Source organism: Hippichthys cyanospilos, chromosome 6 (assembly GCF_059441005.1).
Source record: "Hippichthys cyanospilos isolate Australia breed blue-spotted pipefish chromosome 6, RoL_Hcya_1.0, whole genome shotgun sequence".
Classification (NCBI taxonomy): Eukaryota; Metazoa; Chordata; class Actinopteri; order Syngnathiformes; family Syngnathidae; genus Hippichthys; species Hippichthys cyanospilos.
The window spans coordinates 16,400,556-16,472,644 of NC_142374.1; the positions used below are offsets into that span (position 1 = coordinate 16,400,556).

General features: G+C 42.6%; 1 protein-coding gene across 1 annotated transcript; it reads right to left on the reverse strand.

The window, feature by feature from the left end:
* Nucleotides 1-8,681: 8,681 nt before the first annotated feature.
* Nucleotides 8,682-39,873, reverse strand: tle3a (TLE family member 3, transcriptional corepressor a). The gene is made up of 21 exons (XM_088416627.1): nucleotides 39,485-39,873; nucleotides 38,952-39,080; nucleotides 36,807-36,907; nucleotides 36,571-36,634; nucleotides 35,116-35,160; nucleotides 26,622-26,684; nucleotides 26,152-26,256; nucleotides 19,412-19,613; nucleotides 19,029-19,036; nucleotides 16,015-16,137; nucleotides 15,891-15,941; nucleotides 14,703-14,855; nucleotides 14,105-14,237; nucleotides 13,838-14,013; nucleotides 13,320-13,393; nucleotides 12,987-13,236; nucleotides 12,240-12,487; nucleotides 12,007-12,154; nucleotides 11,206-11,356; nucleotides 10,003-10,079; nucleotides 8,682-9,800 (listed from the first exon to the last, which is right to left on the reverse strand). Exons 2-21 carry the CDS (start codon nucleotides 38,973-38,975, stop codon nucleotides 9,693-9,695), a joined length of 2,304 nt encoding a protein of 767 aa, XP_088272753.1. The 5' UTR covers nucleotides 38,976-39,080; nucleotides 39,485-39,873; the 3' UTR covers nucleotides 8,682-9,692.
* Nucleotides 39,874-72,089: the final 32,216 nt, after the last annotated feature.

The window sequence follows — 72,089 nt, forward strand, 5'->3', positions numbered from 1 at the left end:
GTTCCTCACTGTCTATTTCTAAGCGGCCCTTGACATATGCTAAAAATGACATTTGATGCTAGTGAGGATAAGTGGCTATTGAAAATGGATGGATGAACTATTTCTCTTAAAGGCAAGGTCTGTCTAAATACGCAACTATGGTAAATAACAACGAATTACACGTTTTCTCTGGTCTATGTTAAGGTCCATATTGTTCATATCACATGAATGATCCCAAAGTGAATGATGAGCAAGTCGCGGATCTAAATAATGCTCAATTAGCAGATTTCTCCAATTTCGGTTCTAAATGTAGAGGTTGGGTTCAGCTACTGTTGGGGATAGATAGGGCTTGCTATTTTCCGCTGGCTTAAAGGTCTCTGACCACAGCAAAGCCTTGTAAAATCCTCAATTATTTGTCTTATCAAAATCTTTTCATCTCGAAAAGCCATCGCAATAAATTAGCAATACGCTTGATTAATGAACGCATATTCCGATGTTTCCCTCAGAGTGGCCCTCGGAGAATAAAGTTTGGACGCCCCTGCTATACTTGAACTTAGTACTATAAAATGTTCCCATTTATAGCCCTGTGATAAATCTTCCCTTTGAAAGTCATGACCCTGGTCAGAGTTTCCCCAAAAGCTCATTTCTCAGTGCCTTAAAATACTTAATCTGCATCAGCAACTGCTCAGCAGTTGTTGCGGCAACAAGCAGTTCTCATGCCTTGAAGCATCTCTCCCCCCTCCAGGTCGGGAGCTACCAGGGTGTGCACCTAATCCCTCTATGTAATTACTGCTCCTTGCAATGACCACAGCATCTCAGCGTAAATCAGATTAGCCGCTCTAAATCGCTCTCGTTTCCCTCCAGCCCATCAAAGAATTCCTTATCTCCGCCCAGAGAGCTAAACAACTGCCGAGACTGCGCGCCCGCTTCCTCCCGCCCCCAAAGACGCGGCCTGTTTATTTGCCAGGCGCAGGAAAGCGCTGGCTTCCCTCCGCGATACACAAACACGCCGAGCACGACCGGGTGGCCGCGACGCAATGACGACATTGGAATAATCAGCACGTGCGGCTTCCTCGCCGCGCCATTTGCCAGCAGACAACAACTTTGGCCAACGCGCTGTAAATAAAAGGTCGGCGGACACGATAGAGATGTATTACTCCTCCCTCGGCTGCCTCCTTCCCATCCAATTTATTCCTCGGGCCCTACATTTACAATTTGGAGGGAAGAGGAAGTACGGGGGGAGGGGCCGGCTCGGGGAGGAAATGTAGCTCTTCAGCGGGAATAGAGACAGGCTAAAGCAAAGAGGGGGAACAAATGAGGTCTGTGATCCTGGCATCCCTCCCCCCTTTGCCCCCTCCCCCTCCCTCTCCCTCCCTGGCAAGCGAGCCCCAATCAGGCTGAAGCAGAGCTCTCAGCGTGACAGCCAGGCTTTTGTTGCTGTCTGAATGGAGGTTAAATATCCCTCCAAATCAGAGCTCTTTGGCTTTCGGGACCCATCGTCTGACAGCACGTAGCATTCACATGCTAATGCGCGTGCTTTTTATTTCTTTTGTAACCATGGCCGGACAGTGGTATCATGCTCCAGGACGATGAATAAAGCCAGCAAATTCGCCCCCCCCCCCATCCCCAACTTTTTTTTTCTCACTCTTTTCTCTCATCCCTCTTTTTTTTTTATCTCCATCGCTTACAGCCAACCCACATCCCCCCACAGGGGTTTAAAAAGAAAAAAAGGAAAAAAAGTGCACAGATGGTCTCTCCTGACCTGCTATTCATCATTGTGTCAAACGCTTTGTCAGAATAATGCTCCCAAACAACAAGCTGGAGGATTTTATTTGTTTCTATTGATGAGGCCCGTTAATTTCACAGGCGTCTCATTAGGCTTAAAACCACCAATTAATTCCTTTTGTTCTCATTAAGCGGCTAATTCCAAACATGAAGCGCCATGACAAAATGAGTGCTGCTCAGAGCCAAAGCCAGACAACACAGAGCCGCTGGAGCGTGAAGCAGGTAGAGAGAAAATTGCCTGGGGGGGTAGGGGGGGGGGCGTGTGATTGAGTGAAAGTGCTGGCGCAAAGGAGAGCCCTGACAAAGGCCTCTGTTAATTTGGACGGAGCCTTAACACTTGACAGCAACTCATTAACTGCTGGAGATGTCCCCTGTCCTGCTCAAGGTTATCAGCTAGCTTTGAGCTACTTTTAGGAATTGAGGCCGCTCCAAATCTTTGCACTTTTCGGAAGGGAACTTTTCTCAAACGCATCATTTCCATCAAAAAGTTGAACTGAATGTTCCCATTAGTATGTAGGGAGATGAATTTTATTCTGGTTGGATGTGCAACGATTAATTGACAACTAATTGATTACCTAAGTAATTGCTCCATATTTTTTTTAGCGTAGCGGGTCACTCGTTCAACGTCAGCTGGGACAGACTTGGGACACTAATGAGGACAAAGGACTTTGAAAAATGAATTGCGTGCCAGAGGTCGGGACACCGCAATATGATAGTGTCTCTGTTGTCCTGCTGCTGTCAGGCTCATCTAAGATCAAACGCCTCTCCTAACCGAGGCCAAGAAGCAACTACAGGACCCATCGATCCTCCACGGTTGTGAAAACGATGCGGTCAGTGTCGACATATTTTGCCGTGGACCGCTATGCTATTTTGAAGTGGAAAAGCATGGGCGAGTACCATCCAGCTGTGGAAAAGTGGTTTCTCGTTTGGTTTCCATATTAACGCTTAAAATTGTCACTTTGAAAACGGAGGCCAAGTTTTCAGTCTGGACATGCATGAGTCACAGACCAAATATTGGTGGAATGGAACACAGTCTTGTTCAGTGTAGTGTAGTGTAGTGTAGTGTAGCATCTTCTACACACCTCAATGAACCTGTTGATTCCTCACAACCAAGCACAACAGTGAATGATTACGTTTATAACAAATGAAATATTTGACAAAAGGTGATCTCGCGAGATCATAACGCCACAAGATTTCTTGTCCCATTTTTTTTTTTGTGCTTGTTGAGCCATAAGCGCAATGGAATATTCAGAGGAATGCTTTGTGCTCTAAATGACAGTTGAACACACCACCAAGGGTGGTAAGCCAACCGATTCTTCAAAATAAACCTTAGCATACCAAATAATATATGGACAAAAAACCATTGGCACGCTATTATTTTGAAGTTCTACTGCATGAACTGTTCCCCACTTACAGTGTAAACAACACAGTATTGTTCTGAAATTGCGTTTAATGGTCAATTCAGGGCATTAAAAATGAGTAAATTACGTAGATTTTTTGTAGCTAGCATTTAGCACAGCCTCTAGCATAAAATGGTTGCTAGCTATTGGTGCTTGAGTGCCCCCGAAAACATTCAGACTACTTTTACAGAGGCAGCTTAAATATGATGAATTATGATGCTAATATCCTGAAATGGCTTCTGTTGCTACTGATCACTTTTGAATGCACCGGGCTCAATCAAACATGTCTTCTCAAGATTCAAGAGTTTTATTGTCATATGTATAGTATTATTGTACCAATCATTGCAATTCTTATTCTGTTGACTTCCTGAGCAGCAGACTACATCCCACAATCAAGCAAATAAAAAGCAATAAAACTACAAACAAAAACAATGGTGCTAATAATATAGTGTAAAATATCATGTACTGCAAAATATTATTTATGCATGCAGTAAGAGGCAGATGCGTGAGGGATTTGTTGAGAATCCGGATGGATTGTGGGTAGAAGCTCTTTGTCGGCCCGGCAGTCCTGGCCCTTAGCTCCTGTAGCGTCTGCCTGATGGCAGCAGTTCAAACAAATTATTTTGTGGGTATGTCTTGTCTTTGATGATGTTGCGTGTCCTCCGCAGAACTCTGGTGTGGTAAATGTCCTGCAGTGAGTTAAAAAAAAAGATTTCCCCAAAAAAGATCACATTTTGTCATTCATTATTAAGTGGGAATGCGTTATTTAGGCTTCTGTGTTCATAATTGTTTTTTCTCAAATGAGAAAAAAAGTTTTTTTCTTTTTTATCCAAATATCAAAGTATTTGATCGAGCCATTACTTTCTAATCACCTGTGGTGTGATATTGTTGTTTTCCAATTGGAAAATGGATGGTAAAATGCATGAAAAAAAAAAAACAACCTATAACAAAAGTGACTCTCCTATTTATGTTTACATTTGCTGACTAGCTCATTAATTTTCTTGCAGTCTGCTAAGTAAAAGGAAAACCGGAAAATTTACGCTGGGCATTTTTTTATATTTGATCTCGTCCGTCTCGTTCTCGTGGACTCAGTCTCGTTGATCTTGAGGGAGTCGTCTTGTCTCATCCCTATTTGATAATCATGAAGGATGACATATCATGTGTAAGCGCACCAAAATAGTCGCTTGTTTGAACTTCCAAACGCGCCAAAAAGAAAATGTGAATCAGGAGCGAGGCCAAAGAAGCCTATTATGATCTCTATTGCTTGCAGGTGTTTTTCCCTTACGTCAGGCTCAATTAGCCCCTCGGGACGAGTGTTGCAATCACGCCACGATGGAAGCGGCAAACACTTTTCATCGGAAAAAAAAAAAACGAACAAAAAAAGGAAATTAAAACAAGAATAAACAAACAACTCGCGATACAAACGGGGACTTGAAAAGATGAAAGCAACCAAAGTGACGAGCGAGGCGGTAATTTTTCTATTGGAAGCGTACTCACAAATTCTATCCGGTGCCTGCAGTCCATTATCGGAGCGCAAGTTGTTATTACGGCCAAGGATATATGGAAGGCTCATAATATCCCGAGATTGCTAGTTTGCTGGACAGCAGCGTACAATTTGCTGCAGCCTTGAAGAATCCTTGAGCCTCTCCTGACAATTTGGCAGGGGAATTGCCCAGCGTTGCCTTTTGTCTGCTGGAGACACGGGGCAATTATCCAGCCCCCGGTAATGTTTCCCTGACTTTAATCTCCCGGCCCAGCGCGTAGAGCAGAATGGCTAGTCAGGTTTCAGAGTGCCTCTGGGTTCTATTAACGCACAACGGCTGTTTCTGCTCGGGCCTGGCGGCCCGGAGTGGAGCGCCATCTGACAGCCCGCTCTCCCCTGGGCTTTTAAGGAGAAAACATGATTATGTCATAATATATTTTTCAAAAGAGATCCATTCCAAAGATTGCTCGTCTGTCTTTTCAATCTAATGCGCCTCTGCTTTCGGAGGGCTCATTGGGAATACCGGGAGTGACGGATGCTTCAATGGACAACAATAAATAGATCGAGTGTTTTACTTGGGAGAAAACAGAGCGGGGGGAAGAAGAAAAAAAAAAAAACGTGGTCGAGATCCATTTTCTGCAGCAATTGAATCGAATGTTCTCATTGCCCTGGGGACAAAGTGTAGCGAGGAATACTTGCAGTAATTCACTGTAAGCTTCCCTTGCTAGCCGCTAGCTATTATTGACTCGGCCAGGGATTCCGTTTTGCTCCCCAGTGGGAAAATATAAATCAACCAAAAGGGAAGGCGCCTTTCCAAAAATACCTTTGTAATCAAAGCGTGAATCAAAATGGCTACGCCTCACTATTTTTATGGATTTAACGCTTCTGATTGTCGGTCCCGACTGGTTTCGTAACAGGCCGGGTCGGAAAAAATATCGCTTAACACCGGTGAAGTTATATCTTGCATCACCCATGATGCTCTCTCATCTCACCGGCGATCTCAAGTAACGTCCGGATCATTGTTGCGCTGATGCGATTCCGCAGTCAAGTGCGCGTTAAAACGAAACGCGGATAAAAAAAAAAAAAAAATAAGGATAGTCTGACCACAGCAGCAAAAGCAATCCCGGCTAATCCAAATGAATCCCGCTTTTCGCCGCAAGTTTTCTTCCCGCGGCTCGCCCGGGCCGGGGCCGCTTATCTTCCGCCCGCGGTCGTCGGCCGCACGGGCTCGGTCTTATCGGGACCCGGCCTGCTAGGATTGGAGGCTTCACGGGAAGTAAACATAGAAGCTGTCCTCTGCTTATCTGCCCCAGGAGGTCTTGCGTATGCATGCGTGCGTTTGTAGGGGATGGAGGGAGAAAAGCCTGTTTCCATGACAACCTCTTCCTTGAACCCCTCCCCTCCGGAGGAGAACCCCGGTGGTCTTTGTGTAACGCGATTCCACTAGAACGCACTGTGGATTAGAGCTACACAGCCTCGGGGCCCGAGGCAGGCCGGTGAAGACATGATTACCCAGATCAAATGCTGTAATCACTTGGCACTGGAGGCTTTCACATCCATTGCAGATAAAACCTCAAACTGGCAATACTCAGGTGATTAAGGGATTATTATTCGGCATTTCATCACCGTGCCAGTGCCTCTCCTTTCCGTGCCGTCCAAGGGACCGGCAGCCTGTGACCGAAGGCTGGCAGCGCCGGTTTGCGCATATTGCCGTTGGAAGGCTCCCCTCTTGGGTTTTCCAAAGCGGGGGACTGGATCTTGCTGTAAAACACTTTTGTTTCCTGCTACGGGCTCCCGCGTGAGACCCCGCTGAAAGCCCTCCATTGAGCCATTGAGAGGTGGAACGCCCCCCCCCGCCACCGCCAATGGGCACTCAGAGGTACAACTTGTTTGATTAAGTGAGGAAGAAAACTGTACTTGAGCAAGAAGCTTAGGCTACAAACGTTGGGGGAAGAACACACTTCAACCGTGGGGGGGGGGGGGGGGGGGGGGGGGGGGGGGGGGACTATGGCCGCTAACAAACGGGCCCGTGAGAGCGGGCCGCGGCGCTTGGCTCCATGCTGAAAGCATCCGGCCCCGCCATTATAATCTAACAACAACATCTGTGAAGAGGTAGCCGTAAAGGAGGGCTCACAAAAGTCCTAGAGGAGCCCGGCTGCGGAGTGGAAGGACCGGGGCCATTCAACTCATCGCCGCTCAAAAGTACTCGTCTACCCAAAGGCCACTTGAGAGGATTCAAGAGCACTGTTTGCATCATATTTCTCAAGTGTCACTGCATATAGCAGCGGTATCCAAACTTTTTTATTGGATGGCCCCATACAGAAAAATGGAAGGGCAACGTTATGATTCTTTGGCTTTATGTCGTATCAAGCAAGCAAGCAAATGTTCTACTTTTGAAAAAGCGCTACATAACAGCTTTCTGTTTAAGTTTCCAAGGCAAATGAGTTTCTCAAGATTTTGGGGTGGCCGACGGCACAGTATATCCCACTAGACTGGATCCACACCTGCGCTGAACAGCTGCTCAATTCAATCTCCGCATTCAGACCCAAAACAAGAGCAACCTATAGAAATAACACAACTTTTAAAAGCTACTTTAGGCTCTAAAAAAGTCATATGGTTATAAAACACCATCCGTCCATCCTCTGTTGCTACTTGCTAACATTGGCACTTCTCATTAGGAACATATTTTTTAAATTAAGTATTTAAAATAACACTTTCTTAGTAGCACTTTTATATTAGAAATATGCTTTTAGACTGTGGATATATATTTATTTATAAAGGTGCCAGAGAAGGGAAAATGACCACCAAATGCCTTAAATACATAGTGATCAATGTAATCTATAATAACACACATATAAGGCACACATTATCAATATATTTGCACAGTACTAGATGGTTAATTCATGAGAAATTGTACAACGCAACCTACCTTGTTGACAAGGGGCCCAGCACTGGCTTGTTGATATGGAAAAGTTGCTAAATGCCACTAGAATGTGTGGAACGAACCACTGGGATGGAATTTCATGTTATTGCTACGATTCCTATGCCCACTGCCATTTATTTATTTTTTTTAAAAGCTGTGGGACGCATTGTCTACAGGAGCGAAAGGGTTAACGGACATTTTCAGCAATAAAAAGGAAACATTTTGTTTATACTAAATTGATACTTATTTTCATGTACATAAACCTTTAAAAACATTCTATTATGTGCCATCAAGTGAAAATGACATCACATAAGGGTCGAAATAATAACTGGCCAATCACAAAACAGCTTGCAAGCGTCACGAGAAAACAGGTGACGTTTATTTGGTTGTTACCTCTGCTGTGAGTCAACAGCAGAGGAAAATGTGTGTTTTAGCTATAGTATTTACAAATGAAAAAAAAAAAAAATATTGCTTTCACAAGATTTAATAAGTGAGATATAATATCTATATTTCATCTCCGTAATCTCCATAACCCTAACTCAAGCACAAGAAGCCCTCTTCTTAATAATGTTTCTAATTATCGTATGTAAAGCAAACTTAAATTAAAATTTATATTAACCGCAATGAAAAAAAATGTAACACTTTGTGACTGTAATTAATGACTGCCATTAATGTTATTTTGACACCCCTAGAATATTCGTTTTTTACTGTTTGAATGGGCTACATAAGTATCCCTTTAAGAATCCTAAAATCATCCTCCTAATTACTTTTGAACATTCTTATCTCTATCTAAATGTGTAACTAATTGCATATTTCCTCAGTTGGATTCCCGTGTAAAGGTTACCTTCCACATTAGGGGGAAAAAAAAAAAATGAAGACCAAAGCAAAAGCCTGAATCCAAAGACTGAACTATTGAAAGGTGAAAAATTACTCGGTGCCAGCCAGTTTTTTTTTTTTTATACAAAAAAACAGTTTATTTACTTATCAACAACTGCCAACTGTACAGTCTTCAAGGATGATGCCATGAATGTGTGATTCCAATGCTTTTTCTCCTCTAAGAGCAGGTCGTAGTGGACTATGACGAAATAGCGAGAAACAAGAGCATACCCAAACGAGCTGATGACGTTTACTTGCGTTTCAGTCACAAAGCGTCAAACACCGGCGAGACACAGAAGGCCCATTTAGACTGATGACTTTGTTGAACGAGGCGACGGAGCGTCACACGGACGGGCCGAAAATGGCGTCGCCGCGGCCGCTTCCCCGTAAAAGCCATCGGTCCTTCAGTAGATAGTGATCCATTTGAATGTTATCGAAAGCGGTCCACAGTGAGGTCTTCATCGAGCTGGCTTTTCCCCCTCCAGAGTTTGGGCAAAAAAACAACAAAAACAAAACAAAAAGGAGCACAGACCACCATTTTCCTCCTCCCAGTCAGGACTAAAAGATTTTTTGAATTATCCACTGCTAAAATCCACGGGTCAACCATCTGTGTTCCGTGTTAAAGCAAATTCCAGTGAGGGGGAAAGAGGTTGTTTTTCAGGGAGGGGGGCGGAATCCAAATTAGATTTCTGTAAAGGTCATCCAGCACAACCATTGTGGGGGGAAAAAAGCAGCAAAGGAGGAGAAAGGGAAATAGAATATCCTCTTACAAAGTCCTAATCTAATTTTCATTCCCAGAAGGGACAGAAAATCACAGAGAACAAGAAAGAACCATCACAAGCGTAATTGGACACCAAAATATAAATCTATAAAAAGGCCTTTTTTTTTCTTTTTTTTTTTTAAACTCCATTATGTACACTTTTCACAGGACCTCCAACGAGAAACTCCAGAGCGAAGCGCCGCTTCTAGTTGTGTAGTGGAACTTAACTTCCACGTGAAAAAAAACCCAACATCATTTTCTTGGTAGTGCCTTTGGGAAGCGCTCTCGCTGTACACGTTGGACGAGTGAGGTTGCGCAGAGGCGAAGGTCACAACATCCAGGGTCCAAAAGAAACATCCACCTGGGTCTGGCGCTGCCAAACGTCCCGGCCGTCCATGCGGGGGCTGCAGGCGACATCCATGCTGTCTGTGAGGGGCGGGGGCGGGGGCGGGGGCGGGCGGGGTCCACGGAGTCGGCGCTCCGCTCTCAGTAGATGACTTCATACACCGTGGCCTTCTTGTCACCGGAGCCCGTCACGATGTACTTGTCATCCGTGGAGATGTCGCAGCTCAGGACAGACGACGATTCCTTGGACTGGGTGAAGGTAAACAAAGACAAGCGGGTGAGCTTCAAGAGAGGTGAGGGAGATCGGTAGAGAAGCGCCGGCCGGCCCGCTTTTATTTGTCAAGTCAATAAAGTCGAGTTTCGCGGATGGCGGTCGCGGTGACCTGGTTCAAAGTCCAAACGCGTGCGTGCTTCTGGAGTGGCGACACAAAGAAAATATTGATGGACGTACCTGGAATATGCTGGCGCCATAGGGAGTCCTCCAAGCGTTTAGCAAGTTGTCCTTTCCGGTGCTAACAAACCACTTCCCTAAGAGGTGACGCAACAAAAGTACCGTCAATTTCAGACTGCAACTTTTCTCTCATGATTTGAGCCCTGTGGCTTATAGTCCAGGGCAGCTTATCTGGAGTATTATTTTTTTTTTATGATCCACTAGGGGGCAATCCACCGGTAAAGCAAATTTACGGTCAGTGGTTGTCAAATGGGGATATGGGAAGGTACCTAAGGGGGTAGGTGAGACATTTTAGAAGGGTTTCTTCACCTATCAGCGAATCTGATTTGCCGTGAAAGGAACACACTCTTCAGAATGAGAGCAAATTGATTGGAACAGGAAGTTGGTTATTGCTGATTTGTTGTATAACGGCTGTCTTTATTTTGTTCAAATTTATATGGATGCGGTGTCATTGGTGATGCAAATTTCCCAGCAGATGAGGTAGAAATCTGATTATTTGACATCTGGATTTACTGTATAAAGCAAAATGCTATTTTATTTTTGTTTATTAAATCAGACATGGAGGGCAAGGCTCTCTGATTTTATTTTTAACATCTAAAAGTTATTTGAGCTGCTCGGAACATGCTTGGTTGAAATAATATTTCACGGGTGCCTATCAAAAAAAAAAGAACAGTGTTACCACTGTGCAGGAAACTAGGCGTCATGGCTGACAAGTGGCCTTCTGCCAACCACTGGAACAAAACATATTCAAAGGTATCCAATCCTACCATGTCCACTTGTGATTGTCATAAAAAATGTTCAATAACTTCCCGAGACCTAACCTATTCATTTGTGGTCACTTTTGTGTCCATTTTGTCTCAGCGAATGTCCACTGGGTCTTAGGAAGAGATCATCTGCTTCCTATTTTACCCGGACAGCGTTTTCCTGACCTAACCGTAATTGAATCCTTGCAAACAAGACAAAACGAAAAAAAAACAAGTCCACGATGGAGGATATATGCAAGGACTGGCTCAGTAACTAGACGACGTCAAGAGTGTCAACACAATTGTTCTGAAACTACTGGCTAATATTCCATGAGTTAACAAATAAAGCGTGGGTAGAACAATAAGTGTCTTTTGGTGAAAACATGTACAATTGGCCACACTTTCGACCGGACATCGAGGATATGCGAGGGATGGATTTGCTTTTTGCGCGCGTCCGTACCGCAGTAGGCGAACTTGAGGGAGAGTACGCAACTCTCGTGCAGGTGCAGCTGATACTTGTCCGGTTTAGAGTGGTGCAGCACTTCCACATTGCTGCTCTCCATGCCCACGGCCAGCCACTCGCCCGTCGGGCAGTAGCCCAGCGAGAAGATCTGGAAAGGCAATTTTACAATCAGTCATTCCGTTGATTAATCCAATAATTGGATCAAATTTTATTTTGCAAATCATTTTTCTCAATGGCTGCTTATTTCCCAATTATTGGTGTTTGGGCAGGGATTTAAAGAAGAGCTAAACAATCAAATATCAAACCGGAGGGATTGATTCGGTACTCCAACCCTTTTTAAACTGATTGGGTTACTGGTTTAGTCATTGTTTTCACAGAAAACGATTAAAACGATGATGTGATCATGTTCCCAAAACTTTATTGAATGACCCCCCCCCCCCCCTTTTGTTTGTTTCTTTTGTTGGACAAAATAAAAAAATGTCTGCTAAAATATCAGGGAACTAGGGAATTAACCCGCAATTGATGCAGTCATACATGAAAATGCATGCACCACTAGAGCAGGGCTCCTCGAGAGCCACAACAAAATTTGTATTCAACCCCCCCAGGCTGGATCATGACGCTCGAGGACCAGAAAAAAATTAAACGAAAAATCGCCCGCATTAGAAATTCTAGGGTAAAAAACGAAAATCTGCGATAGGATGAAACTGCAATAACCGAAGCGCGTTGTAGCGAGGGAGCGCCGTATAATCAATTGCCGATGAATTCGGCCGGGTCGGCTGCTTATTTTAACGCCGGTACCTGCGAGGTGAAGTCGTGCTGCTGCAGTTGTCGGCCCTCCCTCAGGTCCCAGGAGCGAACCGTGTTGTCCAGGCCGCCTGTCCAGAGCTTAGTGCCGTCATGGGATATGTCAATGCAGCTGGCGCCATCCGTGTGACCTTGGAACTGCCTGCAACCCGAATCAAAGGAGGCCGAACGTTACGGCCGCCGCAAAGAGAAAGCGCCGCCATCTTGAAATGGCCTCCCCCCCCCACCTGACAAGTGTCTGATTGTGGAGGTCCCACACGGCGATATTTCCGTCGCTGCAGCAGGAGAAGCAGACTTTGGCGTCGGGGCTGATGGCCAAGGCGTAGCACGCCGGCGCGGAGGAGGTAAGCTCAGCTTTGATGCGCGGCGTCTGAGAGGCCAGATCCCAGATGGTCAACGTGCTGGCCTCGCCTCCCACGATCAATGTGCGGCCATCGGGCAGCAGCTTACACGAGCGGATGTAATTATCTCTGTTCTGTTGCGCGCAGGACACACACACACACACACACACACACACACACAAAAAAGCCAATCAATGCCCACCGGAGGAGGATTTAGGGAGAAGTCGCCGGCAAAGTGGATGAAAATCCAGCTGCCATAACAAATCAATAAGAGCACATCTCAAAACTGGTCGGCAGATGTTTACGGTCGCGTCCCCTTTGTTGTGTTTATATTCTTTGCAAAACGTCATGTAATAGTTATCAGCGCCTTCCTTCAAAATGTTGTGGTCTGGAGGGCATGTTGTTATTGAATGAAAGCTTGCTTGCTTTGGTTATAGTGAAGCTGTCAGCGCTCTGTGTGTGTGTGTGTGCGTGTGTGTGTGTGTGTCTGGCGCGGCCCCGGTGCGTAACAAAGGATCATCCCAGCACTAATGGAACAAGCGTTTGTTTAAACAGCTCGTACCTGTCAAAACGGCAAAGCGGCTTGCGAAAACGCGCGCGATGAGTGAGCGGTGAATCAGCGGCGCGCCTCACCAGACAGTCCAGTTGGGACACGGGACTCTTGCTGCCGGGTTGGCTGATATCCCAGATTTTCACGCAGCCTTTGCCGCCCGTGTAGACGTGGCGTGTGGGGTTGCTGATGGTGACGGCGCACACCACTTCGCCGTGACTCAGCGTGTTGATCTGGCGGGCGTGGCGCGGGATTCCGGGGCCGATCAGGGCGTCGGGCGGGAAAGGCACGGGCTGCATCTGGCCGTCGGCGCTCACGTGGAACGAGTAGGCACTTGGGAGCGGGGACGGTTCGGATTCGCCGTTAACTTTTGCCCTTCGGCTTAAGGATCGGGCGGGCCGCGAGGGTGTACTTACGGTTTGCCTCCCGAGATGGACGTGAGGCTTGCTTGAAGTCCCGGCGCTCTCATGTGGGTGTGAGGATCAAACCCCTGAAAGGGAACAAACCAAGGCTTGAACAAAAAACGTAAAGTAAATCTTACAAGACGTTTTAGCTAAAAACTGATTTCAATTGCGGTTCAAGGGAACAAGCGAAATGCTTTAACACAGCAAAAACAGATTACAAATTTTGATTACATGACAGCCTCAGGATACAATTAATGTATTTCTTATAAAGTAAGGCCATTATTTAAAAGAACTTTAGAACTAAAAGACCTAAACAAAAATGATCATTGAATAATTTGACAAATCGATTGTCAATTGTAAACATACAAAACAAAAAATTGGCGGTTTGACCAACTTTGACCACATAGCAATCAAAACATGCTATTGGAAAATAACCGCAGCGGCAAAGTCATCAATAAGCGCGTAACCAACATTGTCGGATATTAAATGTCACGAGACCGAAAATTCAATAGTACATGAGGTTGTGTTACCATCGGGGAGCGTCCATAAGCTGCGGCGGCTGCGGCGCTCATCTGAGGCGAAATGTGCAGGCCGGCGTAGACGCCGGGACTTGTCAGGCCTCCATTCATCTCGTGATGACCCATCATGGCAAAGGGCGTGGGGTAGGAGCCCGCGATGGACAGCGGCGTGCGCAAAGCCGGGGCTGCTGCAGACAAAGGCCACGTTGCGCCGTCGAGCGGGTGGCAAAGCCGAGCGCCGTATCACAATGGCGAGCGAGAAAGGGGAATGTTACCGACCCAGGGCCTCCATGCCCGGCGGCTTTCCCAGGATGGGTCTGAGCCCAGGAGTGGAGCTGGTGCCAGGGGTGGGGGCGTCGTTGCGCGGGGTGGGGGTGTTGGACTTGAGGCCGGGCGTGGAGGATTTGTCATTCTGTCGAGGGAAACCGGCGAGCGTTCACAATCTGGGAAGCTGGGCGGCATTCACGCTGACGATTTGAGAGCAAACTCAACTTAATCCAGTCTAATTCTGACAGCGCGTACAGTCCTGCGCAGCCATAAACTGCTATTTATTCTAAAACCTATTACAACCACAATGGGGATAGGCATGTTTTATCCTTTTACTGCTTTGGCTTTAATCTTTTAGTGAGGCAGCGGGCGAGAGAGAAAAAAAAATCCTGGAATCGTTAAATACATTGAGCTATTAACGGCGAGGACCTGACTGATCCTGATTCGGGACAATATTATCCCTGACGTTTAGTCATGCACTTAAAGCGCAGACAGCTATTGCCTAATCCACTGCCAAAAACGTCCCAGATTTATTCGGACGCATCCTTTCGCTGGCTCTTTTAAAACCCTTTCTGGCCTAGTTTGCGTTAAACTCCGCTCGCTGCCTTACATGACTGAGCTCCTTGGCCTTGGAGGACGGGGTGCTTCCGGAGGACGCCACCGAGGCGGGGCTGTTGGGTGTGTCCTTCTTGGGGGGGCGGGGCTTATCCAGGCCATTCTCAGGCGGCGAGTGTGCTGGGCTGGCTCGAGGCGTGGCGGGGTCCTGGAGAAAGGTGATAAATATTGATTTCCATCTGGGATGGGCAATCCTCCCGAGGGCCAGGCTTATTTATATATTTAATAAAAACATGTTAAAACTGTAATGGAGCTGTTTTTGGTTGCAGTAACAATATTCACCACTAGATGACAAAAGCCAAAACAAGAGTGATTGGTTGTAGGAGAGATGCCAGGATGAAATGAGGTCAAGAAAATAGGTAGCAGATTAGATCCTACTGAGACACAGACTATTAAAATTGTGTCTACTGTAGTAGACAATTGTTTTTTTTTGGGGGGGGCTCTAACTTTTGACTCATTTGAGCTGGTATGCGCAGTAAAGGACATCATGGCCTTTCCAGTGACATCTCATGGGTTTGGGCGGATTTCACTTTTTTAACTTAGTGTTGAGAAGAAATGGACACGCCAATGGACGCAAATGAATAGGCTGGGTCTCAGGAGGATATGTTCATTGAATTTAAATACGACTTGGTTTGCCTTGAGACATAAACTTTACAATCTAGGGTGCCACAATAATGTTGATTTCAAGTACAGAACAACAAAAAGTATTGTTGACAGTTCGTTTGAAGTTTGTGTCTTCTAAAAGCATGGATACATTTCTCACTAGACGCATTAAACTTATTTATACTGTTCAGTATTGACACAGGTGAGTTAGCCAGCCTATTATTTGGGGATTTTGAATTACATGCAACACAAACATACTGCACCATAGTAATAAAATCTTGAGTAAGCTGAGTTTGCACAAAATGAGGACTTAACATTTGAACTGCTGTTCAGCAGTTTTGGGAATTTGGATGGGATTTTTTTTTTTTTTTTTGCCTTAAAGACTTTGTAGTTGTGGAGCAACAACAACAATATATCAAGATGGTTTTTTTATATTGGTTTAATTAAAATACATGCACATATTTACTCCTTATGTGAATGCCATTTGTCATACGCATGGTTAGAAAGTGCATAGTCCTGTGGTCCCCCCCCCCCCCATTATTTTACTTGCAAGCTGCATGCAGACAAGATGGATGCTCACCTCGTTAGAAACATCTACCACCAAGTCGTCACTTTTCTCTCCATCGCTGTCCTGTGACGGGTAATAAGCTCATAACTATACATGTTTTTTTTAAAAACAAAATCCTTGATGCACGGGGACCTACATATCTGCTCATGCTGTCTTTCTCCTCCACCTTGCGCTTCTTGGAGTCCAAACTGTAGTCAGAGGAGCTGCGGTGCTTCTCACTGGCTGTCCGTAAGCTTTCGGATGGTGATATTGAGTTATTCTGAAAGCAGAAAGGCAAACAAAGGCTTTATTAGCTTTTCATCTACCAGTGAATCATTCATCCGTTACAAGTTGCTCACAGGGAACGCCCTGTGCCAAAGCAAACACTAAAAGCATCTCATTCGCGCAATTATGGATGCCGCAGACTCTTAAAATGCAGCTGTGAGCCAGCACCAAAGTGTACCCTGACACCAGCCAAGCCCAATCTTTCTCACACATACATACACACACACACACACACACACACACACACATGCCTGTCTCTGGCCGCACAACAGAACGGGCCATTATTGGAGCTGAAAGGAGGATGGCTTGTTTTCTAAGCCGAGCTCCCTCCTTCTCATAGCTGGACAACAAACGACCTCACGGGGACATGAGCAGAGTGTTATGGCTGAACAGTGGGCCTTTTCTCTGCAGTCACTCAGGCTAAGCGTGAGAGAGCACGGGGAGGAGAGAATGTGGATGTCGCCGGCATTGATTGTCGCGCTGTGCTCGGGCGCCATGTCAGCTCGGCCATTGAGACGGAATGACAAGCTTTTCCACGTTGCCAGCGGGCACGGCAGCGTGGGACTGGCCGCTGCTTCTCGCTGGAGCCCGCCCGCCCACACCAACATAGACAACGCGCTCCCGACTCCAACAGAAAGGGAGGAACTGGGCCCGGGTCCAGCGGCTCCCCCTCAATTCCCCGCGTGGAACAAAGCTATAATGTGGACAAGTCAGCAACGGGCTGAAAAAGTGAACAATGGGCGACGGACTGGCAGCCCGGGCAACAGGCCACAGTCTGTATAATGGCTGACCTTTAAAAGGCTGCTTAGCGTGACTCATTAACCAAAGTCACTACTGGGCTATCAGATGACCTGGGATGAGAGCGCAGAAACAAACAAAAAAAAAAGGCCTGCTAATCGCCCCGGGAGTTTCATTTCTTCAGACATGACTGAACCCATTGAGCTGACCCGGCCTACAGAAACCCAATCTCCGACAACTAGCGCAAGCCATCAACGATCACAGCTGTCCACCCGCGAGGAAATCAAAATACTTTCCCATTTGTGCCGCAAAATATTCATCGCATGCCAAGCGGGAGAGCCGACAAGCTGGTAAACAAGGGAGACGGTGGAAGGGATCAAATAAATCCCTTAAGACAGGGATGTCCACGTCATTCCATAATTGTGATGAAATTACATGCCTTCTAATCTCTCCGGTATGATACCTGGCATTTCCCTCGTGGGTTTAAACACTTTGGATTTACATTATCAACCTCATTTGACATGAATCCCTTACCTTTTGAAAGCTTTCATTTCCATTTGTTTTTTTTTATGTATCGTTAGTTGATCTGCAGTTTTCTCTACTCATCCAAATCCTTTTTGCTGGAGCAGCCTTGGCGTCCATCTACATACAGCCTTTGTTTAAGCTCCACCGAGCGGATCCCAAGGCACTCCCAGGCCAGCATGTGTGGCCCAAGACCTTGTCCACTTTTTGTTCGTCCCTCAACTCCACAAGTTAACAGAGTTGCACTACACTTTGTGGAGTATGGGCTAAGAAATACTCAATAGAATTTCCGGATCCAAATATTTGGTTTCTCCATGTTTCATCATTGTAAGACTGACTAGCGACTTTCACTGTCTTGGGTGAACTGGAGCCTATAGCAGTGAATTTTGAATAAGAGGGAGGGGCACACCATGGGCTGGTCAGCAAGCAATCATACAGCACATACAGACAAACAACAATTCACATCTACAGGATTGTCATCTAGGGTGTTCAATTAAGCTAACGTACATGAGTACAGTGGGCCTCTGTTCACATATGACCAAGTTTACATTTTTTTTTAAATTAGAAAAAAAGTCCATCGGGTGACACGCAACTTTTTGGATTACTAATAGTGTCATACATTTTTGCCCCAAGATTTGCAGCAGTCATCCTTTGGGGGGGCGACCATGTATCAGGGTTGGGAGTATAAGCGCTACATGAACATAGCATAACGCAACTAGTGTATTTCAGTTTAATTGCTTCAATCATGGAGTATATAAGGAGAGTAATATAACCATCTTAGCTCGGGCACATCAGGAGCAAGAATGCCCAAGGTAGAGATGCACACGCACGGAGCATGAAATTGCCATGCAAATTGTCCGGCGCAGTTCGCAAGCCAGCGCTCGTATCATAAATGCACTGGCTTCATTGAGAAATACAAAAAATATTCGTAATCTCAATAATAAGAGCTTTTGGTGAAATAAATGATATATGTTTGCCCGTTTGTTTGCGCCTGTGGGATTTTGTTTTTGATGTCGCATGATGTCCCGCAATCTTTCAACACTACCTTTGCGATCAACCAGTCAACTGTGATCTACGCATTGAGCAATCCTGTTCCAGGCTATGGCTTTTATCGATTGAACGATGAATCAGAATTTAGAAAACATTTATTTTCCATCCGTTAAAAATGCAAGAATGGTGATAATTGTTTTCTCGTAAGTGAAAACAGATTTTTGCAAATGTTTCATATTGATTCAACACAATGATTCCGAGCATTCACAACTTGATGTTGGTTAACAGATTATCAAAAAATAATTATTGACTCATTTGGTGATCAAGTACGATAATTGTCCATTTTTTCACCTCTAGTCGAGGCATGACTGTGCAAGGCTCACAACTGTCTCTGTGCCTAAAACGGCCACCACATTTTGTGTTAGTGGAGGTGTCAATGATTGCATTCCTGTACCCAAAATGACTGAGGCACAGCTGAAGCCAAAATTCAAACCCTCCAACCTCGGATCTTTGACGGGTTAAGCGCTGCATTGCTGTGCTTCCTATGAAGCAAACTACTTCATACTTAAGATTTGAGCACGTTAAAATTAACAAGCACGTCACGGAAGAAAAAGTAAATGTTGCTTTCACACTCACCGTGCTCTCTGCGTGGCGAACATCACCGTGGTGGTCACGACGATGAAGACCAAGTCAAGCACAACAAGAGAAAAAGAAGCCAGTTAGCGAATAATAGCAGATGCCCCCCGGCAGGCAGAACGTGAGAGCATCAACTTGAGGGTATCAAGCCTCACTTATGGGCCAGCTAAAGCTGTTGAATAGCTTATGCAGTCATAGGCTGGGAATGTATCAGCTCATTACCTCGACAGAATGTGAACAGACAGAATGTGTTCATCACCTAAGGGCCCCGCGACTGCTCTACAGAGACGCAGGAGCGCTCCGCCATGAGATGTTTTACCCTTGTTGAACATCTACGCGGCTGTCTCAACGCTGGCGTTTATCTGTTGCTAATTGAACCTTACCTCTGTGTTCCAGATCATGGTGGTTCTTCTCGTCCTTGACTGGAAGGTGGGCTTGGCTTCCCAGGGCTCCCAGCGCAAGGAGGCTGGATCCCGAGCCGGTGACGGGAGGGATGCCGGGAGGTTGCAGGCCGGAGGGGTGCGGGGGCAGCTGGACAGGGGGCCCGTGAGCGGCGTGGGACAGGTGCTGCGCCTGGAGCTGCTGCTGCTGAGAGTCCACAAGCAAGACACCAAGTGGGTCAGAGGGAAAAGGCAAGTAGACAAGGATAGACTGATGGATTATCGCCACAGATAACGGACGTTTTAATGAATATTGTTGTCTGTCTTTTTTTTCCAAAATATGACAGGCGATCAAAGATTAAGGCAGCAACTAACAATTTTTTTAAATGATCAATCAGTCTGTCGATTAATCAGTGAACCGAATAATAAAAAACAAGCTTTATTTAAAAAAAACAGGAAATTATTTGTGATAACGTTACTGACCTTTGACTCGGTGTCGGAATTTTTTTTTTTTTTTTTCAATGTTTGGAAAGGTCCTGTTTTGAACCAACACAAAAAATTTAACTTTTGGAAAAGACTCAACTGTTTTGCCTATTACATACGCATTACATATTATGGATAAAACAGGAAACGGAATTGTAAATGAATGTTATTTGTGTATTTTATAGGAAAAGGGATGAAAAGCATTTTCCTTAAACCCAATTCGATTAATTGACCAAACAATCGACAGATTCGGCGTTGTTTTTTTTTTTTTTTTTAATAACCGTTAGTTGCAGTTCTGTTTGATAGTTTGATGCCGATTGTTTTTTTTCCCTTTTACGGAGAATGATTTCATCCATAGGGTAAATATCGGTGAGCGATCATTGGCACCGGCATTGAAAAAAATAAAATGATCGGTCCACCTCTTACAGAGAACAAGTACTAAACAAAAATAAGGCTGATCCTTTGACGATATTAACACATTGACACATTCTATTACTGTCAGGATCACAATGTGACCCTGGGCCCAGCTATTTCTGGACTGTGCCAAGCATGAGAGTAGTAACACTGACTAGTGTTCGCCCTCCGCCCCCCTCCCTTTACAAAACTAATGCACGAGAGCCGGGGAACGCGCCGCTTGATTGCGCAGCGAGAGCGGCATGTCGAGTGAAAGAAACGGTAACGACAAAGAGCCACTTTGAGTCGACCTGCACTTAATGGAGAGTAAACATTTCACTTCAGGTAAAATAGTGCACTGCAGCACGGCAGCACTTTACGCTCCTCCGTGCCATCAGTGAGCAATCCTCTTAAGCCATGTGAGGATGTGTAGGAATGCGTCAGCCTGTGGGCTAAACAACTACCTGATTAAAATAAAAAAAAAGCCTCCAAAAAACCCAGCAGCCTCTTTTTTTTTCTTTTTTTTTTTACTCCAGCCGTATTCATGCTCCTGGATTAACAGAACATGAATCATTTGCCAGGCGAAGGTAAAAAGAGTGAAGGAACGCTAAGTGCCAAGAGCTGGCACTGCAGCCGCCTCACTTGGAGTGTTTGGAGTGCGCGTTTGTGTGCGTCTGGAGGTCTGGCGAGGGAGCCAGGAGCAGGGGGTCCCACGCTGGCACTCACTCAACTCTCCCATATTCGCCATCAATATTTGAAAGGCCCGGGGAAATGGATGGGAGTTAAAAGCCCCTTAGCATGGAAGTAAGCAGTTTAAAGCAAGGTTAAATAATACTTAGCTGAGACACCAATAAAAACATCAGCAATTTATTACCCGTCTGTGAGCCAGCTGAATAATTCAGCCGCCGTTACGACGCGCGCCTCCTCGCTTTTACAAGAATGGCTTCAATCAACGGCCATTATCGCCACTTCACCAATATTAGCCTCTAAAGATCAGGGAGATGGTGCAGCAGACCTTCATTCTTCTGCACAGTCTTTCCCGGAAATAGAGACCTGTAGACCTACAACCATTAAATCGACAACTAATCGATAATAAAATGAATGGATAATCCTTTACGGTAATCGATTAATCGCTGTGAGGCCTTGGCTACATTCACGCTGCAGCCTGAAGTGAGGCACCGTGCCATAGACCCGATTTTTTCAAATGCGACTCAGGCCGCTTGGGTATGTTGTCCTGAAACCGATCCATACAGTATACGATCGTTTGTCGTGCGACTTCAGTCTCAACAGCCAGGTCGCATTCGTTTGATTCGCGCGTTAGCAACAAGCGCGAAATGTCACAATTCTGCGCTCAAATAAGGCGGGAGCAAGTTGGAAAAACCAAACAAATGTAGCCTGACTTCATCATTCGCCCTATATGACGTGTCACTGGATGTATTGCGGTCAAATAACCTTTTTAAACCCCAAACACTGGTAATATTCAGCTTTTATAATGCCATGTAAACAGACCCCTGAGCTACCCTTTTTCTAAGGTCATTTAAGCACATTTAGGTTACCCCCATTGAACGAGCCATCACTTTGTGTTGTACACATGCTCTAACCGCAACGAATCTGTATTTTTCAAGTGTTTTTTCAAGTTTGGCTTAGTTTATATACTATGGGTTGTCCTTAGGTGTGATTGGGTGCGTGAACGGTTCATCCCTGTGTGCCCTGCGATTGGCTGGAAACCAGTTCAGGGTGTCCTCTGCCTACTGCCTGAAGTCAGCTGGGATAGGCACCAGCATGGCTATGACCCTTGTGAGGATAAGCGGCGCTAGAAAATGGATGTATATTATGGGTTGTACACTCAATTGAGTAATCATTTTTTTTGGTACTTAAATACATAAGTAACCAATTACTTGTTACGTGAATCAATAACTTCAGGTTCTTTGGTACATAATGAAATCAATTACTTTAGTACTTTAATATCCATAGTAAAAGATAACTTTACTACTTATTTAAAGTAATCAATTATTTTAGTACCTAATTACCAAAAATAATGTATTACTTTAGTACCTAAAGTAATAAAGTCTACTTTAGTACCTAATGTAATAAAAGGTCATTTATTACTTTAATAATAAAGTATAATAATAATAAAGGTCATTTATCACTTTAGTACTTAATTACCAAAATGTACTATTTATTACTTGATCACTTAACTCATTAAGGAGCTGCACTTTGTGCTTAATTTTTCTCAATTCATTCGACATTTAGACCCTTCTTAGTAAGAATGTAAGAATGATGACTATTGGCGTTATGATTTTCTCGATCCGGTTAACACAATCGACATGTATCCTTTTTCTCTATAGCATGTAAACATAGATAATCCCTTTGTTTCGGAAACGTGAATTTTGACATAACCCGGATTTGGATTCCATATAAACGTAGTCAATGAAATTACAAACTAAATTCATGACAGTAAAAAAGTGCCTGATGAAAATAAATAAATAAATAAATAAATGAGGACAGCAAGTGTGTTCAAATATTGTGTCCATGAGGGAAATTAGGCACGTCTGCAGGGGAGAGACATCCTTGCTCATCGTGTTTAATGAGCCACCGATAGCTAATATGCATGGTTGATCAGCAAGAGCCCTCATTAGAGGACCATAAATGAAGACAATCATAAATAAAGGAGTCTCTTCTGTTTTCTCAAATTTAATCTCCCACGATTGAGACACTTTCTTTTTGGACTTGCAAAAAAAAAAAAAAATTACACAGATCCAACTCATCTCACATGTAGAAGCTTGATTTATCCTGACAGCTGTTTATCGTGCAGATGTTTAAAAAAAACATCTGACCTCGACTTGAACAAATTAAAAAGACATTTGCCAAAACTCACTGCAGGAAAAAGTAAATCTGGGCCTATTAGCGACTCGCACTGGAGCCACTCGCAAGTCATCTCAACACATGCGGCTGCCCTACTTGCATCCTATTAATGGCCCTCAGCCCCATCAATAAGGCATGGAGCCATCTCCTGAAGGCTGCCTGGCACGCTCTTTCACCCCACCTTGCTTTACAATATGCATGAGGATTTTGGCATGCCTTGCAGAGGCTTCTCCTCAATGAATAACTGATGGGAAGGTGTTCGTAAAACATACAGTAGCTACATCGCAAACTCTTGCAGCATGAGCGGCCGGTGGGACTTGGGCGGGGGCCTGACTGCTTCATAACGTAGGGTGGGAGCCAAACAAGATAGTCTGGTGGTGAGCAGGAGAAAATATAGTCTAAAAACAAAGTAGTCAGGCGAAATTCTGGAAAATGCTTCTGCAATCAGGCAAGCATAGTCTTGATTTGTTTTGCCAGCCAAGGTATCAGATGGGGCTGATACCAACACCTTACCCGAAGGTATCAGGCACTTCCAAAGGTTACCAGTGTCAGACACTGATAATCTAAAATCTTAAATTGATCTTCAAACATGGCTTGTGACCTTCAAGACGTGAGCCGTGATTCGTCATTACCTGAGCACGTTTGAAGTAGATTTTAGCTGGTAGCAGAGATGTGTTTTAAAGCTATGCACAGTACATGAAACATAATGGCAAATTAATTACTGAGAAAATATGAATTTTTTACTCTACAAATTTTAACTTTTTTATTGCGACTCAATCAGTCCTTGGGAAAAAAAAGCTAGGTAATTACTAGGGCTGTCAGGTAAAATGTTAATAAAGTAATGTAATTTTTTTAAAGCGCCAAACTAGATAATTAGGCTGTCAAAACTAAAACATTAATTTTGGAGATAAATTTAAATTTTATAAAGCGCAAAAAACCCAAACTCAGTTCATTTTACTTATCTTTAACTTTGCAACCAAACATAGGAGAACAATGGCACAAAGACAGACAAAAATTGACATTTAAGTAGTGCTGATGCCTTGCGAGTCGCACAAGATAAAGGTAGATTCAAATACATTTGGATATTTATAACTCAGGCAGAATTTACTTATTTATTATTATATATTTTCCTTATGCATTCATTTATTCATTAATTAATGATCTGCTATCCACTACCTCATTTACCTGGTAAGAGTTGACCAGTTGAAGGGTAGTAATAGCACTTATTTTTTTGCCCGCTTAAAGCACTGGTTTCATTAACCTGAACACCTTGAAGGTCAAAACATTTGACCACAAATAAGTCTTTCACCGGTAGTCGGCAACTTGGCGATAAACTGTTGCCACATCAGAAACAAAGAAAGAGCTTTTTTTCCCAATTGTATCATCATTTTAAGTGACGAGTGAGTACTTGATAGTAAATAGCCTTACTGTTCCCTGACAATCACAATCAAATATGTCTTTGACTACTTCTCACTTTGCACTTGTAGTCATTAAAAATATTGGCATAGCTAAGAATCAGTCCTGTTTCTTCAATGTAAAGCAACATCAGTGAAGTGTAATAAAACACCTGGCGTAGTCCAAAGTGGGACAAAAATCTATAGTCTCAAGACACAAATTCTGCGGAGAAATCATCCTGGAACAAACAGTCCCCGAGGGGCCATCAATTGATTTCCAATACGTTTCTCCAATCGTCCAATCAGCCGGCGGGGCCAGCCTCGGCTAAAGACTCCGCAAGTGGAGTCGATCACTGATAGCGTGCGGGTGAAACCAATCACGGCGGCGCTAGGCGGGTGCTGATCAATGAGGAACAGATGGTGTTTTTAAGGCGGTGATGAACACAAGCGCGGCGCAGCAGAGGCGTGATGGCCAATTGCTGCGCGCGCTGCCTCTGCTTCAGCCGGCTGCGTTGTGTTCAACCTCAGCCTTTTAATTCCCACAGCTATCCGGGTCAGCAGTGAGGGATGAGGCTCCTCGTTAAAACCTTAACCAATTAAAGCAATACTGGCTGAGAGGAGGATTCTCAAGAGCTCTCAGGCTCTCATTTATAAACGCACAACAAGGCAGTGAAGACGCCACAGAGACTGAAGCTGGAGTTCACAGCTCCACTTGTAGCATAAGCAGTTGGAATTTAGCGTAAAACAAATACAAATACAGATAGAAGGGGCCCAGACAAAAAAAAAGGGTGTGAAGCTTTAGTTTGGGCCTTCAAGATCTTTTACATGTACTACCTATTCATTTTAATTATGATGTATTCCCATGTATGAATTGACAAAAGAACCCTACAAGATAGACACCCCAAAAATATATCTGTGCTTGTATACTGTATAATACCAGTCAGAAGTTTGGATACACCTTCGAATTCAGGTAGGAGTACTCAACTTTTGAGCAAACACCCCTACTACTTTTGGTACACTACACACCCACACCCAAAATAAGAAAGACCCAAATATTTCAATGTAGCATTTTTCCGTAAACAATTCACAAAATTAATGGATATTTTCCATTGTTCTGAATTGTAAATTCTACATTTTGATGGTAAAACTGCTCCAAGAGAGCGGACAGCAACCAGTACTGGCTGCCATCGTAGGTACAGATTCCTTGAAAGAAGGCCAGGTATGACGCGATACGATACTCAGTATCATCACGTGCCCATTGTTTACTATTAACCCTTGACTGAAAGTCATTCCAAGTCATAAAGCATCATCCATATCATAAAGCTGACTTTCCTCATAATGTCTGCGATGTAAAATCTAATAATCTAATCTAATATATGATTCAGGGGGGAAAAAATGTAAAAAAATAAACTAGAGGGCATTTACAAACTGTATGAGTGTACACTCAACCACACAGTACATATTGTATATTCACCTGTACAAAATGACACTATGTTCAATGCTGCATCAATGAGGAGGTTTAACATCAACAATTCACAACATACAAACATGTATTGTGCATTATAGGCACACACCAAGATTAATAAAAGAATAAAAGGGGGTACACACGGTGAGAGGCAGATTGGGAAGTCCACGTACCCCGATGATGGCATTGAGCTCAGTCATAGTGACCTGCTTTGCCCGCTCCACTGCCTGAGCAACCTGCTGTTGGTGCTGTGGGGACGACATTAACAGAGGGAAACATTAGGACATGCATTCACCTGTGACTCGAGCACATTGTTTTCATTTAAAATGGCACTGCAAACGCTAGGTGCAAATATTGAACTACACACGGAACCTCTGCAGTTGACTCGAATTTGGGGGAATAAACAATAGAGATTCAAATACTAGTCAACATTTTTTTTAACTAGGTCTAAACAATGAATTGACAGCCAAATATTTCATCCAATCAAACGGAAGGTCGACCAGCATTCAACCGTAGAAGTTCCACGGTGCGTTCCTACTGAAGTGGTACAGTGCCTTGATCTTGAAAGTATAAAGTGATGGAATTTGAGAGCTACTGTATATTCAAAGCTTACCTCTTGTGACAGGAAAGGCATAATTTGAGCCAAAATAGCATTGAGCCGTTTGGCGATCTCCGTCTGGAAGACAACAGGGGAGACGTTAAAATATGAAACAGACAGTGGCTTCACATAACCCCGCCTTTAATGTTTACACCGATTAAGTCAATTACTGCGGCAATCAGAACTGCTTGACTCAACATCCTCTAAACAGCGTGATATTGACATTTGAAAGATTTAAAACATTAGGCGAGCCCAGGGGGATGGAGCACAGCTGTGCTGAGAGTGCACTCCATGCTAAACGGATATGAGAGAAAGTGCTGGCGGATTGAGAGGATCCTCTCGCTTTTGCCCTCCTTCCCCTTTGCCGGAGAGTGCACTGTCCTGCACTTAACCCCCTACGTCAAACAGCACAACCACACCCAGGGAAGTGGGCCACACTGAGCAAATTTTATGCTTTACGTACATGTGACACTTCCGTCGGTTAGCATGCACTGTGTCAAAATTACACGGTGTGATGACCTCACCCGGCGAACGCAGATGTGATATACCAATTATAGGCACAGACGTTCTGCATTTTGATTAATATCGCATTAAGTAAAAAAATCTCATGGACGGTAGCAGATTTATTTAAAAATGGGCTATCTTCAAGGATTAAACAAGATAGGTGTGTATTATTAGGGCCAATAATTTGGGGTCAAAAAAAAGGACCAACACAAAATATGGTAAATTTGACTCAACAAAATGGGTTCTTTGGTACAAAAACAACTTCTTTTTTTTTTTTTTTAAGTTTTCTTGTAAAAAATGACCCATTTGTGCAAAACACTAAGACAAAAATAGATCAAACTAAGTAAAAATTAAATAAATAAAAAAGTATAAAAATTAAATAAATAAAAACATAAGACATTGAAAACTCCAACACTTTGTCGAAATGTCTTTAAGCATATGTTTGTTGAACATTTCAAGTGTGTGTGATGTTGATTTTTATTTAAGTACGTTTTAAACTCCTTTCTTGTAAAATCCTAACAAAATGCTCCCAGGATATTCTGCATGTCTCAAAAAGATAACTACAGTATAGTTGTTTACAGTCAATAAAGTTATCCAAATTTGTAAGATGTTTAAACTTATCTAAAAACATATGTTATTGTTTTAATTGAAAAAAATGTGTGACTGTTCCCAGGGTTAGCAGAATCTCTTATAAAATTAACTGAAAAATCAATGAATAATTCCCTTAACAGGTTTAAATTGATTTAAAAGTTCACGCCGGTATTCAACAACGACGACAATCGGCCGGGCTAATGATGGGCCTTAAATTTTTGACTTTGGTAACTCTGTTTACACTTTCTGTTTTTGTTTCAATCAAAACAAAGATATGTGAAAGTTCAGTTGTGAAAAAACATTTACTGTAGGAAACTAGTGTGCTATCATTATAACATATGATTAAAGACATTCCAACAAAGATTATTGAGTGTTTTGTTTTAAATTTTGATGCCAGTATATCAGCTCCAAGTATTGGTTATTGGCCTCTTTGACCATTAATAAATGGTATTCACCCTGAAATAAACAAACCATCACACAAAAAAGCCCTATGTTTATCCCTATAACACACAACAAACTTATCAATACTATTGGAGGCCATGCTGCCTTTTCCCTGGTCCATTTGTCACGACAAAGCAAGTGGCACCACCCCTGAGCTCCCCATCCATCCACAGAGGCCTGCCTCCATTCTTTTGCCCGTTGAGCGAGCGCCATGGCAACGGCTGCAGCCCTATCTTGCTGGGATCATTATGCAAATGGAACCTCTCCTTGACCGTAACAGGCTTTAAAATCATATTACGTGCTTGGAGGCAGGTCATTAAATTGAATTTTCGGCCTGTCGATCACATGAATGCTGCAAATGAAGGCTGGGTTAAAAAAAAAATAAAGCAGCAGGAGGAGGAGGTGTGCAGAGGGGGTGTGATGCATTCCCCCCTTGGAAAAACACTGCACAGCTGGCTTGCTCTGTCTGCTCTTTTCTTCCAGGGATGGAAGATGAGAGTGTTCAGGTTCAAACTCTGCACTGGGAGCAGAAAAATAATAGTGCCAAAGCTACATCATCTATGGAATTTATGAGCTGCAGTTCATCCCAGGGCCACTGCGGAACACAAACACATCACATGGATTTGCTCCGATTTTTCATTTGGAGCAGCGCACACGCGCGCGCACACATCAAAATGTACTTCGCGGACCGCCAGCTTATTTATGACACATGGCAGAAATGCCAGGCTGTTTTGGCAGCCTGACGTATTACCTCTGAGCAACGCCAGAGAGATTGGAGAGTAATGTGCAACGCAACGAGACCCGCTGACCCAAGCTGCAACAAGGATAGCCACTTAGCATGGCCGGACAGAGAGAGACATGCCGTGTTTCACCGTATTGTAGCTTGTTCAAAAACGTGTTTCGTATCGGACAAAAGTTTGGAAACACCTTCAAATTCTAGTTGTCTCACAACCATTTGGATGATTCAAATTCTAGCTATTACCTGTGAAAAACTCACATCTGTGAACTGAAAGTCATTCGCCTCGTAAAGCTGAACAAAGGGTCCATTTTGAAAGAAAACATCTCATTTGTTTTGGTTGGTCCATATTTGTAATATATACTGTATTTATATGTTTTTATGTATATATTTCCTAGCTTAGTGCTTCAAAAGTGCGGCCCACATTCTACTATAACATTGATTCATGAAATATGAGAAGTTGAAGGCAGATATTTGTTGTGTTGTAAATTAATAAGAATAATGATTTAACGACTTATGTCTATTCCACAGTTGTGCGGTAGAAGTTTGCAAAAGACTTCAAGTCAAAGACCATGGCGAGTTAACAACTCTAATTGAAGTAGATAAACTTTCTTGTATGTATTTTAATCCATGATTCATTGCCTTTTAGTGTAAGCCTAAAACAAACATTCATGTATAATAAAGCTAATGTTTATTGCCATACAGATTAATGTGAACATGGAAGAATGCATATTTAATCAAAATCACAACAATAAATAATTGTTTGCGCCAACCTGATGATTCTATTCAGTCTAGATTTCACCCCATGCAAATATGAAAACATCACTCTCTAAGTTACAAACAAGAGTAGTAAGTCATTAAAAGAGCCATGACGACATTTTGGTTGAAATTTCTCCATCCATCAAGATTGACAGCACTCTACAATTACGTGTAACTGCTAAGTATTATGTCAAACTGTTTCCATATTTGACTTAGCAATCACTATCACATCTCCTGAGTGAGCAACACATGCCAGATGAAGGTTTAGCATTTTTAACTGTCCTATGATCTGACTAACAGAATCGCATCCCAGATGTGGTATCGGATCCACAGAATACAATAGTCCTTAAGAAAACACTGTAGATTATTTTCTGCATATAAAGAAAGACATTGACCCCTATAAAATAATAAACTTGATCAACAAGCCATGCAGACGGTTAGATAAAGGTTTTTTATGAGCGTCTGTATTAAAGCACTCAAGTGCGTGCTCTGGATAGAGCTCAAGAAGGGCCTTCAGAAATGGCTGAAACGCAGGCTAGCCTGCGTAATCTGTGTTTGTGGAGATAAGCCATGTCAATAGCGGTCCGACATTTGACAGGATTTGTGAGAAGGCCTTGAGCGCACGGCCCGTTCCTCTCGAGCTTAGTGTCACCGTGACAGCTGGCTGGGAGAGGTCAGGAGGTGCCTCATCTACTGGGCCCTCAGCAACTGCCAGCCCGCTCACTCCCTCTCGTGCAACACACAAACATGCAAATACATAGACAAGGTGTCAACTCGTCTCAACCGCTTGAAAAAAAAAAAAAAAAAAAAAGATAATAGTGCAGAGATGGGAGGAGTTTTTCCCTGTCGCTGCTCTGCTGACAGATACAATCGGGCGGTTACTGTCACTTTGAGCAGATGACAGCTCTGCCCTTGAGAGGCCAGCTTTACGCCGCTGCTACACAATTACAGGTACTCGGACTTGTGTAGCACCACTTTAAGAGCACTCTCGGTCTGCCTTGTCTGTGGCATGCGGCGAGGTGTTTGCCCGCAGCCGTCAGCAGAGGGAAAAGCCAGTCAAGGAAACAGACTAGGATTAAATAACAGGGTGGGGGCTGGGGGCAATTGGTCATGTGATCTGTCGGCAAACAGTACTTGACCTGTTAGATTTAAAGGGCCACCAAATTGCCTAAGAAGCGAATATGACTAGTAATCTGTTTTTCTGGTAGGTGGAGAATTTAAGTACACAACAAATTTCCAAGTAAAAACAGGACCTTGTTTTGTTTGGGCGTCTCAAACCTTGAGCACAAGCAAAACAATCAGGGAGGTGCAAAACAACTCAAGTTTTATCCCAAAGCACTTTTTGAATATCCTTCATTCATATGTGAGTTTAAAATCCATCCGTATTCTTAAACCGCTTATCCTGACCAGGGTTGCTGGCTTGCTGACGCCTATCCCAGTTTTCTACGGGCAGTAGGCGGGAGACACCCTGAACTGGCTGCCAAGCAAGACACACTGGGACGAACATCCATTCACACACCTAAGGACACTGCAGCATAGTGGTTCTAATACAATACTGTGCATACTCAAGAAGAATGCTATTTGCCATGCTCCAGTTGGAGAAGAAAAAAACACGTCATTTCAGTTGGTCTGCAGGCTTTTTTTTTTTTTTTTTAATGTACAGTATGAAAGTGGGTTTTGTCTGGCACTCAAGGGGCACTCAGTCCATCCAGGACTGAAACTGACAAACGCCCATTTTACAGACAAACGAAAAATGACAGACTAGCAAACATTTGTAAAATGTCCACCTCTGGCGGTGACGACAAAAGGTCAAATAAAACGACAGACCCACAGACTGACAATTACAGATTGACTGATAGGGGAAAAAAATGGTGGACTGACGATGATGGAAGGTGGCCCAGGGAACTGAAAAATTATGAATGATGGATGATCAAATTTGTAAAATGAGTGCCTAACATTTACTACAAGCTTAACATTACTAAATTTGATTGTTGAAATCTATATGCTTGATGGCAGTGAACCGTGTTAAGAAGTGCGTTATACATGTTTACATAGTTTCATGAAACATGAAAACTTGAAATGAAAACTCCACTAATCCTAAATACATTAATCGAGAATTTATTGTTTGGGTTCTTTAAAGAACACAAGAGACTAAGATCTTAAATAAATGTAATTGTATATTAAATTGCAATTTTGGTAAAAAAAAAAAACACAATTGTATTATTTTTCTAACTCAGTCAACCTATGTGTATTCAACATGATTATGTTTGTTGCATCAGTGCTGTGGCAAAGGCACAATTTGCAGCAAGAATGAACATAAGATCAATGAGGAAAAAATAAATAAAATGGACAATAGCTCCATGGTCTATAACTATTAGTACTTGTGTTTAGCCAGATGGAACAACTAACACATGCATAGTCAATATTTACACTGTTTTTTTTTTTAAACTGTGACACATTGTGTGATCCAGATGCAGTCAAAACCTGGTAAACGACAGCACATGAATGGTCCTTGAAACGTGCTAATATACTGTACCATCAACTCAAGCCAGTAGAAAATTTCTCCTGTAATAATTTGCTAAAATGCAAAATAGCTTATACCTAACAACCAGCATGCATAGATTATAAAAAGTAGACGAGTTGCACTTTCCTCTACATGACTCTTTTGTATGTATGTACACAGCAGACAAGTCCTCTGGCCGACCATGTTTGTTTTGGCCCTGCTACTACAATTGCTACGCCGGTTCCCATTCCTGAATGACGACTGTGGGTAACAACGGACAACGATAACAAGTACCAGATGACCGTGATTACCATCAGACATCGCATGTACCGCACCGTTGTATATGATGTAGGGGGGGGATCAAATAGCGGCATCGCTTCAGTCCGTTGGGGTAGGTGTACGCATGCTGAAATGTGAATGACGTCGCGCCATGAGGAAGTAAAGCATGGTTATAGGAATGGATTTTCTCACTGTGGAATAAATTCTGCTTGCAGGAAAGTAATATGCTTGTGTGCATCCAATAATCCATCCCAGCCTCGCCTGTTAACCGCTCGCCATCTCCTCCACCTCCCCCACCCGCCCAAGCTGCAAGGAAGGGGCCACACTGTTTGCTCACAAACACGCCGTTCAGCAGGTTAGGGCCCCACTGATGAATTATTCAAGCACTTCCAGCAGCTCTTTTGAGGTTCCTGATAAAAAAAAAAGAAAAGTCAGCCGCTATAATGGATCAGTCGATTAACCTGTTTACACAAAGCTGGGTTTGTCGCCCCTCCCCAAACTAGTCTACGTTCTGCTACTCGTCTCCCATCCCCCTCGACGGCCCTCCGGTTGGCGATAAGTGCCTGACAGAAGCGATCAGAGTGGCCCCAGCTCTGACAGACATGTGGCAGCGTGACACACAGCCCAGACTCTGATGGATCACCATGTGCCTCCGGCACTGTCATTAGCCGAGCCGGGTGATGGCGGGGGAAGGGACAAGCGCGCCGCTTTGAACACCAGGGAATCGAAGGACTTAAGCCATGTGTTTAATGCAGCTCAACTGTGGTGCAGTTGTGGCTTGCATTTACACTAAAGGGTATGTAAGGAGGATGATGATAGATAGCTATGTCAGCTAAATATACATGGTCACATTATTATAGTGCAAAACAGTCTAAGCCCCAGTACAATACATACAAGAAAAAATTCTAACCATAGAAAAACAATCAAGAACTTTGATACATCAAAAACAATGTCAAAGGAGAAATAAAAACAAAAAAATTTCAAAAATCAAGTCAAAGTCAAATTAGTTAAGCGCCAAGGAAAGCAAGTCAAGACTCTAATTTTGAACCCGTCAAAAACCACACCCAGAATCGCTTCTAGTACCAGGCCAAAAAAAAAAAAAGTCAAGAGCCAATTCAAGTACCAGATCACAAACAAAAACAAAAAACACAAACAAAAAACGGATACAGAACAAGAATCAGTCAAAAACACAAATCAGTCAAAAACCACATCCGCTATCATATCTAGTACCGGTAAGAAACCATGTCAAGAGCCAAGTCTAGAACTATGGCATGAAACAGTCTAAAACTAGGCGCAGAACCACATGGAAAACTGTTCAAGGGCCAAGTCAAGAACCACAGGTCTCGAACCACATTGAGGACCAGTAAAAAACCATTTCAAGTGGCGAGTAAAGAAACATGTCACATACCAGTCAAAAACCACATCCAGAACAATGTCTAGGACCGTTCAAAAACCATGTCAGGAGCAAATTAAAGAACCATGTCACATACCATTCAAAAACCACATTCAGGACCATATCTAGGACCAGTCAAAAATCATTGAGAGCCAAATCAAAGACTCAAAACCATTCAAAAACTATGTCCACAACCATGTATAGGACCAGTCAAGAAGCATGTCAAGTACCAGGTCAAGAGCCATGTCATGAACCTGTCAAAATTCACATTGAGAAGCATGAACCAAAACCAGTATGAAAGTAAAAACAAAGTCCAGAATGAAGCTCAGCACAAAGAGTGGCATGTTGGGAACTAAGGCTGCGTAGAGACATAGGTTTTTCAAATCTTAAAAGTATTCAATCGTGACAGACCCTACACATAAAAAAATAAGGTATTTAAGAGTTTTGGTCGCCGGTAAAAAACGCAATGTGTCTAGCTGCCTCCTTCATAACCCATTGTTCCAGTTAATTCAATTCCACAGCAACCTTTGACGAGCCTTCAGAAACGGTTGAAACGCAAGCTTGCCTGCGAAACAGTTGTCTACCAAACATAAGTGCACCACACTGCTTGACACAAAGCGCTTCAAGGATTTTGCCAGTCAATTTGTGAGGCAATACAAGCCACTATCTTAATGGATACGGATAGGAGCACCACTCCTAACAGAATGACTTTTGTCCTGCATCCTGTAATTACCGACCATCCATGACCCTGATCGTTAATACGCTCCCTTTAATCAGGAAGTCAAAGGTCTAGTCTGACAAAGTTTACGTAAATGTAATCAACAGGCTGAGAGAAATCCAGGACTTCTATCTCCGAGACAATTGTATTACAAAATGCTCACCATAGATAATGAAGCAAGACAAGATTTCTACCTTACAGATTTCTAACAGCAATACGAGTTGGCCTTAAATAAACAAAGACTATTTTTCGTACCCTGGATTGATGGTGGATGGCCACCGCGTCCCAAAAATACTGCTGAACCCACACTGCAAAGAATGCCAATGAAACTTCCACTATGAATATAGAGGGAATGAGAAACTGTTGAGAATCCGTAAAAGGAAGATTGTTGCGAATGCATGGCAGAAAACCTAAAAACATTTCTGGTAGGCAGGTCTTGCACCCTCAAATGAGATACTGACTGAAAACTTTAAGGAATGACAGAATTGTTAACGCTCACAAATAACTTCACGGCAACTTCTGTTTTTCTGAATCGTGACCAAAAACTGTATATGTGATTAAAGCGGCAAATAAAATGGTACTTACCTGTTTGTGCATCTCGATGTTGAGTCCATAAGACATCTCATAGTACTGTAAAGGAAATAAAAAAAGACGGTCATCTGTTTAGCCCCAAAACAGTTCAAACCATCAATTTCAAATCAAAATCCTTTTGGGGCCTTTTAATTGACTTTTTGGAGCACTTCACACATTTAGATGGCAGTTGTGCTTGATGTTAAACGTATCATACCGTAGGGCGTAAGATATCTAAGATCTTAGCGTATATCGCCAGAATGACCATCAGAGGATCCACTGTGAGCACGAGGTTTGAAGTTTTTGCTTTTTGTGGCCAGTGTTGATTGTTGTCTATCACGAAGTTCACACGCGGACAAACAGTTTGAAAATCCAAATAAAGCGTCCCTGTTCATATTGTGTTTGACCTCAGTTTCCCCTGTAGAGACAAGATCAATATCTGAATTGAGCACTATGACGACGCTCTAAATGCATCAGCCATGCAGCAATTGGGCTCGCCATCAAGGAAGATGAGACGCGAAATCAGATCCAAGTGTGACAAGTAGCCAATAAATTGACTGTATGTTTTTTCAGTGATGGCACAGCGCATCAAAGCCTTCGGTGTTTTGATCTGCAGCCTCGCTCGGACGTCCACCATGTCTATTTGCTCAGTCTAAAGTGTTTGCACAACACTTGTGTTATTTCGAGGTAGGTCGGAATGTCTATCTGAATCCCGGAAGGCCGCAGGTGGCAGCTGGGGCAGAAACGGCTTTCCAGTCAGAGTCGATTTTGATGAAGCAAATGCATTATTCAGTCCATTAGCATCGAAGGGGGAAAAAAAAACTGAGTCTCAAACAAGAGAGCCCTTCTGTCTGAGATCAGAGCCCCTGCAGTGTAAGCTGACACCCCGTACTTCCTCACATGTTTACCTAACCCCCTCCCTGTCGGCCTGACATGTTGTTTTCCCTCCACTTAAAAAAAAAATTCTCTGTTCAACCTGAGTGTTGCCGCACCGACGTGTTTACTCACGACAGCGGGCTGTCTCATTGCGCCAGGTGGCAGCTAACTACCCCGCGTCACAGGCACGCCTATCTTTTCCACGTCCACACTGGAACTTTGTGCGAAAAGGAGCCGCGTGTGAGCCCCTCCATTTTGTGGAAGCGCATTTTCTCACACACCCCGTCAAGTCTCCTAGGAGAATAATCAGATCAGCACACACGGAGGCAATGCCGCCGTCGACCCTCAGAGATCAGGGGTGCGCTTTAATGGAGACCCGGCCCACCGCCGCCCGCCTGGCTGGCTGTCACTCATCCCCCACCCCCAGCTGGTAACCACCAGCTACATCAATCCCTCCTAGGGGATTTCACAGGCCCGTACGTGACACTCGAGCCACCCTAACAACCACATAGGTGATGACTCCACCCAAACAATCTCTTCAACAAGCGGCGCAATTTGGACGTATAATTGCTGCCATGGCAACATTATCCTTACCATGACATAGTGGCGCTGCATCTCAGTCTTCTCATTGGCCAGCTTGTCATACTCCACCTTAAGACTAAAACAGGAGAAAAAGTGTCCATTTCAACCACTCTGTCACTTGCATAACTCACTTAACCACTTGGCAGCGCATTACAGGGCATTTCCATTCCGCGCGCAACCAAATATTAGCCTTCCACCTGGCAATGCGCTGCAAGTGAATGAGCGCTGACATCTTTTGTCAACACTACCTGTGATACTGGGCTTGGAGGAACTGGAATTCGTCTTTAATTCGGTCACACGACTCCGCTACGGTGAATTTGAAGCCGGGCTGGCCGGGTTGGTGTGGAGCCTGAAATACAACAATGTTTTTGTTGTTTTAAGCATTACTTTGTGCATGAGTCAACTCAAAATAGTTCCCAACTTGACGCTAACACCTTGGGATTGTTGCCAACACAGTAACTGGATTGAGCAGCATCTTGAAAGTAGACTAGACAATGCAATTTCTGGAGAAATTGCATTTCAAGGCTGACACATTGGATAAAGAAATGACATGGAATGGGCCATATATGTTGAAGTTGGAATGGTTTGACGTGGTCAATATACGTAGAAACAGGAGGTACTGTAAATATTAGCACACATTGAATTAGGGCTGTCAACATTTAAGCGTTAACTTCTTATATGAATTTAAGTTTTACACAGCGTTAAAAATGAACTCAAGTTGACTCCGTTCTATTTACTTCCTGTGACAGCTGAACTCTGCTGACTCTACAGCCAATTTAAGGAAGAGTCACTGTCGCAAAGACAGAAAATAGTTTATGAAAAATGAGGTTAATCACGATTAATTCTGGACAATTTTACAGTTGGTTAAATAAATTATCACCATTTGACGACACTAAGATTTATGTGATGTGTTTTTATGAAACCGAGCTTATGTCGCCGAGAATGAAAATTGAATTAGTGGTGTATTCTAATTCTAAACTTAATTCTCTTTAAAATGACACATAATACATGGCAGTAGCTCAGAAACAGATAAAATTGTATCAATTTGAATTCTGCTACATTAAAATCCTTAGTTTGGAGAAAAAAATGCAAGTTTTGGCACATTCATCTTTAAATGTTGCACATTGTCTACTAAACACGTATTTTCATACACTTTCATTACAATCTGAACCTTTTGACGGCTGTGAAATGAAAGTCAAGACCTTATGGTGGTATATGTATACCTTATGGTGGTTTTTGTAGAATTGTCTGAGGTAATTGATTGTATAATTGAAAATTAATCTCTGTAACATAAGCCCGGTTTTGGAAAAGCTCATTTTACACACATATACACATATATATACATATATATATATATATATATATATATATATATATATACATAAACACACACACACATATATATACATATACATATATATACATATATATATACATATACATATATATACATATACATATACACATATACATATACATATATATATATATACATATATATATATATATACACATATATATATATATATACATATATATATATACACATATATATATATATATATATATATATATATATATATACATATATATATATACACATATATATATATATATATATATATATATATATATACATATATATATATACACATATATATATATATATATATATATATATATATATATATATATATATATATATACACACATATATACATATATATATATATATATATATATATATAAAATGAGGGCTTTGGGGGGTGCTTTAAAAACTAGTGAACCGAGATAATAACTGGGATGGCTCAAACGAGCTGAACACAGGAAATTGGAACTGTTTGAATCGGTCATATAATGTTGAGGGAAGGAATGAGTGACGTGAAATATATATTGGTGTCTTTTTTTGGGAGGCTGAAAAAGAAAGATGTTGATACGTGCAAAAATTTAGGACGTCAAAAAGCATTCCCAGTGTGAATGGAAAGAGTTAAATGTAACATAGCCATAATAATAACCTGAGGGAAATTGGGCCTCCTCGGGAATTAATTTTTGGGTGATTTTTTTTTTTTTTTTTGGAAGGGGGGGTAATCAGAAAATTGGAAGCACACCTGGCGTTAGTTTTTTGGACTATGTTGAAGTTGGAATGGTGAGAAGTGATTGAAAAATGTGGACGGAATAAAATCGAACAAAAACAACGTTAATAGTGTAGAATGACATTGTGAACCAACGCATGCACGAATCCACTATGCATCCTTGAACTATAACCCTATAGACATTCAAGGCGGTGGTTGGGGGTGGGGGCACAGCTCCACCGCTCAGTCAGGAGCCTTGTCAACAAACCGCCAACAAACACGTAAAAAAATGCAACGCACAGCGGTAAAGCGCCCTCTTACCGGATGTCGGCCTTGTGGATACATCTTGAAACGAACCCTTTGTTTATTTCCGCTGGTCCTTTGGCAAAATGGTTGAAAAGAGCAGGCAGCCGAGGGGCTTGTCGGCGGATGGGGGAGTTGCTGAATAGCCTGTGTTGGGAGAACGACGCGCTTTAATCACCAGGGGTACAATCAAACGCACTTTTGTTTGCAACTAATAATCCCTGTGAGAATAATGCAATCAGTAAGTGGAAGCCAAAGAAACAGCAGCGCCTCCAGCGTGACCTTATTCGGACGCGGTACACGCACACAGTAACGCATTCTCGCTTAAAGAAAAAAAAAAACACTCTCAACGGAGAAAAGGGTGTAGCCACTTTAACGCAGGTGGTGTATGAAAAAATGGCGCGGTTTAAAAATGTTAATTTGAAAAGGGAAGGAGAAACCCAAAGCGAGAAATTGCAGTCCTCCCTCGTTGTTCGCGTTGGCGCTGCCCCGTAAAAAATGTCACGTAAAAAGCCAAGAAAATGCTACCCGCCGCGCGTTTTATTACGTACCCGTCGCCGAGGAAGAGAAAGCAGGCTACAATCCACACATTTAATCCGTCCGAACGACAGCGCGGCGGAGCATCCTGTCTCCGGAGCGCACCCGGTCACACCGGGGGGGAGCAGCGGGTAAAAGAAGACGACGATGCGGTCGAAGCTCCGGTAAAACTACTTTTCTCCTCGTCAAGCCTCCGCCGCGAACCTCCCAGGAATTTTGGCCGCCGTAATCCCCGAAAGAGCGGCGAAAAGCGACTCCGAAGCAGCCCCTTCCGCGTTCAAAAAAAAAAGGAAAAAGAGAGGAGATTCTCTAAAAGCGTAACATGGTGCTCTCCACCATCTCGCCTTTCCCCTCAGTTGTCCAGTTTAGCCCGGTTGCCACACACAGGCAGCGGGGCTGAACTACCGTGAAAGCGCCGATCTGTCCAATCGGATTACTCGCCAGGACGACGGCCACATCTGCCTATCGGAGGGCGGCGGCCCCACGTGGGGTAAAAGCAGCACATGCCTGACGTCACCGCGCGGGGGCACTCGCCCCGCCCCTGACTGCTCCCCCACACACATACACAACAACAGCCATTCAAATTGAACCGAGACAGCACATATTGCGCGTCCTCATTAGCGCGCTCGTTTGCCGCCCAAATCAAAGTTTTCTTGGGTGATACCAACGCCGGTGGGAGAGGGGTGCGAAGTGTACGCGCGCATTTTTAATTTGACGCCTATCTCCCTCGGAAGCGAAACGAACGTGTATGTGCGCGAGATATTGATGCAACGTGACACGGTTTACGGGCGCATATGCGAAATAAAAGCCTCAAATGAGACGCGTTGCCCTCTCGCGCCGCTCTCCACAACACCGTGAAGGACACGTTAATGACCAATCGATCCACGATCAAATTAAAGCGTCTGTGCCTTGAGGTTTTTTTGTTTTTGTTTTAAATATATATATATACAGTGATGGTTCATACGACCCATCCCGGACGCCCTCTGAGCTAATTTCGGTTGCGCACCGCGCCACAGCATAGAGGACAAGCGATTGCCTTTGTCTGATATTAACATCAGCCATGTCTGTGTCGAGACGCCTTGTTTTGAAGCGCCAATTCGGCCCCACGTGGGACGCTACTGTGGCTTTAAGGCGTTTCGCCCAATCGCGACGCGGCGCACTTACTCGCCGGCTTCCGATTGGTCGGCGCTCGCGGAGCTTGTCAGTCACGCGGCGGCGTTGTCAATCAATACCACGCGGGGTCAAGCGCTGACAAATGCCTGTGCTCCTCGGTCCTCTGCCTGTGAATAGAGGCTGCAATAGCTGCTTAATTAGCTTCGAATGGCTTTTTTTTTCCTCCTGTTCAAACAATCTGTTACCACCGCGTGGTAACGAGAGCCAGTGTTAAACAAAAGAGGAAAAGGAAGCAGTTGTAACATTACAACCTGTAGTTTTCCCTCCACGAAAGCAACGAAACTCGAACGTTTTAGTATTTAGCATAATGCTAATCGGGCTAGCTTCTTCTCACACGAGGCACAGTGTGGATGGTTGGCAATCGGCACGAGTATTTTTCACCGGCTGTGATCCGAGTCACGCCCTATAGCGTCGGGCACGCCATTTTGTTGTGCTTTTCGAAGATGCAGTAAGGATATGTGTCCACAATGTATCCCAAAATACACCCTAAATTGTGGAGGTGACGCCTAAAGCAATATATACGCCAAAAGCAATATATCCCATGATGCACAGCACAGAGAACAGCTTTTTATTTTAAGTTTAGCACATGGTGCTCGAGAAAACACTCAACAAAACAATCAAAATGTTACTAAAAACATTGTCAGCATTTCTAAGGTCAAACCAATTGACCCGGTATGTTATAAAAAGAGCTGTCAAAATCAATTGATTAATCAACAACTAATCAGTTACCAAATTAATCCTATATTAGTAAACGAGTAATCTAAAGCCTCTGTTGAACACAAAACTGTTCAAATCCTCTGATTTATGCCTCTAAACTGCAATTAGTGATTTTTATTCCATATTACATTTAATCAAAATCAGACATTTGCAAACATCTGCTTTCGCTTTGGAAAACAAAGACCAAACTAGTCATCAAACTGTCTCACAAAGGTTCATGAGTACATTAAGCCATCTTGTGTCAGTTTAATACTTCATTTATTTATTTATTTTTTAAGTGTTGAACATGGAAAGATGGAGCTGTCGATGTGGAGTCAACACTTTTGACTGGCAAACATTTTGATGAGTATGTTCAAATTTAGTTTCATATACGTTCAAGTGTATTTTCAAATTTTGGAACATACTTGCAAATGCATTTGCAAATAAATCTGAGCGTACTCGTCAGCTAAATGCTAAGAATATAGCATTTGTTCCCATAATGCTACAGGGTCTTCATGCGCATACCCCGTGGCATTATGGGAAAAATGATGTTTTAAGCATTCAGTTTACAAGTACATACAAAAATCTTTTAAAATAGTTATTGAATTAATGAAATGTTTCATTATTGTAAAAAGCCTAATTCTCCCCGTTCTAGAATGGTTCGAACCAACTTGTCACGTGCCACCTCTCGTTACCTGTCAAGTTATTTTTGTGAACAGATTTTTACTATGATCCCAAAAGAGGACATTTTAAGTTGAATATTATCAGGACATATATTTATTTATAATTATTTCTTTTGCGAACAGGTCTGACACTTTATGTTGATTATATTTTGTGGTTAGCTATTTATGAAGAATTAAGTTAATTATTTTTGAGAATATATCTACTGTAGTCCCAAAAGAGGACACTTTGTTTGGTAAATTTCTGTGGACAAAGATTTATTTATAATTATTTCTTTTTGAGAGAAGGGCCAACGCTTTATGTTGATTATTTTTTGTCGGCTAATATTTATGAATAATTAAGTTATTTCTTTTTGATACCAGAGCTCTTCCATGATCAAAAAAAAGCTCTTTATGTTTATTGTTGTTTTATGGACCAATACCAATAAAGTTTGAAAGGTTCTAAAGTTTAATAAATCCGACAATGATGGCATGCTTTAAGTTGTTGGCTTTGTTTTTTTTTAACCCCAAAATGCTTTGCACTGATTAAGGGTCTTTGGCTAAAAAAATATTTCACAGGGGGTACACGACTGAAAAAAAAGTTGAGAACCACTGTCACCACTATTTGAAATGTCCAATTTTACCACTCAAGTTCCAACAGTGGTGATGAGTGAACTAAATAGTCCTGTGTATAAAAATCAATATATTATAATTAGGGACTGGGGAATCGGTGAATGATATCCAACAGCGTCCTTCTGGATGTAAACACGAACACTGAAACGAGTACCGTGCGTGACTTTAAACATTTCCGTCAATAGGGGAATGAACAACAACGTAAAGATAATGCATACTAAAATGACAGTTCTATTTTTATTATGAGTATATACGGTCAATATCGGTGTTGGGCCAGGCCTGAAGTGTGAAAGCATGCCATGTTTCACAGCGCTTGTATAGTAGCCTGTCAGCAATGCAAAAGGTCATTGTGCCATGTTAAGGTCTGAGCACAGCAGTGGTCTACTTGTCATTCTTGTCAGGCACCTTGAGGAAGCGGGATGGCTGTGTATGTGTGCGTGTGTTTTCACTCCCCCCCTCCCCCCTCCCCCCTCCCCCCTCCCAAAAGTAAGGACTGTGTGAGAAACTCAAGCACACACAAGAGCCTAATCCGGGCCAGGCTACCCCCCTTGCTGTGCAATAGAGAGCACTTGGATTAAAGGCAACAAAGGCTTGGGCCAAACCCCAGAGAGCGTTGGGTGAGAGGGGGCGGGGGACCCCGTGAGACCCCCACACTGTTTATTTACAAGGAAACCCCCAGCCTGACTGGAACAGCCAGCCCTAGGCATTACACACTGGCCTATTTGCAGAGGTGGCTCAAATTCTTGACAGAGCAGTGATTGTTCTCGCCGCTGCTGCCAACCGGCTCACTTTCCTCACGACGCTAACACAAAACAAACACTCGCTACCACGGAACAATTAGCGTGAGATCGTAGTCGCGTTCAGATCTTTCGCTTTTACTGCGCTTGAAAGTCCCGTTTGTCGGCGGGATTGCGAAACTTTTTTAGAGGCTGTTTACATGACTGTTGTCTTGGCGTTCAAACGTTACATAAACACGCCAAAAGGTCGTTAACATCCGGATCGGTGTTTTAAATGTAAGACACCTAACATAAGATGAGAAAAGATATCAGTGTGGGAGTTCACTCATTACTTTTAGTCATTTCCAAGTTGGCTAGCTTTCTGTCACATCCATCAACATAATTGTTATAAATGTAAATATTGAACAGTGTGAACTTTTACAAGTGTCAGCCCAACAGTTTTCTGTCACTTGAAGCAACCGCAGGATAATGGCTGTGACGATGAATCGACAACTAATCGCCTCAAATTCATTCATATAATCAATAATCGATGATAAACAACAACAATAATAAACAATAATCCATTTTATAGTAGGGTATTCATTTCCAGGCCTAATTTAAAGTCAAATTGTCAAAACAAGTTCGCCTCTTAATAGATAGTATCCGATTTCCGTAGTCTTTCATGTAAGAATCAAAATAAAACATTTGCAAACTTTTGATTTTACATCAAGATGACGGGAGACCGTCATTTTTGTCCTTTTTTTAAATTACAAAAAATCCCACCAGACTGAATCTTAATTCATGTGAAATGTTTTTGTAATTTTTAATAACCCGATTAATCCTCAAAATAATTGGCAGATTAATTGATTATAAAAATAATTATTGGTTGCTACACAAGATAATTGCTCATCATAATCATATAGTCAACATTGGCTGAATGATTGGAAATCGAGAGCTTGCTCAAAACGTTGCTTTTTTTTCAATTAGAAATTAGTTTTGTAATATTGGCATCCAACGGCATGACATGTGTATTGTAGAATTGCCTCCTTTTATATATTTATTAAAGCCTCCCTTGACTCCTCCCTCTTTACCAACAAAGTGCCCTAAATATCACTAATGTACATGAAAGAGGAGGTAGCTACATTGCTACAATGCTTGTTAATGACGGTTATTGCCAAAAATGAAATGTTACAAAGTTTGATGTTGTTTTTTTCTTTTGTTTCGATAAAATCATTTAAAATATGAGATGCGATCGACTCAACTGATGACCCAATAGAAAGTCCACCTTTACGGATGCACAACAGCTACAGTATATAAACAATGCATTTTAACAGATATAAAAAAAATAATAACTGTATTTTAACTAAAAATCACACTTGCGCAGTGTGCCACCTACTGGCCTGGCATGCAAATTACAACATTTTTGCAAGTCAGTATAAAGGTATGAAAAAAAGGACTCGTTTTCCCCTGTGTACATGATCTTGTTCATGAAGCAGAAAATGTGGGTTTCTGTTGCTGCACAGGCAGGGCTTGTTTTGCACTTATTCGCTGACGCTCGCTGTTTACACACGCTCAGCCACAAACATGCGTTTCTGTATACTATAGACGCGTCATTCATCGAGAAAAGCCAGACGTTCACTACCGCTCACCTACGTTCCATTCATACAAGTATGTCAGGTCAAGATGACTTGTCCCCGTTGCATTATCAGAGTGACTCATGAGCCAGTGATCAATGAGCACTGAATGAAAAGGTTCTATCAGCTGACAAAAATGCAGACAGGATACAGTGCCCTGAAGTTTATTTTACTTTGTGTTGACATAAGCAATGTAAAAATATAGCCTCGCAATGAGAATATATTATTTGCACAAGTGAGCTAAGATTAGCGTTGCACTTATCTTAGTCAGATAATAAAAGAGTAAAATTACTCACATTGTGTGTGGAGTTATGCAAATCTTACCCAAGAATGTTAATGTGATTCTGTCACATTTGTCTTGCAACATCTCATTAATGAAGGAGCAGGGAAGAAAGAGGAAGCAAAAGACACCTGTGAGTGTGTGTGTGTGAGTGTGTGTGTGTGTGTGTTCATATGATAATGTAATAAGAATGTCATTAATGAACCTGCCAGTGCAATGCTATCACACTTACACCTATTACAGAAGGATAAAGCAGCATTGAAGAAGTTTCCTTAATGACATATACAATTTATACAATATAATTTCGCATTTTATGTAGATCAAAGCTGAACTTAAATAGGAGTAATGTTCAGATAAATGTGAGGGTGAATGACTATGTTTTACTGGCTAGTTATCTAGCAAGGTATCGACCTAGCTAGCTGTCTAAGCTACAAGCAATATCTCTAGCTCAGGGGTTGGCAACCCAAAATGTTGAAAGAGCAACATCAAACCAAAGAAAAATAAACCCCGAATCAAATCAATCTATGATGCTAGCAATTAACAACAACAAGGAGAGTAAGCAAAAATAAACAACTTGATAGAAACTTGGAAAACCTGAAAAAACATGGAATACGTAGAAAATGATAAACTGATTATTCCGAAACTAATCCGACGTCGTCGCCCTGCCCTGGCTGTGCTTAAATAGTGGATGATGAACATTACGAACAGGTGCGCAGACGGTGGTTCCGCCCCCAAACAAGGTCCGGCCCATCCTGCTATAAATAAGACTACCACCAGGGGGAGACAGAACAGATCACCACACTATCTGGAGCCTCAATAAAATGAAAGCCTTAGACTGAAGGCAACACATGCCACAAGTGTCTATAAAAGCAATATTATCAAAATGGCTCTAGTAAGCTATAATAATGAGCCTTCATGATGAAATATTTATATTCCCTGCAGTGCATGCGTGCAGTGCACCCTGGAAAAAATGACCACTCTGTGTTTTAATCAGGCGCATTGGAGGAGGGTTACACCAAAAACATGCCGGATGGGTGCCCTCTAGCACTGGAGTTGGTGACCCCTGCTCTAGAGCCACGGGTTGTCAACCCCTGTTCTAGCTAGCGAAGCTAATTGTAATTAACAACTAGCAATCTAGCTAGCTAGCCATCTTAGCTACTATTGAGTCATCTAGCTAGCTTTGACATTTGTCGATGAACTACAGTGCACTCAAATGTTTGTTGGGACAAGGAAATGAAAACATTATATGGATGAAGTTCTAAGCTTTAGGTTTAGGTTTTTGAAACTCCGTACTTGACATTTTGCGTTAGCTTGTTATAAAAGCTCAAGCTAATTGAACCGAGAGAGCAATTGTGACACTTGATATGACAGTTACTTAGTATTTATTGACATCAATTATTGTTTTAAATTGGCATTTCTTTTCTTTTTAAATGAAAACTAAACTTAATCATTTTAGAATATTTTTTGACAAAAACTGGACTTATAAATTTCATATATAGACATGGCATTTTATACACAATGAGTAAAACTAAGATGGCAGCAAAAACAAAACACTGCCTGTCTAGAAAAACAATTGAATATATGCTTACGCAACTACTAAATATTAATTTTATGAAGCTTTACAGCCGATTTATGTTGTTTGTGGGATTTAAAACACAGAATTACAGAATGAAAATAAGGGCACATTGTGCAGTGGTCTTCCATGAAAGTGGATGATCACAGTTTTTTGTGCTGCTCCAGTACACAAGCAGTCTGTCTGTCTTTGCTTGCTTCTGGACGTATTCCACAATTTAGAACACAAACACCTTAAAATGATTCAACACTAAGCACATCAGAGGTTCAAGCGGTACCAGTTGACTAAGTCCATCTTGAGCTGATTTGGTTACCTTAATCCAGTTTGCTCAATGGTTGACGTGATTAAAAAGATTCTTTGGGCCTAAATTCAGTCATGGTTCATGATTCCATTCACATGGCATGGGAATGACTTCACATGACCGTCTGCCCGCTTTATCGAGGTAATGAGCGCATGCTAAAAAAATGCAATTAGGACTGAGGTTGGAGCGTGTGAAATGTTGGCCGACGAGTGTCTAGCGAGGGTGTACATGATCCTTGTTTGCAACTGACCTGCAATGAACTCCATGAGAAGGCGCTTTGTTTCACCTCTTCTGCCTCGCTTACACACATAGTGAAACCCCATTTATCGTGAAGGATCTACTGCAGACCCACCTGTAATCAGTGCCAGTCAACGATATACAGTTACCAAATTATAAAAGAAACATGGGACTACTTAAACATATTTTAAACATTAAAACTCACCTAAAAACTCAAATTTGTGCTTGTAAAAGTATTACTCCTCACCTGTTATCAATGCCAAGCTATCTTAATAACATTAGCGATCCTAATGTATAACGTCGCTTTAAAGAAAATGAAAAGAAGACTCTCAGTGCCACATAAAATGAAAAAGAATAACACATTGTATATTTAATTGCCATAATTTTTAATCAAGCCATGTAATTTTGTCTCGTAAACACGCGCAAGCTTAATGCTAACATATCATGGAAAACGCTGTATTAGGAGAAAAAAAGATAGCATAGCGCAATTTTTTTTTTTTTAACACCATCAAAAAATACTTGGCTCTACAAGTACAAAGACCAACATTGAAACACGTGCAAACCACCATAATAAACAGTTTCAAAATGAACATTTCAAATGAAGACAGGAAATTACACTATGAAAAGTATTTACACTTAACATATTTAAGACAAATATTACTGCAGTACGTATACATATCTACTTAAATCCTAATTTAATAAATCGTATACAGTAACTGTACTATTATCCCTTCTCTTCCCATCCCTTTGGTTGCAGTCTCACTGAGAGCCGCAGTTATATAAGCGGTGCCCGGAAGTCTGATTAGAGCGAAGCTTGTAGTTGACCAAACTTGATAACAATCAGACTTTTCACTTTAAATTCCAATTTATCACAAAAGAAATGTAGGTAACAGATTTACAACGTTTCCTTCCATGTTCAACGCTGTCTTGCTGCTCCTCTCTGCATCTCCCTTGCAGCTTGTGAGTTTCATGAGGAAGAACAGCTACAAGCAGGCAATTTTGTAATAAACTGTAATTTCAAGTGTAAACTTTGATTGTTCTCATGTTTGGTCAGCTACAAGTTTCACTTTAGACTTCTGGGCGCCACTAAGATAACTGTAGCTCCTCGTGAGACTACAGGCAAAGGAATCGAAGGGAAGGGATAACAGTACAGTTAGTATATAAGGTTTAATAATTGAAGATTTACTAAGTGTAGTAGTTTGACGTCCGAGGAGTGCTCCTCCTCTCCTGTACCTGCTGACTAACATGCTAGTAGAAAATAATCCCCTCAGCGTGAGCCAGAATGGCGGCCTTCTCTGGTGGGCTATTTGGCTCTATTATTGAGTTGAAAAACATTGGCCCGGTGAGCGGATGGGGAAAAGAATGAGTGAAGAAGTATAATAGAGAGCTGAGGAAGTAGTCAGTACAAAGTCTGACAGCAGATCAGAGAGCTCAGAGAGCTGGAACTTGTGCTCACGGGCCCACCGGAGCAGAACCTGGCGCTCCATCGGGATGATGAGCTCGGCCGGGCGGGACGCAGGCAGCACCTTTTTTCCACTTCACGCACAACACAAAAGACATCTTTGCTCTGAATTACAGTATGGTGTTGTCTATTTAAATCAACGACATAGCTTCCGCCACCTGGTGGCTAACATAACAAGGCACACAAGCTAACAATTAGCATCTAGGTGGTGTTACCATTTAAAGGGAGTATGTGTAAACTTTTTGTTTAAGACCTCTGGTTTTAAAGGGAATGCCTATAGTTTTACGTCAGGTCAAGTTTTTAGAGATTTTTCTTTTAACCTTCTCTGTGTGTGCTTTTCAGCATAGTTTTGAATCAAGTACAACACCAAGAATTGTTTTAAATCTTATTTACTCTTTCTATATCTGTTGATTGTACCATCATTTTGACTATTTGAACTATTTGAGATATTTCCGTAAGAATCACATTTCTACTTCTGCATTTGGTAAAAATGCATATCTTCTTTTCGTGTCTTACATATCAAGGTCACTCGCCACATAGCTCAATAATTAGTACAAGGTATGTCTCGATCCCATTTTTTTTGCACCTTTGAAGATCTGCTGATAGCGGGTCTAAAACCGATACCTTAGCAATGTATTAAGGTGCATATGCAAATTGTCTTTTTTAGACATCTTTTGTGCGGCTAGTGGAGCAGTGGAAAAAACAATTTATTATTTGATGATTTTACTCAGGTAAATATTTGTGAAAGGCTTTGTAGAAAAAAAGTAAAAATTATGTAATTAACACTTAGAAATTGACTGGAACCCTACTGAGAAGTTTTTTTTTTTTTTTTTTTTTTAATAAGACTGGGCAGCTTTGGTTTGATTATGGGAAAAAACAGGTAGAATGCTCAAAATTGGCTGGCTTTTTTAATGGCTGGCATTAAAAGATTTAACTAAGGAAAATTTTGCGATTAACTAAAACATTTTAATATTTTGACAGGACTATTATTTTTTTTTAAGCACGATAGTTTTCCCCCAATTCCGCTGAGCTGAAAATGATGATTGTGGGGTCAAAGCCAAGTGTTTTGGGATGTAAAATGAAAACACATACCGATCAAACTTATCAGGTCATAACCTGAAATTCATTCGTTAAAACGTATAATGTCAAACGTTTTTTTTCTTTCTTCTGGCTTGGCAGCTTCCGTATAACGCTGCAACAAGTCAACATGTGTTGTGTCCTCGCGCAAGGACACAGAAAGGTTAATAAAGTGAGTGAGAGGTCCCGGGAGAGTGAGCAAGGCCGAATCGACAAATGAAAGGGCGTCCTGCGAGAGGCAAAGCTTCTTATTTTTATTCCAATTGAGGATGGAAATTGACTTCCTTATTAAATCTAATTATTAGCCGGTGCCCTCCAAACGTCTTGTGAAATCGCCTCCAGCGAGCGGCCTATTAGCATAAACAGCACCGGTGGCAAGCTTAAAACAAATGGTTTATTTAGTCAGTGTTAATGGGATTAAAGTGTGCCGGATTCCGGAGCGGTGCTAACAGCGAGCGTTGCATCTTCATTTCCGCCTGCAATGTCTTCTTTGTTTGCCTTTCATTCCACTCTCCTGCCTGGCGCTCATCTCGGCGTTATTCAACAGATTGTGTTCAATCTTGATCCAAAAATCCCAGACAATCATAAATAATAAAGGATTACACCAATCTCACACAAGCTGGTGGCCCGCCAGCAGCGACGCACACACAGAGAAATAATTGTTGGCCATCTGCGTTTCCCACTGCTAGGACAACGCGTAAACAAAGAGCACAGTGTACCTGCTAAACATCCTCCTCGGCCTTTTCTGCCTTCAGCCGCATGACATGAAAGGCTGCCGTGATGCTCAGCCCGGTGGAACGCGCTGGCTCGCTCCGACAGATTCTTTGATTAGGGATGTTTCACCAGCGCACACTGACAAGCTGCGCCTGTCAGGGATCAAACAAAGCTGGGGAAGGGAAAGGGGGGGGGGTATCGCTCTATCTATCAGCAGCCAAACAGAGCTGCAGCCAAGGCAGGGAGGATAATTGACCTGCCAAATGATCGCATTTACATGTCATGCACGCAGCTCTCCAGGAAGCAAAGGGAAAGCTTACCTCTGCAGGCCCATAAATCCCTGCAACGTGGACTTGGATGGGATTTACAGGCATTGTGTTACTTACACACTGCCAGAAGCTCCCTTGGCCATGGATCACACGAGCATGCTTGCTGCTTATTAGGGGGCAATGCCATCGCACTGAGGTCAAGCCACGCATTTTTGGTGCGAGCTGTAAAGTTAACGGTGATATGATTCATGGTGGGCACAGGGGTCGCACACGCCGGACCCCAAATTCGGCCTGGGAATGTGGGATTGAGAGGACCCCGGTGTGGCCAATGATTATTTGTCACTCTGGCCCGAAATATGTACCGGCCGATGATAGAAACTATAATGAATCAAAAACAAGATCTAGCTTAACATTAAAAACTGTTTGTGTCTCATAATGACATGGTAAAAAAATGAAAATAAATCACTCAATCTCAACCAATGTCAGCAATAGATGGCCAAGATCCATTTTAACTGGGCTGGTAGTGAATGAGTTAATGGTCACCCAATCACATTTGCAAGTCTTGTCAGCCATTTCAAGATATTGGTTTTCCCCAAAGATAAGACATACTCTTTTCCCCCAAAAATGAAGGCCAAAAGTAGGGGTGCGTTCTATAAATGGTAACTTAAAGATTAGAATTTTTTTTTTTTTTTTATTCGACACCATTCCAGGAAGATTCATTCGTCAGCCACATAAGGCGAGTTTTTACATACATTTGTGCATTTTTATTCCAGCCGTATTCTTACGGTCCATCCCTAAAGAAAACCCGGCTAAAAAGAAAGTTTTGTGTCGCAGGAGGATGTTATTATGATGGATCTCGACTAAGCGACAACATATTTGTACTGTATGCAGGGAGGAGCTAAGTATAGCCCGGGTTGTTATTGGAACAAAAGAAGAGTATTTGCTTCATGCGCGTTTATAAGTCTTTTTGCAATACATTTAGTTTACAAACATACTGTAGGCAATAATAAAGCCTTTTACAGGGGATGTCAGTTAGTCACAGTCTTCTTTCTAGATTTACAGTATGCCTTGCAATCCTAGCCACCAGTCCGGTGTGTACCACACATCTCGATCAAAGTCTGCAGGGCTAGACTCCAGTTCACCTGCAAACCTAATGAGGTTTGTTGTTCAAGCAAGATCTAAGCAGGCCATCAAAAACGTTCGCAGCATCTCAATTTTTATGAAGTGCACAAATTTGGATAGGATACTGGCGAGCTTCTATATTTATCCGCGACTTCACAGCGAGGGTGACTAATGGCGTTACAGCTTCGCTCCTATCCATCCTCCCTGGAAGAATCTCATTATGTGTGAAATTCAAATAAATGGAGATAAATTGTACGCGGGATGCCGGAGCGGGAGACAAAGGACAGGACGGAGGGCTAATGAGATGTGTTTATGTGCAGCGTAGCTTGACCTGCTGACAGCGGCTAAATAAGTTACAGTCGGGCGGAGGTTCTGCTGGTACCAATTAAACTCACTGTCATTAGCGGGCCGATGCTGGCAGCCCAATAAAACAGCAACTCAGCAGCACTCGCTAATAGGCTCAGAATTATTATAATACAGTCGCTAGGTTACAAGTTAGGTATACAAGCTAATGAGATCCAATACAGGCCTACAGCAAATCTCTGCCTTGATGGCCGATATTTGGTGTCACTGTTATTTCATTCATCTCTATTGTGACAAGTCTGTAATGGTGAAGTCTTTACTAACAAACTTGTTTGAAGTCTGAGGCTCTTCTTCAATGGAATAAATAGGACCAAGGTTAGTTAACAAATGTTGTTCATGAAAAACTGTCAATTATAACTACCACATTTTTCGCACTATAAGGCGCACTGTATTATAAAACACATAGAATAGAAGCTACAGTAGTGTCTGAGGTTGCTTTAAGCATTCACCTGATGGAGCTACAACAAAACAGATAAGTCTGTCAAAGACATTATGAGTATGATTAAGACAATAAAAAATTATGCTATCTGAAGAATGGAAAAAATACCTCTAAAAGATTGTTTGGATCAATGGCAAGATGAATCAAGAGTTGAAAAGAATATAATTCAATTAAATATTAAACTTAAATCTTTTTGAATCACATTGCAACCAAAAATGTTAAAATATGTTGATTTGTTTGCGTAAAAACAGTTTCTGGATTCATTTTATAAAACTGCACTTTCTTTTACAAAATTTTGCATTTCTTGCGCATTGTTCCCATATGAATTGCTTCAAAATTGGAGCATATACAGCATATCAAAAATTCAAAGAGTGTTAAAAAATTCAATTGTAAAAAATACATTTAAAACTGAAAGCGTAAAAATGGAAGAATTTACATGATGATTCAGTTATTTTATAATTTCGCCCCCCAAAAATGAAAATACAGCTCAGCAACAAGTAGCAAGTAGGATGTGTGCTAATCAGCGTTAGCAAAATTAGCTTATATATGTATATATATATATATGTGTGTGTTGTGTTTGTGCACACACACAGACTCAGCCTTTTAAGCCTTTTAAGGGTGGACTAACTGGACACAGAGGCTGCTTTTTAACAGCGTATATCAAACAAATATATGCATGTCTGTCTACAGGAAAAACTGCGTGTTTAGATTTATGAACTAGTCCATCATGCACGAGAGGGCAAAGTCAACAGTATGCATCGAGCAGGAAATATCTGACACCTAAGTGAGCCGAGAGTGCGGTCTAAGCTCTGACATCTGGAAATGTTAAGTCACCGCGGAGCTGTTAAAAGGCGGGCAAGCGCTCGCTGAATGCAGCGACTGCGGCCGAGTGCACTCGAGTGCCATCTTAACCGCGGCTCCGTGCTAGCCTGTAATCCAGCTCGCCACCGAAGCCGCTGCCGTTGGCCGCCCGCGCAGGCCCGGGCCTTGCTGTTTGTTTACACAGCGCGCACAAGCGGCCATTAAACATGGCGAGCCTGTCAAAAATAAAAAGAGACTTTTCATGTTTGAGGCCAGCAATTGCGGTTCTTGTGTGATGTTTTTTTCCTCCGCACTGACCCCGCGCTTTCAGGTCGGCAAGCCGCTTAACCCGGAGCTGTGGAGCCGCTTCGTTGGCTGAGCCCGCCGTGTTTTTGAGGAGGTTTCCTCATGCGGAGCTACTGCGGTTGCGTGCGATGACTACGGCGGCCTCCGCATCATTATAATGGCTCCTCGGGCAAGCCGGCCAAAGATCCTTCATAAATGTGCACATCATTTCCCTCATAATGACCACGTTACCTTTCCTCATGTTTCCCATGCTTAACCACCGGACAACGCTGAGCATTCAACTTGCTGAGCGCCACTGGAAAATCCCTGTAGCCAGTATCACACAAATAGTTTTCGAAAACAGGATCTGGGTCCTTTTATGGCCGGGAGACATATTGGGCAACACCTTTTGACTTTTTGCAGCCTTTTGTAGGGAGCCATTGCTAAGTCTTCTTTGGTCTCCCCTTTCCCACCCACATAACAAAACTCTGATATAAGCGGAATATGTTCAGATCAGCATCTCTTCAATGCTAATCCGGTCATGTTTGATGAATTGTTTTTAGCATTGTTTTCAGGATCCTCTGTTGGACGATACTTGGCATTATTTTCCAAGCTTTATTTACAACTAAATATGATTCCTTTACTGGAATACTCCTGAAATACTCCTTTGTTGGAAATAATCAGCGGTAGGCCAATCATGTGATGATACCTTGGGCTTCAATGGGGACTTACCGAACTTAATTCACCAGGATCACAACGCAAATATTGAAGCTTTCGTTCCTGAGTAAAGAAAGCAATATAATAAATAATAAAATAAAGTAATAAAACGCAATATAACAGGATGCAGTATCGTAGAATGAGTCTTTCCATCCATCTCACACACAGACCAACAACCATTCATGCACCCAATCACACCTAAGGACGATTTAGCGTGTCCAATTCACCTGCCATGCATGTTTTGGAGTGTGGGAGGAAGCCGAAGTGCCCGGAAAGAACCCACGCGGGCTCGGGGAGAACATGCAAACTCCACCGGAGCCAGCTAGATTTGAAATCAGGTCCCTGAACTGTGAGGTGGATGTGCTAAGCACTGCACATCTGTCCGTCAAAACTCGACTTATGTGGCTGGCAGATCAGTGGTGTAGAATTTAAAAAATATATGTTTTTTAATTTACCTTTTATAAGGTGCACCCCCCAAAAAGGGGGGAGGGGGGCTTATATTCGTGGAATTACGGTATTTAAAAAAAGCTCTCCCCTTTAGTCTTATATCAAAACAGCACAGAAGACAGTGGAAATTTGCTCTGTAGTTAACTCGCAACAACTATCATTTAGTTTTACGACTCGGGCGCCTTTGGGCCTTTTGTGCTGTCATCATTTAAATGTACCTCGCTGTGACTCAAGAACAGGACACACAAGGGAAGCCGGAATGTTGGCCGGCTCTCTGATAGCAGCTGATCAGTCGGCCGTGGCCGCGGGGCGTCTTATCTCATCTGTGGAAATGCAAGTTGGAGTTGGGCGGATTACATCAGCGCAGCCTGCAGGGGACAGAGTCCAGCCACGGGGTCTAGTAGGACCTGGATGACTACCCTGATGTGACAAATAATTCAAGTCGCTCTCTCCGCGCCGTGTGAGTCCCTAAAGGAAGCCGAATTATAACTGCCAACTTCCATGCAGTCCAAATTGCTCAGCCTCCACCCCCAGCATTTGTTTGTAGTGTCAGCTCCACAGCGCACGCGGTGACAGTGATAGCCGTGGACAGCATCGATCGCTTTGCATAAACGTCTCCTTGGGTCGTGTGTGCGCGCGGGGCGGGCGTAACCTCGCTGATCCGCAGACTGAACGAGACAGTGTGAGGAATCATAAAAACACACTTCTCCTTTCTCCATGTGTTTACTGTATGTACATGGAGGAAGAGGGAGGGGGGGGGGGCAACCCCCTCGTTTCACTTCTCCTGTCATCCCACCCAGCGAGGGGAAGTGGTGAGGTTGGAGTGGTTGGCCAGACAGGGCCAGCTGTGTGACCACAGAGCTGTGAGTGTGTGCATGTGGGAGGGAGAGAGGGAGGGCGGCCTCCACGGTCCTTATTACAGACCCGACTACACACTGGGCCTCACAGACAGCCACTTACCTCCAAGTAGCAACGGGAACACAGCAGCCTTTGTAGCGTGCCAGCCCAGAGCGTGTACACACAAGTACGGAATCTATGGATTATGGTCAAAATGATTGGAACACCTGGCCATTACGTTTACAGGATGGAAGAAAATATTTAGTTGCATATTCATCACGCATTTGGTAAGACCTCTGGAGGGTGTCCAGGGGAAATTTTGTACATTCGTCCTGACAAACACTTGTGAGGTCAGAGGATGTTTGGCTCATAGTATTTATTTGATGGAAGTGCGGTCAAGATAGGCCAGTGTCATTAAAATGAAAAATTACACATACAGGAACTAAGGCGGTTCACAGGCTCAACTCCAGCTGATTAATTGTGATATGTCTTAATACTTCTGTCTGAAAGAAAAAAAAAAAGTAAACTTACAAACAAATACCGTAATTCCCCAAATATAAGACGCACTTGTGTATGAGACTTACCCTTAATTTTGGGGTAAAATTCTGATATTTTCAATGTTACAGTGTATACAACACACCAACCCTGCCAACCATGTAAAAACTATTACAAAATTAAGTAAATCTAACCTTTTGTAAACTATTCATATTTTCTTGTATTCATATCCATAAATTATATATGCAATGCGAGTTAAGTATTTCAGAATTCCCACATTGTGAGCGGTCAATGAACGCAGCGCCAATGTAAGTTGGTCGAAAAATAAAAACATGTATTTGATTTTTTTGTTTATTTTGATTTTTTTTAAACTATTGTAAAATTACGTAAATCTCTCCTTTTGTAAGCTATTCATAATTCCTTGCGTTCATATCCAAGAATTAAATATTCAATGTGAGTTAAGTGTCTCAGAATTCCCACATTGTGAGCGGTCATTGAGCGCAGCACCAATATAAGTTGCTTGCAAAAAAGAGTATGGTATATCATTCTATTTTGAGCAAAGGTGCTGTCAGGGTTTTTTTTTTTTTAATACATTTTTTAAATAAAATTTGCCTTAAAATGTGCCTTAAATGTGACTGCTTGTAATTAATTGAATGCAAGTAATATGTTAATATGACACCCATAATTAAAACCTGTTTTTCATTCCAACAAATCAATGAGAAATTAACAAAATAATCGACCATTAAAATGATCGTTATTTACAGCCCTAACTAAATAGTAGTAGTGCAAATATCAATAACATCTACTTCCCTGACTAAAAAAAACAAAACAAAAAAAAACAAGAGATTATCAGAATAACGCTCTAACCTGGAAGCCATTTTGTCACATAATAACTGTGACAGAGTTTGTGGATCGTAAAACAACCGGCCATTCAGGAATGTCCCCAAATTCCTCATGGCCGGCACGCTCCATTAGTCAAGCCAGCATTTGTTTCCGCGTGTGAACATGGAGCGCCGAACCCCAACTCGGAAACCTCATCGCCACTCTTCCATTAAAAGCAGATTAAGTCACACAGACGACAAACAAACACGATAAAGACATTAAGGCGTCTTGACAGTTTTGGCGGGAGTGATCTGCGGCGCGGTCTGCCGTCAACTCGCATCAGCTGAGCGGCACCGCAGCGTCAGCCAGATGACAGCACGGAGCGTCTCAGAGTGATGATGTCACTGTTTTGCCCGGGTCCCCAGGGCGATGATTTATGAGCTAATCTGGGTCTGCCTCCCCGGATTCCAGCACTTTGACTCCCGGGGGAGCCGCTAATGGGACAGTGGGACGGATCCATCACGCGGCAACAGAAGCCCTCTCGGCTCCCGGGCCCTGACATCCATCTCCATGATCGCGCGGCACCACAAGAAAGCAACTTTGACTTCACTTGGCGGCACGCTCGCAGAGACAACACGCTTGGAACGACGCGGCCTCGGCTATTTGCAATTTGTCACGCAGCCCGAGAAAGATAATTGAGGCAACCTCCCACTATGCAAATAGAATGGTAATCAGCCGGTGCCAGTCTTCCAAACACATGTGCACGCTTACATTGTTAGCGGTTTCTAATAGAGGACACATACTGACCTATTTTCTGGAAAAGCAATTTGTCCCACCAAAATAAAACTAATAGGTGGTAAGATGAATGGATCGGAGTTGGCTAGGCCGATTCGCGCGGCGCCACGAGGCACTAAATCACCAGATTATTAGTTTTATGAGCCAGGCCCATGAGAGAATAATTGCTAATGTTCCCAGAGTAACCAGGGAAATAAAGGTAATGGAGCAATTTATAAATTCTGATTGGTATACATGGAGAACTTCCAGCCCATCTCCTTTGTTATTTTACTGCTCTCGATAAAATACGCCCCGAGCCACGCAAACGCTGAGCCCAGCTCGAAGAAATCAATACAATCAGAGAAACACCGGCGCTGCTTCTGCTCCTTTGTTATTTTTAGTGCAAAACCGCCCGACTCGCAGTTATAAATCAAAATCACGGAGAAAATGGAACAAACTGGAATGGCAGTCAGCAGAGCACAAATCTTTGCTAAGGCAGAGCAATTCTAATTAGGCTTTGGATCAGCATAAAACTCTAAATAGAAACAAACAGCCATGGAAGCATAACTAACATGCGGAAAGTCATCACAAACAAACGTTGTTATCCTCTATCCGAGTATTGAAAACGATGTGTGAGCTTGGTATGGTAGCCTACTTTCCAATATGCAGCAGTTTGGCAACAAAGCCAAAAAAATTCAAGCTCTTTAATGCCATTCCTAGTTAGGTTTACTGCCAACAGAGACATGCAGCAAAGAGAATTACACATTATGTATTTCAAACAACCTCATAACTTTGCCTTTATGTCCATTAGCTTGAGGCTAACGTGTAATGGGAAACACCATAGACACAGCATCTATACAGGGATGCCTCCTACTTCGCGGTCTCAGATATCGCGGGTTTTTCCAGGAAAAATTAAAATATTTCAAAATAAAAAATAATTTAAAAATGTGTAAAAATGGAAACAAATTGAAGAAAAAGCAAAAAGTACATTATACAGTACTTTATTAATCAAATGACTAAGTAACATTAGTTAATAACTATGTTAAGAATAGCGTTAGAGTTCGTGACGTTTATTATCTTATTTTGAAATGTACACTTTTAATTTGTCGGGTCACGTTGCATTTCCGTTTCCTGTTTTAAGTTCTCTGCACGTCATTTGGCTCGGTACGGTGACATAGTGAATGACAACGTAAGATCGTATTTATAGTTTATTATCATTTATGTTGATAACGCACGCTACTGCCTATGTTTAGTAAGCGATGAGTGTTTATTCTGTTTATGTGTTCGTTTGTGTAGAGGTTGCACTTTATAGTTAGTAGTTGTTAGTTGTCGCTAACCCGCTAATGTCGGCTAAAAATACAGTAAATCCATAGATTAAGTGTTTATATGTTAGTTTACTGACTTTAACATTGTTGTTGATTTATTATTCAACAGATACTACATGATACACCATACATGAGCCAAAATAAATGTGAAGTTCAACGTGATGACTTGCGCACCGGAGTCTTGGTGCAGATAACCAGTCCTGAGAACAAATTCTCAACAAACTAAGTCACATTAGTTATTTAATGAATATACAATAATGTTAATAAGGGTAATGTAATGTTAAATAATAGGAGAAAGGAAATAAAATACGCGAAAAATACCCCAAAAAATGATTGTATATGGTTACTGCGGCTATATTGGTGCGTGCATAGAAATCTAGGAACTGATACCCTACTTTGCGGGTTTCAGACTTCGCGGGGGGTTGACACACCCCATTAACATCGAAGTAGGGGGATCACTGTAGACTAACCATGTAATAATACAAACAAGAATACTTATTTTATTACTCATACTCAAAATGAAATAAATTCATGGATTTAGTAGAAATTCCAGATAACCTCTGACGTCTGATATGACCCATTTCTGGCCTGAGGACACTCGACTAAAGAAAATGGATGGATGGAGTTGGAGCAACATCCTGGAATAGACTGTTTGGGTTCCACTTTGTTTAGCTAATCTATCAGTGGCAGCCAAATTCATGAACTCGGGGTGGAGGTAACAAATTTTGAGTGTGTCATATGGCTGAATCAGGCCCAAAATACATGATGAGGACGTTTCCTATCAGGGCTGTTGCGGGAAAAGCGTGGCGGCAGGTGTGCTTCTAGTGGACGTGAACCCGCCTCCATCCATCATCCTGCTGCGGTTTCCACATGACTTTCCATCACACGCACACCCACATCCCTAATTTCCACCTCCTCCCAGGTCTCCGGGGTCGGAATTGCAAGCTGCACCGTGTCCAAACATAGTCTGAAATGTTGTGCAGATGTCGACCCTTTTCATGTGGTTCATGAAAGTGGAGATTTATCTGCTTCGAGAGGCTCGCTTTGCGCCTCATATTGGAGTCGCCGTGGGTGGTCGCCGCTTCCCCTCGCGTGTCAATTTGGAGGGCGAGGCCGGGAGTAAACATCCCGTCGCCGGCCAGCATTCACTCCTGTTGTCATGTTTTGTTGAAAGTGCTTCATTAGCATTTCACGCAATCGCGGTGCTGTAAGCGGACGTGTGCGGCGGCCACGTCTGCTACGCCGCTGCGTTCAATTACGCAATGAACTCAAGGTGATGGCAGGAAACAGAATAGAAGGATGCATCTGTCATGCATTTACTTTGTTACCAAGCGGAACCGATGCCTTACCGCACATGTACACACACACACGCATATACACACATATAAAACATGACTTGACCTTTTGACAGCAGTTCTTTGTAAACGTGAACATCAGCTCATATATTTTCCTCCCACTTCTCTTTTTTTGAAGGTCGAACCTGCACTAGCTTCCACTTCCTTGTTTCGTTTGCACCGCAACGCTGCAATAAGCACGTGTTCACATTAGTCGGCTTAAGAGGAACTATGGAAAGTCGTTACAGCATTTATTTGACGTCCTACTATTGACATGAAACTCGTAAAGACAATTCTGTGGACGAGTGCACGCCACAGCAATTGTCAGGCTAGGAATGTTTCTTTCACTACTGTTTGACTTCTTTGTGCAGTACGGCAAACGAGTATGACAACTACATATTACTAGTGTGGCAAAACCACACAAATCGTTTTACTAGCGTACTGGTTGGTCCTAGTCACGCTACGAGGAATTTTCATGCATGTGTATGTAGGTATCAAACATGTTTTAATGTGAAAAGTATTTATACTTTATATATTTCGGACAAAAAAATACTGCAGGATGCATATTCACCCAAATCATACAGTAACTGTACTGTTATGACCTCACGTTATTGTTGGAATTGTAATCCACTCCTGCCCTCATTGGTCAATGCTTGTGCCAGCAGCCAATCACGTGTCTTGTAGGAGTGCCTGTGAGCTGATTGACGGATTGCCTGGCCAGTCAGTTGAGGACAGTACTTGCAGCTGTCTCCATATAAAGATCATACGCAAGCATGGCTGAAGGAGAGCGGAGAGAATAAAAAGCTTTGGGAAGCTGTTATCTTTTGTATTAAATGTTTTGGTCAGCCACAGGCTCCACTCTAGTTCTAAATCAGTGTGCCGGTTTTCGTAGGGCAACTTGGGCCCTCTGTTGTCAGTGGACTTGGGGAAGCAGAGATAGTCGGAGGGCTGGCGGATGACCGGGAACAGGCTGGGTCAAGGCACGGACAATCAGACAGGTTTGCGTGCTAGAAACCTCAGTGTGATGCATAGAGAGAATCTGTCAAGTTCTGGAAGGGAGAGACCGGGTTATATACCGAGCAGGTGATTAGCAGCAGCTGTTGCGGTTTGGTGCTGATTGGCAGGGAAGCTGAGCAGGTGTGGTGAGGCAGAAAATGAGGTGACTGAGTAGTGGACTGTGACATCCGTGTTCCCCGACGACAGCCAAGGGATCGAAACGAGAAGGGATAATGGTACAGTTACTCTATAAGAAGGTAGGTAGCTAGGTAGGTAGATAGATAGATATCTAGATGGATGGATGGATGGATGGATGGATGGATGGATGGATGGATGGATGGATGGATAGATAGATAGATAGATAGATAGATAGATAGATAGATAGATAGATAGATAGATAGATAGATAGATAGATAGATAGATAGATAGATAGACGGAGATGGTTATACAAAAATCGAGCGGTTTGTTTTCACCCCTCCAAAAAAGCCTAGTGCACATCCTCACTGAGTCATGGACCAGAGGGAGGCTGTTTTCAGGTTCACCATCGCCTCTCATTTCCTCTTAGGAAAACGTGTAAAATAAAGCGCTCAACAAAGCACGAGTGCGGCAGCTCCAATCCCTTTTTACGCTGACTGCGGCACATCATTTAAGGGGAATCTTTGTTTAAAGCGGCGGCGCTAGCAAGCCAAAGTGTCAGTGCAATTGCACACGCGGCCCCGAGGAAGCCCTGACAGCAGGAAGAAGTGAACTGAGACAAGAAAATTGATTTTCCAACTGATGGATTCCAGGCCGGATCTCGCGCTGATCTAAAGAGAAAGGAGCGGTAATGGCGTGTTCTCTGATCCCACACGTCCTATACGATGCGGTTAGGTTTTATCCCAATGCAACAAGGCCCTGTAATAAATCTTGTCTTTACTCCCTAGCAGCCTGCCAGCAGCTGGGAGTCGTCAAGGGAAGCCACCCCAAGCAAAATGTTATTCCAGCTTGTTAGTGTTTGAAGTCGCAGCGAGGCGGCCTGCAGAAGCCGCCGCCTGCGGTTTATGGCTTGTGGGCTCGCTCCAGAGAGATGCAGTCTCACTTTGCAAGTCAGGATGTCTCCGCGCCGTTCAAGCCGCAACTGCTGCTGCGAGATAACACGTCGAGAAGAAAGGACTTCACGGCAGATGTGCGCGCTTGGCTCGCTGACTGACAACGATACGCCTTGTGTGTGTGTCCGTGTTTTTACGCGCCCGCCCACTCCAGCAGCACTGCGAACTACACTACCGCTTCCTGTGTTATTTGCCAAACACGTGCGGATAACACATTCTCCTCGTTCCTATAAATGAATTACGCAGCCCCGACAAACTGACTATAAATTGTTGTTTCGTATTCCACAACATCACCACCGAGGCGGAAAGCTCCTTTCATGTCCGACTTTCAATTAAATGTCTTGAGAAACTTGGCTCGGTTTCAACAATCGCTTTGAGCCAAAGATTGTCAGTCAATCCCCCACAAGTAATTGACCGCATTGTGGCTAACCATCGTTTGTTTAAATCCCACTCTTGAAAAAGCACTTTGCGTGCTTGATCTTACTAAAATGTCAGTTAAGCGCTTCAAGAAAGTATCCAGATGTTTGACGAGAATCAAAGAACACACGATATGTTCCATGAACTCAATCGTCGAGGAATGGTATTATGTAGTCAGTGTTGGACAAAATACTACAAATGTAACTGCAACACCATAATGATAGACTCTAATTTGGTTCAGCTGTTAAATGACACCCTCTGCAAAAGCTTTCTGTCAAAATAGCCCCCCCCCCCCCAAAAAAAAAAAATAGACGCAAATTCTGGGTTGAAAACAACCACACAGCATTTCCATCTGCTAGCTGAATGCTAACAGACAAGGAAAAATGCTATAGACAGGCTGACAAATAGCGTCAACAGTTTGGATGTAATAGCAACAGATCTTTGATCACAAATGGTGCATCAGCACACATAGACTAACAATTAATTCAATAATCAATTAATCTGTCGAGTATGCTGTCCATGAATCAGATGTTAAAGGAACATTTTAATTCCAAATCGGATTGTGAGACAGTCAAAGATTCCCACCCCTAGGATGTACCTTATTACTTTATTTGTGGATTTCTTTTGATTCTGACAAACACGAGATAGACAAACAGATAAGGTTAGCTTGAAAGGTCAGAGGGGCGACGCGATGCTCGAGTCTGCTGGCTCTCTCTATTGTGCACACACACAAACGCGTACAGAATGACACGGGGTCAGCAGCGGTGGATATGCTTGTCCCGGGGGGGAGGGGGGGGGGCAGCCTATTGATCGGCAGCACTATTATCAGAGCAGAGGCTGTTTGTCATGCTGTCTGCTCTCAGCGGGGGGCTGCCATCCCTAATGGGCCGTGGAGGGCGCTCTCCTGCACCCGTCCTTGTCCCACCCCCCGCACCTTAAGCGCCATCGATCCTCTGGTCTCCTGTCCTTGTCCCGCGGGTGCCCCGCCCCGCTGCCTCTCCCTGGTGGTGCATGCTGTCATCACTGAAAGATGTTCCTCATTGGTAGAACACTTCCGAGGAGCCCCTGTCTCCTTGGTAATGACCAATTGGAAACAATGAGCGCCGGACCAAACCAATAAAACAGCAGTGTACCGTTTACCAGGGTGCAGTTTGATATCATTTTGCTCCCTAGATAACTACAATTTAGAATTACACATCATCTTTCCTCATTGAAGCGTATGGAAATATCAATATTGTGCTAGTCTCCCCAAAATATGAAATTATGAAAATAGCACTTTAGTATTGTACTGTACTGTACAGTGCACTTAACAGTATACTAAAGTCAGGCAGTGAAAATGCATCGAGGAAAAACAAAAACAGATTCATTTTATTTTCATTCTAGAAAGCCAATAAAAACACTAAACATTAATTCGTAAATCAGTTTTGACATATTTTCAACAGAATACAGGGTACAGTATTTAATATTTAAACTAATTCACTTTATTTTCATTTATTCTTTTTGCAGGTATTCTCACTTTGAATTTGATGCCAGAAGAAAAATAAATGGTAATCGCTGGCACGGTTAAGCTAATCGCGACAGCTGTGGTTACATTACTCATGAAATCTGGCCAAACAGACTCAAGACAGCTTTTCCCTAGCACTATTAACGCTCTGAACAACAATAAATAAGGACAAAGTGAAAATATTAATGGTTGCCCGCAAATTTTGCTGGTATCTAATAATAATCATGTGAAGAAGATACTAAACAATGAGTATATGGACTCACTTCAACTCATGTCCTACATTAGTATATTATCCATCCATCCATGTTCCTTAGCTGCTTATCGTCAGTGGCTTGGTGGCGCAAGGTGGTGGCACATCCGCCTCACAGTTAAGGGACCCGAGTTAAATTCCAGCTGGCCTTCCTGTGGGAAGTTTGCATGTTCTCCCCATGCCCTGTAATTGGCTGGCAACCGGTTCAGGGTGACCACGCCTACTGCCTGGTCAGCTGAGATGGGCAACAGCATGCCCTTGTGAGGATAAGCAGCTATAGAAAATGGTTGGATGCATATTTTGAGGGAGGTCGCATGGGGGCCCTGATTACTCAATGGGATAATAGATTTTTTAAAAGGTGCGATGGTGACAGGCCGACAACCCTATTTGCCAGTGCGTTCGAAAGATTTACGAGACAACGCATCTGCCGCGTTCCACGTCCCCTCGTAAACAATGGTTGTGGGGGAGGTGGGTTGCTGCGCACGCCTTTGTCAGGCGGATGCAAAGGGCCCTGCGCCCCATCGGCCCCCCTCCACACACGCCGCCGGTGCCGTGAGCTTTTTCTACTGTAAAATACGCGCCTTGGCTCGGTTCGCCGCTGACCCAACGTACGCCCTGACGCTTCCAGATAAAAGTGTGTCCCATCTCCCGCCGAGGCGGCGTTGGTCAATAGCAGATGCGATGCGGAGCAGGCCTATTAAAAAGAAGCAGTGTACGTCAGGGCCATAAACAAGCCAGAGCGCTCCGCTTATTGAGAGGTCGCGCCGTGCTCACTGGCGTGCGGCCGGCGGGGAAACAAAGTGATGAGGATTTAATGATATCCAGCTTTGAGGCTATTGATAGCGGAGTCAATGGGCTGCACCGTGGGCGTCTCTGTGATACACAGCAGATTAGCGGCTCTGTGCCACACGAAAACGTCAGCGATCAATAGGACACAGGGGAGAATCAATAGCGGTCTGACGACCGCTGCGGCTTTTATTTGGTGGATGGCCCCGCTGTCAGCGTGCTATTAAGTGCGCCCATAAAGCATGCACGGCAGCTGTGTCGCACGCAGCCTCCTGCGGGCCCCATCATAATGAATATGAATGCTCCGTTCGCTCTCTCATTACACGGCTTTACACCTCGCCGAGCTTGTCTTGCGCGGAACCTGAATGACACCTTTATTGGGCTGAAAAGCAAAAAGCCTCACAGGTGAGAGGGAATATAGTCCCACTTTGCCTTACATGGAACGCTTTGAAGCGAGAGGAGTGGGAGGAAGAAGAGACTTAATTGCAGCGTGCGTGGAATTGGCGGAATATGCAGACGCGCCCCAAATAGCATCATCACAATTACCTGGCTTGTCGCGCTTCATTATAGTCCAGAGATCTTCGATTAATTAGCATTATTGTGCACACTGAGTGAGAGAATTGGACAGTAATTACATTAACCTCCCTATCGCACCTTGTCTTTTACAAGATGTGTCTGAGCAATAAAAAGATTGCTGCTGCATACATGATTACGCTTATCCTTGACAGTGTCTGCCTTCCAAATGGATCCAATTAGCCATTCGGGGCTAATTTAATTACTCACTCTCTCCATCTTTCCGTCCTTGCTGCTGTAATAATCATAACGCCTGAGCAGGTTATCAGTGGGACAGGCGTGACGCCAGCGCATTTAATCTGATATGAGAAAACACAGATGAGGCGCCATCGATAGGTGACTAAACAAACGTCATCCTGCGATCACCTTCTTCTGCGGCGGTTCTCAAACGGGGGCATTAGTGCCCCTGGTCGGTACGTGAAGGCACCATGGGATATTTTAACAGCAGTAATCTAATTCAACTCATTTGTTGCCATGATATGACCAGAGCATTTTCGAATTAAGAGCAAAGTAGTTGGAACGTGAATCAACATTTCGCTAAATTGTGTCATAGTGACTTCTTTGCAAAGTGTTGTGTGCTTTTAAAGTTTATATGACTGTGCATTGCCGTTAGTGATGTGAAGGTGCGGCAGATGAATCAAAACAATATTTAAATACTGTTATCAGAGAAAAAAAAATAACTACACTTCACATGAGGAAAACAAAGCCTTTTCCTTGGGGTCATCCACTCCCCCTCTGGCATCACCTTCTTACACTTATATTTAAAAAACTGTTGGGTCAAAACAAAATAAAAGTTGGGCCTAAAAGGTACCAACTCAATATTTTGGGGTGTATATTTAACCCAAAACGTTCATGACAAAAAATTGTGTCATGATTAGTAAAAATAAATGAATAACTTTTGGGGGGTTTTGTACAAAACAACCGAATTTTGGGTTTAGACCAATTCCTCATCCAGCCCGAAAAGTCTCTAACTTGGGGCAAAATGAACAATCCACAAAACAACCCAACATTTTGGGATAAAAGAATAACCCAAAGAGTCGTAAGTCTTTTTTTTTTTTTTACCCAATTTGAGTTATTTTACAGATTTTAAACTGTAAGTACATAAATAAAATACAAAAAAAAACATACCCCGAATTGGATTAGTAAACACAGTATTGCTTTTGACTCGAAAGAAACGAGTAACCTACATAACAGCCCAATATTTTGGTTCATTTGTGCGATATCGATCTGAAGCAACTTTTCGGGTTAGGGTTAAAAGTTGCCTGGGTCTCTGTTTGATCCAGAGTGCGCGCGTGTATGTGTATGTGCTACATTATGTCTCTATATTACACATTTTAACCTATTGCAAGTGGGTGAAGGACACATCCCCACAGGGTGTTCAGTCCCCCAAAATTTCATTTCAAAGTCTGATGAAGGTGTGAACTCACTTCAATGGAAAAACATCCCCGAGTGATTAGCATGCGCGGTGCAGCCCGGGAGTTGATATTAGTCCAAACGCGCTTCGCGCGCACACACAAGTAATCTGGCGCGTTTGCTTGTGAGCACAGCAGCAGACGAGGTGAGCGCCGAGCAATCTCGCTCGCTTGAAGGGATAATAAAGGTTGGAGAGGTGCGAGGAGGAAGCCGGCGCTCTGGCAGACACATTTATAATTGGCACGCTGGAAGAGAATGAGAATGAACTTCGGGATTGGCTCATCTTTGTCGCCGTTAAGATGAAACTCGGCTCATAAATGGAGGCCGGACGCAAGGCCGAAAGCCCATTAAAATGACATTGGCTGCCGGTTTGGATGCTCGGCTGTCTGCGAAAAAGATTGAAATGCTATGCGGTGAACTTTCCAGCGGTGCTCGCGTTGTATATCGGGCATAGCAGAAAAACATCCTGGGATGAAAATACTTCTATTTCTGTGCTGTGCAAAGAATGTATAATGTAGTAGGCAGACACTCTAAAATCAAACGCGGTTCAAGCCATAAAATTCAAAGTGGCCTTCTTGTATCAAAAGATATTTCTACAAAAGGTTAACTCTGGACGGGAGAAATCTTCCAACGCTTGCTATTTAGTGGCGGCGTGTTTGTTGATTTTAAAATCTGACGATAGCTATTGGTTTTAATGTTGGTCTATGAGTAGAATCATCCCATAGAAATATTCTCAATCGGGCTAATTCTATTTTACTGGTACCTTATGATGTCTAATGGAGTAATCCAAAGTTTGAGCCTTCTAGCGCAAACGGTTTTTGAGTTTGGGCCCTTTAAAGTCAGGGGGCCACGCCCATCTTTTTGATTCAAAATTGCCCCGTAAATTTCTCATCATATTTGGAGGTCTTGATCTTCTGTTTTAAGGGAGATACTCACCTGTAAATGGTCATCTATGTAGTCTGACTAGTGCTGTTAAGCGATTTGAAAATGAACATGAACTAAGATCTGTAATCATTTGATCTAATGAACTTTTTTTATTCTCACTTTCTGACAAAACCCCAACCAGGAAAAAACAAAATGGCTTCAGTCATTTATTTTCTTGAACTGATGCAGTTGTAACCATTTCCCTTCAACTGTAATGGAGACTGGTCCCAAGTGCTGGCTGCTACCTTTAGTTATGACCATCAGGAGTAATGATGTTGCTTTCTTTTGTCTACAGCTAAATAATTAGGGTGACGATGATTGGAATGACACGTTTGTTAAACATTTTTTTCTATTCTGTAAGTTGCAGTGCTGGTCTTTGCTTGCGAAATTAAGATTTTTTGCATATTGTAACATTCGTGGTTAGGCGCGAGAAAGCATTGACGAGGACTGCATCAGTTGTTGTAGAGCACAAAGTCAGTTGCGGCTGGCAGCACCATTAGACGATGTACTTGTTAACTGATTTTTCTGTTATACTTTCGATAAAAGAAATGATCAGACAGGACCACAACACTTGCTTTCCGTTTAATTTCTTGCTTCTATTAGCTTTCGATTTCTTGCTTAAACATACGATATTGGTCAAGTACCGTATTTTCCGCACTATAAGGCGCACCGGATTATAAGGCGCACCCTCAATTAATGACATACTTCAAAACCTTTTTTCATATATAAGGCGCACCTCCAATTAATGATATATTTTAAAACTTTTTCAATCACAATATAGTAATACTCAGAGTAATAACAATAATAACTCAAATAATAACTCTTAACTCAATGTCAATATTAGCAACCTTGTTCAAATGTAAACACACAAAAGAAACAGGTAAAGCTTACTTTATTGGTTCATTCTCCATCTACGAATCCCAATCTCAATATTCATCCATATATAAGCTGCACCTGATTATAAGGCGCACCATCAGCTTTTTAATAAAAAATAAGGCTTTTAGGTGCGCCTTATAGTGCGGAAAATAAGGTACATTTTTTAAGGCATGGAAGAAGGTCTCGTGGAGATTGTCTAAGAAATTTAGGTTTGGAAAACTCCTAACAGATCCCTGTAGATGGCAGTGTTGCGCTGCTTTAAATTTGAGATGAGCAGGGCTTTTGAGCAGAAGATAATAATTAGAGGGTGAATCGTAACAGCTTCGTGAAGAAAACGATCATCTCTCTAGCGACACGAGTGTCATCAGTGTATTTTTGAACCTGGGATAGCATGAGCCTGAAAAGACGGCGCTCCCAAACCGCGATTCAAGATAAATGCTCTTAATGAGCAGAGAAACTATGCAGAGAACTTCTCATCTCTGTGGGTATGATTCAGGCCAGGTTTGATCGCTAATGAGCTGCAAAAGAACCACACTCTTGGTGTTGACGCTGGCCCGTGGGAGCCGGCACGTTTGCCCTCCCCGCTCCCCCACCCCAAAGAGTCTTTGCTCCATTGGGGGCTTTCCTCAGCATCCATGTGTGGATCTGGCTCGCTCACCAAGTGAGCGTACAAACACAGCTTTAATCAGGGAATTGTTTGGGGTGGTGGCGACGGTGGGGAAGGGGCTTCTTTTAGCCTGTGATTAGAACACCAGATCAATGAAGACTCCTGCTCAGAAGCGTGTGGGCAATAAAAAAAAAAAAATCGCAGGCTTTACATCAAATATTCATCGCCAGCTCTCCCAGAGGATCCGACATCACAGACAAGCGCTGTCTTTTGTTCTATACGCAGCAGATGGAAAACAAAAACAGCAAGCAAACTCCCTGTAAGGACGAGCTGCTCCAAATTGGGCCTTATGTAAGGAAAGTTACAAACTGCAGTAATTATCTACAAAGGGATTCTTTATGTTTGGAGGAAACATAGAAGCATTCAACAGCGTGTTCCTCGGCACTCCGCCCCCACCCCACAAAGAATGGAGCTACATGCAGCAAAGATGATGTCATTGATTTTTCTCCCATGGCTTTCTGTGCTGGCAGAAAGACTCGAGAGTTTTAAATACAAAGGAATTCATTACATCCTGTTAATCACAAATACATGACGGTAAACAAGACATATTCTGGATTCTTTCATGTATTACATGCGTATATATAGAGTACGTTTCAGACAGAATTCAAGAGTTTAGCTGCTCTCTGTACGTAGTGAAGTTGGTAAATCGCAGTTTCATTGACCATGGCTTTACACAGCAATAGTGGAGGGATGGAGTTCTTATAAAAGTCAAAGGGGTGTGTTTATAAAACCTTGAATTTTATTAGTGTGGAGCCAGATGACCTCTAAGGGCCTGACTGATATATTATTTTAAGGCCAATGCCAATTTCTGACAGAAAAATACACAGATCATGGATTAAAAGGCTGATTAATTTGAAAAATTAAGAGTAAAAATGCATTTGTTTCCCCTCAATGCATTTCAATAGGTGTCCATTATATAGATATTTTCACTATTAACAAATACAATATAGTATTTTGATTTTTTAATATTATGTTTTCCAATGTTGATCTTCATACTTCGGTCTTTTTCTTTTTTCATTGGAAAGCTTTTACCATTTGCCGTTCGTTTGAATGTCCTGAGATTCGCTCACCCTCCAATGCTTTGTTATGACAAAATGTTTAGTCTACACTTCAGTACTCTCGCTAAAGAGCTGAGGCGCGCTTCAAGTGTTTTAAGATGCAACATGACGATTGATGATGACTGTTTCAACCACTAAAGTGTTTAGCCCCATCAATCCTCCGACTAGCATGACAGATATAATGTTGTGTAATTAGTGTACCATTTTTTTTATCTTTTTTTTCAATAAACCACTAAAAATGTTCAGTGGCATGAGAGCTATCCATATATATGTATTTATTTTTTTATGCACCCCTCTACCCCCCAGGGCATTATATAATTAAAATGTGACTTTTAAAAAAAATTAAAAGGGGCTGCATCAAAAAAAAAAAAAAAACATAAAATCAAGCTAGGCTAACTTTTAGCTAATATAGTAACCTACACTGTAATGTAAAATTCATACACATACCAAATGAACAGGGTCTGATTTTCAATCATCGATTACCTATTGTAAATACACGCCGGACTTTTCTGCTTTCTGAGTAGATTGGGCAAGGAAAAAAAAGCACAAGGCTAACTTTTTAGCTAATCCAGTAACTATACTGTACTGCAGTGTCAAAACCATACAAACAATCAACAACATTGAGTCAAATTTTCAATTGTAAATATAAACTTTGATAGTCGGTCCCTACTATTTTTACGAGCATATTAGGCAGGCAAAAAAACAAAACAAAATAAAACATATGAACTAGACTAACGTTTAAATAACCAAGTTTGCAGTGACCTTTGCTAGTTTTGATCATGCTACATTTCTTGAGCTAAGTAGTTGGTTGATACCTTACGAAAGGGCACCTTGACAGTGTCCAGAAAGTAGACTAGCATCCCTCCAACAAATGGTTGCCAT

Excerpts from the sequence above, each read along its gene's own strand:
- tle3a (XM_088416627.1), bottom strand. The coding sequence starts at position 38,975 with ATGTATCCACAAGGCCGACATCCG. Across the intron at positions 35,161-36,570 it reads TGCAGCGCCACTATGTCATG|TACTATGAGATGTCTTATGG; the intron begins GTAAGGATAATG and ends TTTCCTTTACAG. Across the intron at positions 11,357-12,006 it reads AGCACGACTTCACCTCGCAG|ATCTTCTCGCTGGGCTACTG; the intron begins GTACCGGCGTTA and ends TTGCCTTTCCAG.